Source organism: Sorex fumeus, unplaced genomic scaffold (assembly GCF_029834395.1).
Source record: "Sorex fumeus unplaced genomic scaffold, SorFum_2.1 ptg000177l, whole genome shotgun sequence".
NCBI lineage: Eukaryota > Metazoa > Chordata > Mammalia > Eulipotyphla > Soricidae > Sorex > Sorex fumeus.
This window is the reverse complement of record NW_026606234.1, coordinates 1,094,640-1,164,651: the sequence shown is the minus strand read 5'-3', so window position 1 is coordinate 1,164,651 and position 70,012 is coordinate 1,094,640. Positions and strand designations below refer to the sequence as shown.

General features: G+C 60.5%; 1 protein-coding gene across 1 annotated transcript; it reads right to left on the bottom strand.

Annotated features, from left to right (window-relative positions):
- Positions 1-11,689: 11,689 nt before the first annotated feature.
- On the bottom strand, positions 11,690-69,646 carry KIF21A (kinesin family member 21A). The gene is made up of 36 exons (XM_056107777.1): positions 69,489-69,646; positions 50,981-51,203; positions 50,726-50,908; positions 49,896-50,045; positions 48,479-48,613; positions 48,177-48,344; positions 46,939-47,054; positions 45,752-45,947; positions 45,481-45,670; positions 45,167-45,230; positions 43,985-44,185; positions 39,436-39,474; positions 36,085-36,175; positions 35,710-35,830; positions 35,130-35,318; positions 33,680-33,879; positions 32,541-32,648; positions 30,053-30,121; positions 29,768-29,976; positions 29,510-29,663; positions 28,277-28,471; positions 28,003-28,104; positions 27,754-27,919; positions 27,335-27,355; positions 23,717-23,777; positions 23,502-23,556; positions 22,466-22,674; positions 22,004-22,111; positions 20,781-20,894; positions 17,564-17,700; positions 16,531-16,711; positions 16,260-16,424; positions 14,820-14,937; positions 13,907-14,077; positions 13,018-13,217; positions 11,690-12,550 (listed from the first exon to the last, which is right to left on the bottom strand). The coding sequence occupies exons 1-36, from the start codon at positions 69,530-69,532 to the stop codon at positions 12,457-12,459; spliced, it is 4,947 nt and encodes a 1,648-aa protein (XP_055963752.1). The 5' UTR covers positions 69,533-69,646; the 3' UTR covers positions 11,690-12,456.
- Positions 69,647-70,012: the final 366 nt, after the last annotated feature.

The window sequence follows — 70,012 nt, the reverse complement described above, 5'->3', positions numbered from 1 at the left end:
GAGTCGATCTACTGACTAGGAAAGGTATTTGCAAATCATATATCCCACAACAAGGGTTTAATATCCAAACTAGGTAAGAATGAACCTTGGGGGCTGGAGCAACAGCACAGTGGGTAGGGCGTTTGCCTCGCACGCAGCCGACCCGGGTTCGATTCCCAGCATCCCATATAGTCCCCTGATCACCGCCAGGGGTAATTCCTGAGCCACAGAGCCAGGAATTACCTGTGCATCGCTGGGTGTGACACCCCCCCACACAAAAAAAAGCAAAAAAAAAAGAAAGAAAGAAAGAAAAAAGAATGAACCTCAACCACAACAGCAAAGTTGCATGATGAAAACTTGGCAAGGTCTCTGACTTGACACTACTTAAAAATCAATGGACATTTGCTCATCATTTCTCCCCACAGTTCTCAGAACGGCTATTATTTCAAATATATATCAAGACAAGTAAGTACTGGGGAGGCTCTGGAGGGATTGCTTATACATTGTTGGCAGGACTATACATTGATACAATGTCTATGGAAAGTGGTGCTGAGGCTTAAGAGGCTATAAATAGGCACACCAAATAACTCCATAATTTCATCCCATGATGTCTATAGAACAATATGGAAGTGCCGCACCCCTGTCCTGTACATTAGAGTCATTTACAGTAACACAGAGGTGGGGAAGACCCTGATGCCTATGACAGATGATCATCACTAACGTGTGGTTGGTACACACCACAGAACACTGAGAAGCTCTAAGGTGAGGGCTGAGGTATGTGGGGCGCACACCCATGTATGGGGGCCCAGGTTTAACCCATGCACCATGCAGCTCTCTCATGCCCATGGTGACACCGCATGGAAGGATGCTGGGAGTGTGTGCAGACGAAGAGTGAGAACAAGGAGAAACCAGTCGTGGAGGGATGGGTGCTCGAGCATTGTATAATTGAAACCCAAGCACAAAAATTTGTAAGTCTACAACTGTACCTCATGGTGTCTCACTAATAAAAATTAAGAAAACAAAAAAACAAAAACAAAGAGAAACCAGTCGGCTTTCACTGCAAACAGTAGAGCAGAGGAACCAGCACTGCAGGGCTGTCAGAGCACCAGGTGCCACTAGGGGTGCTCTGGTCCTGAGGGCTGCCCCTGAAGCAAGGGGCCAAGCACTCCACCGCAGTGGGCAGGGCAATGACTGTGCTGGTTTTGCCTGGCACACACCTACAGGTCCCCCACAAGTCACCCATCCCAACGATCCTGTTCCTAGTCCCAGACACAACTGGATCCTCCCACAGTAACTCCAACCCATCCCAACAGCGCTCCTGGGCCCCCCACAATTGCTCTTGCCCCCCACACCCTCTCCTGGGGCCCTCAGGTCTCCCCAAGGCCCCCTCAAGTATCCCCCTCAGATCTCCCTCAGGCCCCTCAGGTCTCCCACAGGCCCCTCAGGGTTTCCCCCTGAAATCCCCCCTCAGCCCCCTCAGGCTCCTCGGTCTCCCCTAGGCCCCTCAAACTTCCCCCTCAGATGTCCCCATCAGGTCCCACCTCAGGCCCCTCAGGTCTCTCCCTCAGGTCCCCCCCTCAGACCTCCCCCAGGCCCACTCAGGACCCCCCTCCGCCCCCTCAGTTTCCCCCTCAGGCTCCTCAGTCTTCCCTAGGCCCCTCAGGTCTCCCCCAGGCCCTCTCAGGTCTCCTTAGGGCCCCTCAGGACTCCCTCAGGCCCCTCAGGTCGCCCCTCAGGCCCCTCAGGTCTCCCCCAGGCCCCCTCCCCTCGCCACAGCGGCTCCCGCCCTGGGTGCCCTCAGGCGCCCCCACAGGCCCACCTGAGACCCGGTGGGCTAGCCCCAGCCTCTCACGGACACGGCGTCCTGCAGGCCGAGGCGGTGGACCTGGCACTGACCGCTCAGCCGCGACCTCAGCCCAGCGGCTCGAGCCTCCGAGTGCGTCGAGGGCTGGTTTGCTGCCACTTCCGGTAGACCGCCATTTCCGGTCCACTGCCAGTCACTTCCGGTCGGCGCCACTTCCGCTTCCGGTGCTGTCCGGCTGGGCTGTGAGGCGAGGCCGAGGGCTGGCGGCGCCCCTGGACCTTGCCAGGAAGCTCGTCCGGGCCCGGATCCAGGGGACGCGCGTGGCCCTGCTGCTCTGCGGTAACGGTGCTTGGTGCTCGGTGCCCGGCCCTGCCCAGAAGGATGCATCCTGCCGGTGTCAGTGGACAGAGGCGCCCCCGGCCGCCGCCCTGTGTCCTCCTCAGCGGCCGGAGGCCGGGGCCGCGGGCGGCAGAGGAGGCCGCAGACTCCAGAGGCCCCGGGAAGGCGACGCTCGCGGTGACCGGGTTCTGCCTCGACGCGCCTCTGCCCCTGGCGGCGGGAGGAGCGCCTCAGCCAGCCGCCCTGACGGAGGGGTGCCGGGGCGCGTGTCCTCTCCTCCCTCGCAGCAGCCCCGAGGAAGCAGCCTTGCCCCCACTGGTCTGTGAGGAAGGCGAGTCTCTCCAGGCAAAGTTCCAGGTCGGGAGGGAGCCCAGCCTCACCCGGACTCTAAAGCCCTGTGTTGTCCCACCTCAGCTGTGTCCTGCCCTGAGGGCACGGCATCCCCTCAGGCACTGGGCCACCAGGATTGCCAGAACTCCCCGGTAAAATACACAACATTATGCTGAATTCAAGTTTCAGACAACAGTAATTTTTCAGTAAAGTTCCTAAATATGTCATGGAACCATAGCTACTATTTTTTACAAAGGGAGCACCTAAAATTCAAATGTAAGTGGCCATCTTCCATCCTATCTAGCTAACCGAGGATCGATGGGAATTACGCTAACTCTCATAAAAAAGTAGATTTTCTTTATCAATGACAAGGTGAAAAAACAATAAAAGAGGTATAAATGGATGAAAATGAACAAAGAAACCAAATAAAAAATACCACAGAATGAAAAATCTCCACCCAGCCATTTTATTTTATTAGCGATACCACTATTAAAATACTATTAAATCTCCTTTTGGTTGTAATACATTTAGCATTATGGGGTAAAATATCCATAGAAGTGCCTGCAATGGAAATAAGAACATTAACATACCGTCTTAACTTGTGTGTTCGTCTCACTGCCTGCAGAGACAAACTTCCCAGTGCTGGGCTGCTCTCATCTAGCTGGAGAAGTTCTGTCTTTCTGCCAGCATGCATCTCCACACTTATGCTGGACCCTAGAACCAAATCAGAAAGACCGTGAGGCAAAGGTGAAAGAGAAGGAGGAATGAAGAGCATACTCACACGGTCCTTATTGCCGAGGCAGCAGCTGCAGTGGAAGGAAATCGTAAATGAATGTCGGTCACTGATGATAAAGATACCAATCTAAAAGCAGCAAGGTGTATGAACCTCTTACCATGACAACTTGCAATTTGCTGTTGAGTGCGATGAGAGGCTTGAACTTCACTTAGCATGTGGTGCTCCATCGATGAAAACCATGATAGACGAAGACTGCCTGTAATATACACATTGCCTAAAGATTGCCAAACCATGAACTATCCACAATTTTTATATACATCCAATCCTCAAGCAGAAGCTCTCTTCCACTGGCAGGCAGAGATTCACCACTCTTAGCAATTCTGCTGCCACCAGCATCTTCTCAGAGCAAGTAATCCCCATCATTCAGAGCAGAGACACAAGAGAAGGCTCTGCAGGAGAAAAGAGACACACCAAGACAGAGATCAGCCTCCAGCAAAACATAGGGAACAAAAGAGAAAAGTGCTGGGAAGGTCTGGGAGGGGAAGACATGTGAAAAGGAGACAGGCTTCTTCGGGAAGTGAAAACCAGAATGAGAAAGAGCTCTCAGAAGTGAGAAATTGTTTTGCCATTTGCTCTGTTGAATACTCAAAGGGGTTTTGGAAGACAAGTTTTGAGAGTCCCCCTGAAAGAGAAAGTGGCAGAAACAGAGATGACCAGGAAGGAAGTCCTGGAGGAGGAAGAAGAAATGTCCCAACAGAGGGAAGTAGGTCTCCTGTCGCTGACCTCTCAACAGGAAGGAAAAGGAACATTTGAAGACATTTCAGAGTGCTTGGACGACATAAGCATTTCAAAGAAAATCCAAGTTATTTCCAGTGATAAGAACGAGGTGGTTGTGATGCTCACTGCTGGCCAAGAAACAGGATAGAAATCAGATGATCTTTATCCGGAGTCTCCAAGCCTCGTCAGTGACCAGTCGAAGTCGAAAGTACTTCCTGTCCACAATGTGCAGACAGGAGTATGAAAGGAACATGCATTCTCTTTTGTTCCCTATATTTTGCTGGAGGCTGATATCTGTCTTTTTTTTTTTTTTTTGCTTTTTGGGTCACACTGGGTGATGCCCAGGGGTTACTCTTGACTCTGCACTCAGGGATCACCCCTGGCGGTGCTCAGGCAACCATATGGGACGCTGGGAATCGAACCCGGGTCGGCCGTGTGCAAGGCAAATGCCCTACCCGCTATGTTATTGCTCCAGCCCGAGGCTGATCTCTCTTGATGTGTCTCTTTCCTCCTGCAGAGACTTCTCTTGTGTCTCTGCTCTGAAATGATAGGGATTACTTGCTCTGAGGGCAGAATGCCAGAGAGGCACGAAAGGAGACAGATACAGGGGCTGTGGAGGGTCACTTGGGAAATGCTGGTGCAGGAAAAATAACAGCACAGGAGAGCAGCTGTGTGCGCAAAAGCACACTGGAGACTCCAGGCAGTGCCAGGCAAGCATCAGAAGCCAAGGGGTTTCCACACCAAGGTCTGAATGGACTTTCTCTTTTGCCACGTCCACCAGTGCTCAGGACTGACTCCTGGCTCTGTGCTCAGGAATTGCTTCTGGCAGGACCCTAGGCAGTGCCAGGGATCCAGCCTGCGTCGGCTGCATGCAGGACAAGTACCCTGCCTGCTGCACTCTTCTCTGGCCTCTCCCGGTGGACTTTTATTGTCGTTGCACTCTTACTGTCGTTGCACACGGTGCCATTTGCCGTGTCACATTCTAGCACCACAATGCACCTGTGGGCAAAGCTGTGAGTGTGATTTCTGACTAGGAAAAGATTTCACTAACTCGGACACAGAAATTCCTGCAAGAGCATAGAGACCCGGCTAAACAAGGCGGGCACAGAAGAATCTCACATTCCACTGATGCTGCAGCATCAACACACCAGGACAGATGTGAGGGGCCAAAGAGGTGCGTGGAGAAGGGCCGAATGGGAAATCTGACCACAGGGCTCTGCAGGAGAGGGCGGGGGCAGGGGGGCAGAGCATCGGCCCCACTGTCTGACAGCATCCATGAGCAGTTTCAGATCCACAGGTATGTAAGGACAGAAAGAGATTCATGTTTTCTAGATCACAGAGACAGGCATGGCGATGGGAAGGACAGTATCTGGCCTTTGCCGCTCAGCCAGTGTGTTATGGGAGAACAGGCAGCAGCAAACAAGGCTCCATTGCTTTTCATTCTCTAAGGAATTAAATTTGAGAATATGAAATCAGTCAAAAGGAGAAAAGAAAATGGAAATGCATTGAGGAAATAAAAAGAGCAAACCAAGAGTAAAATTGCTTTTAAGAGTTCAGTGTTCCAGGCAGGATGACAGAACCTTGCATTTCAATGGTAATTTCTCAAAGTTTCCTGCTGATTTCTAGCAATGGTTAGAAGCACCATTTCCTGAACTAGGAAGTGGTGGATGTAAAAATAAGCCTCACTTACTGCCACCCGGAGAAATTCAAGAGTGAAGAGGCAAGTGCCCCTTTCACTCAGGAGAGAATTTCTGACACGCTTCTCTCACACGGTGTGTTGGTGCAGCCCAGGGGAGCCCAGTAGGGACCCTCTCTGCCCTCTTCTCTTTATTTGGGAACCCGTGCACTGACTGCTAAGCCTGAGTCCCCTGGCGTGAGGGGATCTCTGCCACCTGCTGAGTCACAGGCACGCTTCAGACTCACAACCATGTGGCAACCCTAGAAGGACCCTCCCCATGAGTCCCCAGCCCTGAGGGGGCCAGGGTGGGTCAGCCCAGCCCAGCAGGAAGGAAGTGAGGGGTGGGCTTGGGGCACTTAATCACTTAACTTCCCGTTAGTCTTCAATTGTCGATTTGCTCAAGCGGGCGCCAGTAACGTCTCCATTTGTCCCTGTCGTGTGCTAGTGTAGCCCAGTGGCATCTGTTCACTCTGGGAACATGAAGGGCCTCAAACTGATCGTTCATGATCTTGACGAAGAAGTCTGACCATCTGGTAGGTGGGCGGACACGCGGTCTTTTGACATCCCATGGAATCCAGTCGGTAACAGCTCTAGTCCAGCGGTCGTCTTTAAATCTCATTAGTGACCAGCCCATCTGATTTTCGACACCTTGGCAAATGAGACAGCGTCCCTGATTCTTGATCGTCGACGGATGTCAGAACTCCGGATTCTCTCTCTCATTTGAGTGAAACGTGATATTCCAAGCATAGCTCTTTCTGTTCTTCTTTGGGAGACCTGAATAGCGTTCTCATCTTGTTTGCGTAGGGCCCAGGTCTCTGAGGCATATGTTAATGCAGGAAGAACAGTGGAATCAAAGAGATGTGCCCAGAGCCAGAGGTTCTTCGTCCTCTTAACTATTTCTTCAACGTTCTTGAAGGCGTTCCAAGTCGCTCTCTTCCTCCTGCGCAGCTCGGGTGCCAGGTCATTTGTCATGTTGACCTCTCAACCTAGGTACACATAGCTGTTGCATTTGGAGATGGTCGTTCCGTTGAGAGCGAATGGGGCATCAGGAACGAGGCTGTTTCTCATAAACATTGTCTTCGTAAGATTCAGCTGTAGTCCTACCTTTCCACACTCACGGTCAAAGTCGGCCAGCATTTGTGCCGCTTGGCTGATGTTTGGTGTTATTAAAACAATGTCATCAGCAAAGCGGAGGTGGTGTAGTTGCCGACCATCTATCTTCACTCCCATTCCTTCCCATTCCAGTCGTCGCATGATGTTCTCGAGGGTGGCACTGAAGAGTTTCGGTGAAATGGTATCACCCTGCCGCACCCCTCTCTTGACATCAACGATCACTTCTTTGTAGAATGGTGAGATCCTGGTAGTGAATCCGCAATACAGCTCACGGAGGATCCTGATGTATTGGGCTTGAATGCCCTCATTGGCTAGGGGTTCAGTGACCGCTTCCGTCTCAACAGAATCAAAGGCCTTCTTTAAATCAATGAACGTTAAACAGAGCGGCATCTTGAACTCCCGAGAAACCTCAACGAGCTTGGTTATCGTGTGGATATGGTCGGTGGTGCTGAATCCTTTGCGGAACCCGGCTTGCTCGCATGGTTGTCCTTCATCTAGTGTTCTGCCAATCCTATTTAGGATGACTCGAGTGAACAACTTGAGATGACAGACAATAGGCAGATCGGGCGATAGTTGCCAATGTCATGGATGTCTCCCTTCTTGAACAGTAGTACGGTCCTGCTGGTTTTCCATTGGGACGGAACCTTGCATTCAGACAGGTAGCAAGTGAAGAGCCGAGCCAGTGTATTGATGAGTACTGACGGCAGGTTCTTCAGGTGTTCAGGTCTGACCTTGTCTGGGCCGGGTGCTGTTTGTTTCTTTACCGACGAAATGGCGTGTCGGATTTCAGAAGGGAGAACGTTGGGAACGACATATCCATCCTGTGGAATTTGGTATGTCGGTAAGTGGACATGGCTGTCGAAGAGATTTGAGTAGAAGTCATGGATAATCTTCTCCATTGCCGTTCTGGAGGATGTGATGGATCCATCAGGACGTCGGAGGGCAGTCATCTTGGTCTTGTAGTTGGCGAAGGACAGGCGGGCGTTATGAATACTTTTCCCGGCTTCTGCCACATCTACCAGTACTTCTGCTCTTCTCTCTTTGAGGTCTTCCTTGATCAAATCTCTGCACTGCTTTGCGAGCTCGGACATTAGCTTGCGGTTGCTTGAGGCATGCGCCAAACCACGCTGGCGAATTAGCTCAAGAGTTTTCGAAGATAGGCGATTTTTTGTGGCTATCTCTCTCTTGGCGTTCCTCGCACATTCATGAAGGTGCTGAACCAGTCGATCTTATTCCTCGTCAATGTTGTCAACAATGGCATCTTCCCATGTTGCCGCAATAGTACCAAAGAGTTCCCAGTTGGTGGTCATTCTGGGAGTTCTCTGGGCTTGGGGCATGAGGGAAAATGCCTCCAGGCCACTGTACAGGCTCCAGCTCAGCCTAGCACCACCAGGTGTGACCTTCCAGTGCCAGTTCTGCACCAACCCAAGGCCAGTCCTTCAGCTCAGCCAGGAACACGGGGTGAGATGCCTGAGTGGGAACAAGGGCCTGGGGAGACAGGGTTGACATGGGGCAGGGGACAGTGAGCAGGCCACAGTGGACTCAGCCAGCAGTTGCAGCAGAGATGACACAGAACTTCCAGAAACCCGAGCTGGAAGCGGGGGATGGTGGCCTGGCCGGCATAAGACACCCCATAGGAGCCCCCAGACCAGAAGGCCCCAGCTGCTGCTCCCACCTCTCCCCTCACCACCATTCACCTCTCACCCCACACCTCCCCTGCTGCTCAATCTCCAGATCACTGAGCCTCCCTCTGGCCAACCGCAAGTCCAGACCTCTGCCCCCCCCCCCCCCCCCCCACCTCCAGGACCTTTATCACCAGAGCCAGTCAGCGCCACATACAGCCCAGATGGCCAGGGGCTTCTGCCGGAATTCAGCCCTTGTCCCTTCCCAGGGCTGTCCTCTAGCTGAACTCCCACCAGGGCGTGGGGCATTCCAGGCCCAGCAGTCAGAGCCCCTGTTCTTCTCTGGAACCGACCTTCAGTCTGCCAAAGGGTGTTCCACCAGCTGATGGCCCAGGCGCAGGGCACTGCTGCCCTCTGCTGGAAACCTCTTTTTGAGAAAGTTCCAGAAAGACCTGTTCTCCACAGCAAAACCTTCCCAGAAGCCCGCAGGTCCAGGGCTGTGCCCACATCACCCTGACGCTGCTCTCACAGCCACACTCTTCGTGACGGTCTCCTCCAGCGAACGAGCTGAGATGACCCGGCCATCCTGGAGAGGGGCCCACAGGGAGAGCTGGTGCAGGCCGCTGCCTCGCACTCAGCCCTGCTGCTCCCCTGCTGGGACCTGCCCAGGGTGAGAAAACCTCCCAGCTCTTCCATAGCACACGCCCAGCCACACTCTGAGTCTTTGTACGCAGGTTGATTGAGGTCAGCCATGCCACTCTCAGGAGCAAAGTAGCACTTGGTGAGCGAGTGAGTGGTGAGTGATGGGTGCAGGGCTGGGTGAGGTGAGTGATGGGTGAGGGCTGGGTGAGTGTGAGTGATGGGTATAGGGTTGGGTGAGTGTAAGTAATGGGTGCAGAGCTAGGTGAGGTGAATGATGGGTGTGGGAATGAGTGTGAGTGATGGATGAGGGCTGTGTGTGACAGAATGTATGAGTGGGAATGAGGACCCCTGCCCTGTCCCAGGTGGCCTCATATCCAGGCTCTACACACAAGAAGCCCTCTCTCCAGCTCACAGCTAGAGGCTAGACCCCAGCCCCCGCCCAAGGTGAGTAAGGGGGCACCACTCTAGGACAGGCCTGGTGGTCCCAGTGTGGGAAGGGCTGGACCTGGACCCTGGCCAATTCGAAAGCCGACTGACCCCTGCATGTCCCCATGAGCCATATATATATTTGCTTGTCAGTGCACTGCTTTCAGGAGCTCGCCCAGGGCCAGGAGGGAAAGGACATGCTGGCCAGTGGCAGAGAGAACAAATGGGAGTCGCTCAGCCTGTACGGAGATGGGGCGGGTGGACTAGCGGGATGGTCTAGTGGTTAGGGCTGGCACTGCAGCAGTAGACCGCCTCCTTGCCACCAGTGTCTTTGGCCAGAGGAAGCTGGAAGTGCAGCCTGACTGGGAAGCCTGAGAACATGGCCTTCCATGTCTCTGCAGCCACATCTGCCAACATTCCCAGGGGGGCTGTGACACCTCCATGGCCACCAGCCTGCAGCCACGCTGGCCCAGATTCCATATCCGGCAACTTGGCCTGGATCTCTAGTTCCTGGGTGCACCCGCTCAGGGCAGCTTTCTGAGGTCAGGGGCTCAGACACCAACACTCATTGGCTCACCCCTTCTTCAGAGACACCCTGGGGGGCTCCGAGCAGCAAACTATCAGTTATTCACTCAAAGAGGGGACACAACTGATGGGAAGCCACAAATATAAGCAAACACCTGGGGTCCAGGTCAGATCACAGCCCAGGAGGCCTGGCTGGCCCAGCCCTCACCCCACTACCACCATGTGTGCAGAGGCACAAGAACCAACACGTACACGTAGGTACACTCGCACACATGGGTACACATAACACATGCACATGTGGGTACACACATACACACATACATGTGGGTACACATGCATATACAGGTAAGCATGTACACACAGGTGCACACAGGTCACATGCACACACGGGTACACATGTACGCAGACACATGCACATTTACACACCACACACACACACACACACACACACACACACCCCTTCATCTCAGGCCAGTCATCAAGGATGGTACTGATGGGATTTTTCACCTTTACCATCTGTGTAATCCCATCAATGGCCAAGACCCAGAGACTATAAAACCCAGCTCCCGAAAGAGAACAGCGCCCCCATGCCTGGCTGTCCTTGCTGGGGCCCCTTGGAGGGGGGCAGGTTGAGTTTCCCTCCCCGCCCCGAGCAGAACCCCGGCAGCCGAAGACCTCCAGAACCAGCCACAACCATGCTGAGACCACTCTCCACACGCATGAAGGTACCGGCAGATGAACAAAGGCATGCAGGTCCCGGGGCTGAGATCTCCGAGCCTGCTCGGATCGGGGCTGAGCATCCTCCACCCAGATCCTACAAATTCCAGTAGGCAGGGGTCACACCCACCAACTGCCCACCCCCACCCCGCCCTGGGGTAATCCCATCAACGGTCAAGACCCAGAGACTATAAAACCCAGTCCCGGACGCCGAAGCGTGTGGCTGCAAATACAACATCTTATTATCTCATTCTTGTTTTGGACAACCTGGCAGGCTACTGAATGTAACCTGCCCACACGGCAGAGGCTGGCAAACTCCCCGTGGCGTACCCGATATGCCAAGTACCAGTAACAATGATGGTTCTCATTCTCCTAACCCTGAAAGAGCCTTGAATACGGCACTTTTTAAAATCTCAGGGCTAGGACGAAGGAGACGTTGCTGGTGCCTGCTCGAGGCAATCGACGAACAACAGGATGATCGTGATCGTGACCATCTTTGTTCAAAACCTTAAATTCTATGTCTGATTTTTTCCTCCAAGTCCTTTACTCTCTGGCTGACCTAGATGAGGTCCTCCTTTAAAATTCACAAGAGTATTTCATGTCCAGGAAGCCAAGAAAGACAGGGAGAAGTATGTGCAGTCTCAAGGGATCTGGGGGTAAGACGGGGGTGAGGGGAGCAGCACCTCTGGTGGGGGGGAGTGTCCGCCGGGAAGAGGAAGGAGTGCAGAGCGGGAGTAAAATGCCACGCATGAAATCAATGTGGGTGGGAGGCAATGGGAGGCGGGGGTAGAGGTGGAGGGAAGTGGGCACTGGCGAGAGATCGGCGCTGAAACACTGTGTGCCTGAAACCCACTCATGAATAACTTGTAACTTCTAGGTGGCCAAACACTAAAAATGAAAGACAAATCAACAAATAGAAGAAATGGGTGCAGAGAAGCCAGGCTCAGGGCCACTGGCCCCGTCACAAGATTAGAAAAAAGAACGCGAGGATATAAAGGGTACGGACCGACATGTTTATTTAAGCCTGAGCTAAGCACTGATTTACAAGCAAATATTTTCTGGGGAAAAAAAAATCATACGACAATATTTCCAAATGTTAAATCATCTACATAAAATTAAATCTTCAGAATTTACAAATTAATGGAGAAGACAGATAAATCATACATCCTTCTGGAAAGTCCAGTCTACGGTATTTTAAAATTTCATCCAGTTTCGGTGAGAGATGTTGTTCTCTTTACAGTCTATTTACACAGCTTTCCCCTCAGACAACACAGCTCTGCTCGTGTCACGTATTCAAAATAGACTTAGCAGCATATAAAAAAAGAGAAATGCTACCATCAAATGAAAACGAAATCAGAAGGGAGAAATAGAAACAACTCCAGAGGAAAACAGTCCAAACTGTCTGCCAGAGCAGCCAAGACGTTTCTCACGGCAGACGAGGCGGCATTCGGGGCTTCTGCACGGGCGCAGGGCGGGCGTGGTGGTGTGGGAAGCAGGGCCCGGGCAGACCAGGGCACCGACGCCAAAGCCGCCTCCTGCCCCCGGCCGAGCTCACGGTGCCCTGGCTGAGGAGGCCATACGCAGGCCCGCCTGGACCCGCTGGGCGACAGGCAGGCACTGGGCTGCCCTCGGGCGGGACAGACGGACGCGTGCTGGAGCAGGCAAGCGCGGACACACAGCTTTACTGGGATCGTGGACGCAGCTGGACCCTGCTGGACGGGGCTGGCGGGAGGCTCCAGGCAGCAGGAGGGCTGACCCATGGTCACCGTCAGGTGCAGGCCCCGTCGTCCCCTGGGTCCCCGGAGTCAGACATCTGCGCGTCCTGTGCCCCGCGGGCCTTCCAGATTCTCACCGTTCGGTCACTGCAAATGGCCAAGGAGAGGACATGAGCGGAGGTGGGCAGAGGGGGCGCCGGGAGCCGCCCATCCTGCTGGGATGCCCCAGAGGGCGCAGGGCTGCCCGATCCCGGAGCACACCCTGTCGCGCTCCTGCGCCCCCACTGCCCCTGCCCCCAGGGCACACACTGCAGGGCCGAGTGGGAGCCAGCCAGGAGGCAGGGAGCCCCCGAGCAGGATCTGGCGCCCCACCGGTTAAGACCTGGGGGCAAGGAGGCAGGGAGGGGACAGCAGGCCCGGGCAGTCTCTGAGACAAGGCTCCCGGGAGACATGCAGTAGGGCCAGTGGGCAGCGTCCACACACCAGACGCATGTACACGGGGTCAGAGGGGCAGTGTCCACATGCCAGACGCGTACACACAGGGTCAGAGGGGCAGCATCCACACACCAGCCACAACTCGGCCCACGCCCGGCCACTCTCCCCCCGAGACGTACTCTGCGGCAGTGAAGACGTGTGCAGCGTTCACACAGATGGCATTGATGGGGCTGTCGTGGGCCTTCACCTCCCCGACAGGCGCGAAGGTATCCACGTCCCACAGCTTGAGCAGGCCTCCCCTGCAGCCACTGAGCAGAGCCGGGGGCCCGGGTAGCACACCCAGGGCGCACACCCAGTCCTTATGGGCGTTTGGGACTTGCTGAGAGAGAAAGAGAGGAGGGAGGCAGCTGGAGGGGGCTGCAGCTGCCTGCACTTGGGCAGGATGGAGAATCGGCCCCCCCCCCCCCCACCACCACCACACACACACCAGCAGACGGGCACCGCCGAGAGCACGCAGCCCTGGGGCGTTCCCGGACTTGGAGCACCTGCCCTGCTGCCACCCAGCTCCAGTGGGAGAGGAGAGCCCCACTGGGCATTCCGGGGAAGACTGAAGAGATACCAGGGAGACCCGGGACAGACAGAGACCAGGAGACCGGGAGAGACAACAGAGACCCGGGAGAGACCCCGGGAGAGACTTGGGAGAGATCCCGGGGGAGACCGGGAGAGATCGGGAGACTGGGAGAGAACAGGAGAGACTGGGAGAGATCGGGAGAGGCCAGGAAAGACTGGGAGACCCGGAAAGACCAGGAGAGACCCAGAGAGACCGGGAGACCAGGAGAGACTAGGAGAGACCAGGAGAGACCCGGAGAGACTGGGAGAGACCGGGAGGCCTGCCGTGGGCAGGGAGCCAGACTGCTCCTGGAGCTGAAGGGCTCATCACCGCTGCCCTTGGAGACCATGCCAGGCGCAGTGTGGCTGCCCCCGCCCCCGCAACTCCCCTAGGGGCTTCCAGGGGAGCAGAGCAGGCCCCGGGGGAAGGCCCAGAATCCCAGCCCGGGCTCTGCCGACCTGGAGAAGGCCCTTCTGGGCTAAGTCCCATTTCTTGATGCCGGTATCGCGGGAGCCGCTGAACAGGTGGTCCCCGTGGATGGTGAGCGCCTCGATGCCGTCGTAATGTGGGGGCTCGAAGTTGTGGGTGGGGCTCACGGTCCCGAGCGCCCCTTCAGTGACATCAAACATCTGGTCCAAACAGAAAGCAGCACCCCCACAGGTCGGTCACAGCAATGAGCTGCCTCTCCGGCATACACACATGCACGAGTGTGCATGCACACACATGCACATCCGTGAGCAGTATGCACACGTGCATACACATGTTACTCTCACTGGGTTTCTTTCTCACCCTCTGCTAAGCTCACTGAAACCCTGGGTGCTGACTCCAACTGCCCGAATATCTCTGAACAGCAGCTTGGAGGGCACAGGTCTCCATGCAAGAGCACACATGGCATTTCCGGACCAGCAACACACACGTGTGCTGCACTGTCTGTGACCCTGCTGCATGTCAGGTCCCCAAGGTATTGCTCACATCCGCCCCTCCTCTCACCGTCACACCCGCCCGTCCTCTCCCTGCCACCCTCTCAGTGCTCCCAAGCTGAGGGCACTGCTTTCTCAGAAAGTCATCAGAAATGAGCTTCCTCTGAGACCCCTCAGACCTCTGTTCCAGGAAACACAGAAACTACACAACTCAACAGGAGGGTACGAGGCCGAGGCTGGGTCTGGAGACCAGTAGCTCAGCACACAGGAGCCCAGGGCCACTCCCAGAACCTCCACACGACGCCAAGCAGCACAGCAGCCCCTGAGCACACCTGGGTACGGCCCCAAGGAAGTGAAAATCAGGGACTCAGCGACGGGAAGACCAGCGAGCTAGAAACGGGGTGAGACGTGCCCCTCCCCGCGCCCCTCCCCGCCCCACCCGCATACGCACTTTGATGTAATGGTCCTTGGAGCCGGTGACGATCAGGTCTTGTCCGTTGGAAATCTGGTCGACGGTAAGGCACATCACAGGGCCCAAGTGTCCCGTTAGCTTTCCGGTAGACTGAAACCTTTCAAAGGAGGAAAGCCAAACACGGCCTTAGCACGCGCGCTCAGCCTCACCCAGACCACTGGGACTCTGCCAACAGTGCTCACTGGTCTCCACGCCCTCTGCCCCACCTCCAGCTGACTCTCTTCAATCCCAACTACACAAGGGCCTTGCTGCTTGTTCTGAGGAGGGGTGTGGAGGGACGCCAGGAACATTCCAAACCCACTGGTGCTGTGTGGGCAGTGCACAGGGGTCAGGGAGTTCCATGGCCAGCTCACCCTATGGGGCTCAAGTCCATGGAATCTCCCTCTGCTGAGCCCTGAGTGTGACAGACACGAGACTAACGTGTCGGTCCAACCTGGCGAGCATGGCATTCACTCACTAAAAGACCAGACACAACACCAAGAGCAAGATCATCTTATTAGGCTCACATATCATCTCACATGCGTGAACGCACATCTCATAGGGACATGCCATGCACATGTCTCATGTCTACCGTGTATACAATATACACATATCACACGTACACACCACACATAGGCAAGCACACATCACTTCACAAATACGTGTGTAGAACTTCGCATATATACCTGTACACATCACAAACAAATCTCATATGCACACACATCACACATGCAGACAAATCATCACATCACATATAGACATTTACTCCAATATGTACACATGTACTGTGTGGGATATACGTGCACAAACAGACACGTGTCTGATTATTTATGGGCATATATGTGTCTGCTGTTATAAGTATGCACAGATGCACACATAGGTTTATACACAATATATGCACATATCACACATACAACCATGAGAGCACCTGTGTTCATAACCATTTGTGGACATATCTCACACATTGCCTGCACCCATGAATACACACATGTGTCCACATGACAACATGCACATATACCCGTGTATATGTGTAAATGCAAATGTGCCTTCAGCAGACACATATGTAAATGTGTATAAACATATGCACACGAGGCGTGTGTACACTGTACAATGTTTGTGCACACATGCATACATTAACACAATGCACACACCTATGTACCCACGTGTCCATGTGCAAATAGGAAACAGTGGTCCACTTCATGTGCCCATCCATGTCCTGGCCATGTGCCCATGTGCCCACAGGTGCCCCAACTCATGTGTCCTGACTCCCACGTGCCCTTGTGTGTCCTGACTTCCATGTGCCTACACATGCCCTGACTCCTTGTGTCCACATGTGTGCCCTGACTCCGTGTGCCCACGCACATCCTGGCTCCCGTGTGTGCCCCCAGGTGTCCTGGCTCCCGCGTGCCCACACATGTGCAGTGAGTGGCGCTGACCTACCTCTTCAGGTCCCACATGCGGACGGTGTTGCCCGACGCCGCGTAGAGGAAGGTGCCCGTGGGGTTCAGGGCGATCTGGTTGATCTGGTTCTCTCCCGAGGGGAGGGCGGCCGTGCGGCTGGTGCTGGAGACACAGGTGTCCCCGAGCGTGACCTGACCGGAAGACCTGGGCAGGGGGCAGAGGGCAGAGGTCGGAGATCAGAGGTCAGCTGGCAGGGGTGCCCAGCATGTCCAGCAGCTGCCTGGCGCCCAGCGCGGGGCCCACCACTCACGTCAGCGTGCGGAGACACTTGGCCGACTCCCTGATGTCCCACACCTTCACATAGGACGTGGCCGCGGTGAAGACCAGGCTGGTGTAGGGGCAGAACCGCACGGACACCACGCTGCTGGGGTGGCCGCCCAGCGACATGATCTCCTGGCCCGTCACCAGGTTCCACACCTTGCAGGTTCGATCTGAAACACAAGGCAGGCACATCGGGGTGCTGTGTGTGGGGAGGATGGGCACGACGCCCCCTCCCCCGAGAAGCAGTCACCCCAGGAACAGAGACGGCTCCGTGCGGCGTGGAGCGGAGTCCCCGGGCAGCAGCGAGCAGATGGGGTGAACCAAGTCACGTCCAGCTGCCCTGAGCCCAGGTCTGTCCTGGACTGGCCTTCTGGAAGGTTCTGCCTGGACCACCTCCCTCTCCCCGCCCTAGCCCACACACCCTCCTGGTCAGTGGGCACTGTGGTCGCTCTCCTGAGCCCAAACATTCAGCCGCTTTGCCACGGGCCACACACAGTGTCCAAGAGGGGGATTTCCTGGAGGCCTGGGGGCTTCCTCAGGGCAGGCCATGCTGCGGGGCTTCTCCTGGTCTCCCGTGCCCCCTGGGCACCCCAGACTTTCCTTCCTGAGCCAGATCCCACCACAGGCCCAAGTGCCGCCCCCCCCCCCGCCCCCGCCCGCATGGGCTCCTGGGGCGGTTTCACTGCCTGCCCCGATGCTGCTGCTCCACCTCCCACAGCCCTGCAGCTCGGGCTAGCAGCCGGCATCAGCCCCGCTCCCCTGCTGGGGATGGGGACCCTCCCCAGAAGGCCCAAGTCCCTCTCACCGAGTCTGCGGGGCCCCCGCCCACTTACTCCACTGACTGTCTCACATTCGAACCCAAGTGCTGGCTAGTAAGGCGCCACCCACTGGGCTTCCGTGCCTGATCACGGGGCTGGGAGGAGCCCACCCAGGGTAGGGGCCACTCTGTGTGGCCTGTCCCAGCGCCAGACCGACAAAGCCTGCTGGGGTCAGGGCGCTGGACTCTGCCGCGTACCACACACCTTTGGAGCCAGTGAAGAGCAGGTCGTCGGTGCTGTCCACACAGAGCACGGCCTTCGTGTGGCCCTCAGCCACCTGCACACACTGGAGCGGGGCCCCTCGGGAGCCTCTGGCAGCGGGAAACGGGTTGATGACGCCCCTGGGGGGACACAGGGGTCAGAGGCGCTCACAGTCAGTACGACGTCCACTCTGCAGTGTCACGGGCTCTCGCCAAGGCCACGACAGGCACACAATGAACCCAGAGACAGGCAAAGCCCAAAGGTGTCCAGACGCCAGAGAATCACCTCAGGAACTGCAGGACGGGTGAGTCCTGACACAGCCCGTGGGATCAAGCAGGCAAACACCCTGCAGTGTGGACAGCCTGTGCCCCCCGGCCTGCCCCCACCCCAGAAAGAGACCCACAGCCACGCGGGATGGTGCAGGGAGCCGCAAAACCCAAGGGAACCACCAACAATCACAAGGAGTGAGGGTCTGCACAGGGGTGCTGCCTCCAGGGAAAGGCACCCGGCCCAGTGATCGGGGACCGTCCTGCAAGACAGCACTGGGCCCTGAGACCATCCACGGGAGAGGCTGGGCCGTGCTGGCCCCTCCCGTCAGGAGCTTCTGAGAGCAGAGAGAAAACGGGGTTTGGAGCAAGATACAGGACAGGAACCCGGGTCACTCAGCACCGCCACTTCCACCTTCCCGGCAAGGAGACCCTCAGGCCGCAGCAGCAAAGACCCCACAGAGCAGACGCCCGGGATGGGACGCAGCCCGGCTGCCTCACGTGGCTCCACGCCCCTTCCCACAAGGCAGGCAAAAAGGGGGGTTTGAGAAACGGGAGGAGGGGGAAGGGTTTAGGCCCTACAGGGACATCTTGCAGTGAGACCCCCCGCCCCTTGCCATGCCCAGGGGTCTCTGACTAGCCACTCGCCACAAGCAGGTTGGGGGCTCCACCCGAGGATGTTTCGGGAAATGTCCTGTGGGCTGGTGACATGCTCCTGCCAGGAGCAGGAGGCCACAGCTTCGCCCTCGGTCCCTCTGCCCCTGCCCAGGTGACTGGTGCACTGCAGAGGCGTGGGAAGTGGCCGGACGACCAGGCCTGGGAGTAAAGTCTGATTCAACAGGACAGGGCCTTGGGTGGATGACCCGGAGCAGAGCGGCCCCTGGCCCCGCTACACCCCAGGTCACACTAGGGAAGCCCGTGGGGAGCCTGGCGTGGACGTGGCCATCCTACCAGAGCCTCACAGAATGGCAGAGGCAACTACGGCCAAGCTGGGAGTGTGGTGGGGCTGGCAGGGGTCGGGGCCGCGCCCGCAGGAGGGCTCATCAGTCCCATCCGGGAGACGCAGAGATGGGTGGTGGCAGGCTCCTCGTCTGCACATCCCGTCCCCAGCGGTCAGGAGCCAATGGAGGCCCCTGCCAGCAGCGCTGGGCAAGGGAACACCAGAAGCAGCCCCTGGCCTGCCACACAGGCTGCAGGGAACGTGAGAGAATGGCCCGGTGGCTGGGGGAGCCACAACTCCTGACAGCCACAGTGAGCAGAGGCAGGTCCTCCCGCACACGTGCACACACTGACAGGCATGCACACACACACGCTGCACCCACCCACGAACACCCACACAACTCTTAAGCATGCATGCACCCGTGTGCTCACACGCACACACTCCAGCACGGGGCTGCAGAGGGAAGTCTGGTATGCAGCCTGAATGCGGCAGGAGCCACTCTGGGCACCCCTGGGAGAAGGTCCCGCTAACAGGCAGCAGGCGGTCTGGGTGCTGCCCAGCTCCCTTGGGTCTCCGTCCCCCACTGGAAGGCGCACGCCCCTGGGGTTCAGGCCTCCAAGCCTCCCTCCTGTCGCAGAGGCCGCTCCTCCCGGCCAGGAGAGCCAGAGAGACCCCAAGGCCAACGTCCCTCGCGGCTCCCCGCTCTCCTCGTTGGTGACTCCACAAGGAACAGCCCTTGGATGAAAGAACAGGCCGAGGCCGAGGCCTGGGGAATCCTCAAAACGGAGCAAACCTCCCCGGGGTCAGTGTGTACAGAGCATAAGTCCTCGGAGAGGGAATAGTCACAGACAGAAGGGAAACCAGGCCCCGCATCACACAGCCCACCCGCACCCTGGGTGGATGGGAGAACCTGCTGGAGGGCGCGCAGAGGGCGGCCCAGTTCAGGGGTCCGGGCACGAGGCTGCACCAGGGAGGTCTGACGACGCCGTGAGCGCAGGTCGGGTCCAGCCCTGAGCCACGTGACGAGCAGGGAACAGGCACGTCCTCGGGGATGGCAGCAGACACGTCCCCTCCCCCCGCCCCCGGGCTCTCGCCCCAGATGGCGGCGTTCCCGCACACAGCAGTGACGGGACCCCCGACACTGTTCCATGGGGTCCATCGCTCCCGAGGGCTGCGGCCAGGCAGACCTGCCCTGACTGCTGATGCTGCCATTGCACCTTGACGGCAAACTGCTGGGGCAACACTGACCCACCTCAGAAGCAGGAAGCAGCTCCACTAGGGGGTCCCTGACAGCTGGGGCTTTGGCCGGCACAGGGACCCTGCCAAGGAACACAGAGGGGCTCGGCCAGGAGGGAGGGACCAGCATGGCCACCCACACACACAGCACCGGGAGCAGGTGCAGAGCGGGCGAGGGCGTGGCCGGCCTCACAGACACTCTCCCTGCTCGGCCAGTGGACGCCCTGCCCAAGGACACACGCGTCCACCTCCCAGCCACACGCCGGCCCCGCTGTGTGACAGCCTAAGCAAGAATCCCACCCCAAAATCAGAAAACCAGGAATCATTTCACGATGACACGAGTCCCTCCCGGTCAGAGGCTCCGAGCACGACGCACTGAGAGCCCTTGGTGGTGAGGATGACACAGCCAGCACCTGTGAGCTTTCTGCAGGGCCCCGGCGCGCCGAGAACTCTCTTTCTCTCTCTCACCTCAGACTTCGTGCCACGGACCCCGGTGCTCCCCATCCTACCTTGCCCCAGAGGCTCCTTCCCTGAACTTTGCCCTGGAGGTTCTGGCGGTGGGTCGGCCATGACCGAGACACACCGCCACGGCCACTGCCAGGAACATGCTCCATCCCGGGCGGGGGCCAGACGCCTCCCGTGGCAGCCGAGACCCCCAGGAAGGTGAATCCACATGAGGCCCACGCTCGCGGGGAGAGAGAGGCAGACGGGGAGGGAGGCAGAGGTCGGTGGGAAACTGGGTTCTACTGCGCACTGGGGCCTCTCCCCGCCCACTTACTTATCCTGCGGAGCCGTGGCACTTCCCTGAGGCCCAGCGAGGCGCTTAAAGACATTCAGCTCGTTACAGGGCCGGCTGGGCGGGGAGGGAGGGGGCGAGAGGCTCGCCTCGGAGCTGCGGGAGAAGAGAAGATCACACGCGGTTCCAGAAATTCCACCTGGCACTGACCACTCTGAACGTGTCCCCCGGCACACCCGCCACCTAAGGGTGACAAAGCAGCGACACCTCCCCTGGACTGGGCTGCAGTGGCCACGCGCTGTTGGCAGAAGTCTGGGGCGACGCCCGCAGACTCTGGGGCGAAGTAGGGTCGCCCCGGGACCCCCACGTGGCGCCCATGACACGCGCGACCAAGGACCCCCACAGCAGGCAGCGGCAGCAGAGCTGAGTCAGGTGCCAGTGCCCTGAGCCAACACCGGGAACCAGGGCACCTCCACACGGGCACCGGCAAGAAGCTGGCGCAAGCGCGGCACAGGGCTGCCCCACCGCCCACGGCACAGCCCGGCCCGAGGCCTCTCACAGCGGAGCGGGGTGAGCGAGCCAGAGAACCACGCAGGACGGCCAGCAGGGGGACCGCGCGGGCCTCACGGCGCCCGGACTGCCCCCGCGCAGGTCCCAAGCTCAGGACAGTTCTAGAGGATTTCCAGGAAAGACTCGCGCACCTCTCGCTCACCACAGCACACCGGGACCAAGCACGGGCACGGCCAGGAAGAAGGCTGCACCGACGTCCAGGCAAGAGGCCAGCTGGCCAGGTTGGCCCCCACTGCCCAGTGTCCCCCAAACTGCCCAGTGTCCCCCAATTGACCAGTGTCCCCAACTGACCAGTGTCCCCCCAACTGACCAATGTCCCCCCCAACTGACCAGTGTCCCCCAACTGACCAGTGTCCCCCCAACTGAACGGTGTCCCCAACTGACCAGTGTCCCCCAAACTGACCAGTGTCCCCCAAGCTGACCGGTGTCCCCCCAACTGACCAGTATCCCCCAACTGACCAGTGTCCCCCCAACTGACCAATGTCCCCCCCAACTGACCAGTGTCCCCCAACTGACCAGTGTCCCCCAAACTGGCCAGTGTTCCCAAACTGACCAGTGTCCCCCAACCTGACCGGTGTCCTCAAACTGACCAGTGTCCCCCAATGACCAGTGTCACCTAGCTACCAGTATCCCTTGCTAATCAGTGTCCCCCCACCCACTGACCAGCCCTCAGACCTGTGTGGGGCGACACTCACTGCTTCTGCTCCTTGGCCTTGACCGCCTCTGCTTTCTCGGCCGCCTTCCTCTTGGCAATGGGGGAAGGTTCCGGAATCCTCTTTTCTGACAGCGATGATTGCCGGGAGCTGAAATGGAAGAAGAGTCAGTTAATTCTGCAACTGGGAGTGCCAGGGAGTGCGCGCGCGTGCACACGCACACACACACACACACACACACACACACCCAGAGCGGAGTGCACACCACAAAGCCTGGCTCTAGGGTATGCCTCCCCACCACTCCCCGTCCACTCTGTCTGCCCCCTGACCCCACATCACAGGGCCACAGCTTGTGCCCCTCCCCCAAGCCATGGAGGCCGGCCGGCAGCTCCACCCTGCCTCACCCTGAGAGCCAGGCCTGCGGCCAGCGGCTGAGAGGCAGAGCCCGAGGGGAGCAGGCACGCGGCCACCCCTGTGGAGAGCGGTCAGCGGGGCTGGACTCACAGGCCTGCCTTGGTGGAGGGGCCGGTGGGGGAGGGGAGCTCCTTCTCCCGTGAGGACGGGCCCCTGCTCTCGGCCCTCAGGCCCGAGTCCTGCCCCTCGGCCACAGGCGCCAGGGGGCTGGGTGAGCCGGCCTCGCCCGTGCCTGAGTCACCCGGCCCCTCACTGTCCGCGTAGAGCAGCTCCATCTGCGTGGTGGTCCGGCGTCGCGCCTGCGGGAACAAGGGCCAGGACGAGCATCAGGACAGGGGCAGGTGGCCCAGGGTGTGGGAGTCCTGAGGGCTGCCGGGGACACTCAGAGAGCACACGCGCGCGCGCACACACGCACACACACACTCATCAGCACAACACGCAACTGGGGAAACTGAGGCTTGGGGAGTTGGGGGCCCGCCGAGGAGTGTGTCCCAGGCACACTGGCAGGTGGCCAGGCAGGGCCTGGGGACCAGGGCAGACGACCTCACGGCCCCCGCAGTTCACAAAGCAAAGGAGGAGCAAATGAGCCCAGGCCAGCCGGCCCCTTCCCGCCTTTGACCCCCTCGAGCCTGGTTCAGCGGGCCTCGCCAGCCCACCCTCAGCCCCACGAGCCCTCCAGGGGTCCTGACCCCATGCACAGACCTTGTGCCCGAAACCCAGCACAGTGGCAGCTGAGCTCAGCCCGGGTGCTGAGGACAGCCAGTACCCCTGCACCACCGGCCGGAGGGTGAGTCACCGGCTGGAGCTTGAGTCTGGGAGGCGGGCAGCCCTCAGACCCCCTCAGTTCTGGGACGGACGCTGCCGTGCGCCGGCACTTGGGGAGCACAGCCCTGCCTCCCGCCATCCTGTCCGGCAGCAGCTGCCCTGCCCTCGGTCCCTGTCCCGGCACTGCTCTGGGTGCGTGGTTTCAGGCCCGGCTGAGCTGCCCCTTCCCACAGCACAGCAGGGCAGCCGCCTGCAGGCCTGGCCCCCTCCCGTGCCCCACCCAGGCAGCCCATGCAGGCAGGACCCTGAGGACTGGAGGGAGGGGACCGCAGAGTGGGACGGGGAGTGGGGGGGGCCTCACCTTGTTCTTGGGGGTCACCTCTCCACACAGCTTCCTCAGGTCTGACGACAGTGAGCTGCACGCAAACACGCCGGGTGAGGGCAGGCTCGCCGGGCACCGGCAGGGGCGGCACTGACCCAGCGCTGACTCCCAACAGGTGGAGCTCAGACCCTGGCTCCTGGCCACTCCCTGGCTCCCCGCCCCCCACCGTCCGCCCACGCCCTCCCTGTCCCTACCTCCCCTCGGACCCCGGGCTGTTCAGAGGCGCGTCCTCGTCCGTGCTGTCCTCGGCGTTTTCTGGAAGAACCGTGCAGAACGGCCGTCAGAGCCACAGGCCTGGCCGTGGCGGGAGGGGGACGGGGACGTGAGACCGACACACCCCACCCAGTGCCTCCGCACGGCCCTGGGACTGGACACCCGGCAGGAGAGACGTGTGGGCCTTCTAAGAAACGCCCTGCAGCGTGTCCTAGGTGGAGGGAGGAACGAAACGTTCAGAGTAGGAGGAGCGGAGGCCAGTGAGCGCGAGCCCCAGACAAGACGGAGTCAGCGGCAACACGCCTCCCTGCAGCCGTGAAGCCTCCGGGCCTACCGGGGAAGCTGGGGGCAGCGCCTGCGCCCCTCAGTCTAGAGTGAGGCTCCAAGCAGCATGCAGCACCCGCGGGTGCCAGAGGACGGGGCATGCAGCAGCGCCCAGAGCAGAGGGCCTCAGGCAGCAGGGGTTGGGTGGGCAGGACGGGAGGGGAAGAAGGAGAAGGGGGAGGGAGGGGAAGGGAGGAGGTGGGGAGGAAGGGGAGAGGGAGAGAGGGAGAAAGGGAGGGGAGAGGGGCAGGGGAGGATGGGGAAGGGGGAGGGAGGGAGAAGGGGAGGAGAGGGGGATGCTGGAGGGGAAGGGAGCATGGGGGAGCGGGAGGGAGGGGAGAAGGGTACAGGGAGATGGGGAGGGCAGCAGGTGCGGAGGGTGGAACAGGGTGACCGGGAGAGGACGGAGAGGACGTGCATACCCAGCCAGGCGTGGGTCATGGCCACATGGACAGAGCTGGGGCAGCAAGCTCACAGGGTCTCGCCAACACACACACACACAAACACGCACGCACGCACGGAGCTCTGGCAACACACGAAGGCAGCAGATGAGAAGCCTCACTGGGACCCCGGCACCGCTCAGGCGTCTGACCATGTGGCTCTGTCATCCCACAGGTGTCCAGCCTCCCTGAGCTGCCCCACCTCAGGGAGGAGTGTGAGGGAAGAGAGCAGAGACAGGGGTCCCGAGCAGGACTAAGGAGACGGTCTGCAGGGACCAACGCAGCCCAGGATGGAAGGCAGTGACGGGACGGGGACAGTGACGGGACAAGGGCAGTGATGGGGCGGGGACCATGACTGACTGGGACAGCGTCTGACTGGGGGAGTGTCTGACGAGGATGGTGCCTGACTGGGACAGCGTCAATTAGAACAATGCGGCAGGAGAACAGTGTTGGGACCATGGTCGTCCAGGACAGTGTCCAACTAGGACAGTATCGGGACAAGGTCCGTGTCTGGACGAGGACAGTTCCGTACCACACACAGAGGTCTGGGCATGCACACGGCCGGGCAGCCCTGCAGACACCGCTGACCCCCCATCCCTGCTGACCGGCTTTCGGCTGGCCAGCCCTGCCCGGGGATCCTCCCTGTGGCTTCTCCCCAGTCCCCTGCACCAGCAAAGCTGCTCAGGATGCCTGAATGGAACAGGCCAAAGGGCCGAGTTTTAGGATCCACAGTGTCGAGTGGTGTCTACACAGAGTGCCAAGCAGAGCACCCACTCCACGTGCTGAGTTGTGTCTACACAACTGCCAGAGAGGAGTCCAAGCCACGAAGCCCGAGGTGCTTAGAGGCCGCTGTCACTCAGACACCCCGCGTGTGTCCTGTGTGTCCTTCCCCCATACACCCCATGCCCATGTGTCCCGTGGGTCCTGTCCGTCATATGTCCCATGCTCCGTGTGTCCCGGGGTCCTGTGCCCCACGTGCCCCAGTGTGTCCCCAGCGTGTCCCACGGCAGGCATGGTGGCTCACAGCGCTCACAGACTCTGTATAATGCACATGTGAGGATCTCCTGCTGACATGCGTGCGGCCAAGTCTACAGAGAAAAGTCACCCGAGGTTGAACGGGCCTCACAGGTCCGGACCCCACATTTCCATCCCAGGAAGTTTGCGAGCTCCCAGGGATGGGTGGGAGGTCCCCCGACGCCCTGTGTTCCCCTGAGAAGACCAACACTGTCTCCAGGATGCTTCCCCTTAATGCACATACTCCGAACTCGGGGCCTTCAAGTGTCCAGACTGGGCCAACACAGGGAGCCCCATGCAAGAGGACAGCAAGGAAAAACTAAGGAAGTACAGACAGAAAGAAAAGTCCTGAATGCTCCCCAGCGAAGGCTTAGAGTGCTCCCAAGTAAGAACCCTGAGTGCTCCCCAGCGAAGGCTGAGTGTTCCCCAGTAAGGCGTTGAGTGCTCCCCAGTGACAGCTGAGTGGTCCCCAGTGAGGCCCTGTTTGTTCCCCATAGGCCCTGAGTATTCCCAGGTGAAAGTCAAGTTCTCCTCGGTGAAGTCTCTGAGTGCTCCCCAGTGAAGGCTGAATGCTCCCAGGTGAAGGCCCTGAGTTCTCCCCAGTGAAGGCTGAGTGCTCCCAGGTGAAAGCCCTTAGTGCTCCCCATTGAGGCCCTGAGTGCTCCCCAGCAAGGCTCTGAGCGCTCCCCAGTTAAGTTTCTGCGTGCTCTGAGATTAAAGCCCCAAGTATTCCCAGGTGAAAGCCAAGTGTCCTCAGTGAAGTCTCTTAGTGCTCCCCAGTGAAGGCTGAGTGCTCCCAGGTGAAAGCCCTGAGTGCTCCCCAGTGAAGGCTTCGAGTGCTCCCAAGTGAAAATGCTGTCTGCTCCCCGCTGAAAGCCCTGAGTGCTCCCCAGCAAAAGCCTGAGTGCTCCCCAGTGAAAGCCCTGGGTGAGAGGAGAATGGTGATTTGCACAGGCTGAGCCTGAGGCAGGAGGAGACTCGGGGTGCAGGGGAGGCTCGAGGAAGGGAGCCCCAGCATCCCAGGAAAGTGCTGTCTGCAGGTGCCCGTTACCACGCAGCCCAAGTCCCCAGGCATCGGCCATCCAAGGCTTCTCAAGCACGTTCCGGGTCACGGATGGCTCCTCCCACTCAGGGGAACGCCCCATCCCCTCCTTCCAGCCTCCCCCAAGCACCGGCATGTGGAAAACTCAAGCGTGTGAGATCTGGCAGGAAAGGGCAGTCGGGGCACAGTGATGAAGTGATACTGCTCCACCTCCTTCAGGAAAGTCCTCCCTCGAGGCCTAAACATCCTCGGAAGCCCCAGGACCACGGCCAGCTCCCAGGGGAGGACAGTCACGCGAGAGGTGCCAACCTAGAGCCACGTCTGTAAAATGACCCGGCACGGTGACAGCCACGGACCCCAGACTCCCCGCAAAATCCTGCAGCTTCATCTTATCGAACACTAGTAATGGCTAAGAACCATGCAAACACGCAGCCAAGAATCTCTGTGATGCAAATGGTAATTTCAGAGTTAAGAAGGCATCTTCGCTCCATGTTTTCTTGCAAGAAACGAGAGAAGAATTCATGAATCCAGAGCGCAGAAAATGAGAGAGAACACGGAGGTAAGCTGGAGCCTCTGGACACTGAGAACTTTTAGATCAGGGATGTGCGAGAAAAACACAAATTTAGTATGTGTGGTCATGAAAACATCTTAAGAAGACCATGCGAAAACCAGGTGGCTGCCAGTGAGAGTGCTAGAAGCACAATGTGCCACAATTAGTGTTCACGAACAATTAGTGATCCATGCAGCCGTGGGGTACGCGGGAAGCTGGCCGTACTTACCTACGGGCACGCTATCTAGATCTGTGCAAATAACAGCAGAGGGAAACAAAAGCGATATTCTGTCAACACGGGGCCGAGTCAGGGCTCCCACATCAAACACGAGCATGCAGTGTTGTACGAGCTTACAAGAGCGCCACAGCAAGCGCTCTTCGGAAACCGCTAGTGAGGTGGTGAGGGGACGGGGAACGAAATAAATCCCATTCCATTTAAGCAGCTCACTTAGAAACTCGGTGCCTCTGGTGCATCCACAAAACTGGCGGCGAACGGGTCTAAGCCGGCCTTTTTGGGTGGGGAACACGTTCCCGGCACAGGACCCCCCACTCACCCCCCCCAACCTATGCATGCAAGCCAATGAGCCGGCCCAGCGCTGTGGCCCGCACCGGCGCCGCGCCAGGGGCCGTGGGCACGCGTCCCGTTACCTTGCAGGGCGGGGCCCAGCAGGGCGTCCAGCTCAGGGTTTAGCTCCGCCTTCTCCTTGAGCATGTGGAACAGGAGCTGGTTCTGGGTGGCGCTGGTTATCTCCGTCTGCTTCAGGCGGCCCTCGAGGACTTTGATCTGGGCCTCTTTCTGGGCAGCCTGAAGACCCTGCGACCAGAGCCCCGGCCGAGTCAGCGGCAGAGGAAGGCCAGGGTCCGAGTGAGCCCCGTGGCGCACCCGCCCACACCCACCTTGTTGATGCCCATGGACAGGAAGTGCTCGAGCAGGTACCGGGCTTCCGTGAGCGTGCAGGCGTGGATGACGGCGGCCACGTCCAGAGCGTCCCCTTCCTCCTGCAGAGAGCACGGGGCAGGCTCTGAGCCCGCAGGAAGCCACCCCCAGGGTCCACGTTCCCCCGCACAGCTGAGTCACGGGAGATGAGGGTGCCGGCAGGCGGCCGGCGTGCAGGGACACACGGGAGCCTGTGGCGCGCCTCGGGGCCTGGCCCCAGGGACGGGCGCCCACCTTGGCCTCTTCCATCTGCATGATGTTGGCCTGGCAGTCGGCGATGCTGTCGTTGATGTAGTCGATGTTGGCGCTCAGGGCCTCCACCTCCTCGCTCAGGCTGCTCCCACCTCGGTCTGGCTCGCCGCTCTCCTGGGCCAGCTTCTCCCTCCTCTTCCAGAGCTTCTCGCGCCTCCGGGTCAGTTCCTCCCGTTGCTGCGGAGAAAACAGCTGGGACTCGGGACCTTGCGCAGGCCGGAGTACAGGGCACTTTGTGAGTGTGGGCTCCGCAGGGCTGGGGCAACTCAGAGGCCGGAGGGACGTGCTGAGGGGAGGGACCAACGTGCGATGGGGGAGGGACAGGCACGTTGTTGGGAAGGAGGCACAAGCTGAGGGGATAGGATGTGCGGAGGGGTGCGAGGACACGCCGAGGGGAGGAAGGGCCCGGCTGGAGGGACGCAGAGCACAGGAGCAGCCGGGTGGGGCCGGGATGGCACTCCCAAGGGGTGAGGAAGCACGAGCAGAAACCCTGGGGCTCAGCGCAGCGGTGGGGAATCTGTCAGGCCGCAGGGTCCGGGAGGGTTTGAGGGCTGAGTGGCAGGGCTGCTGTTCTCTGCAGCCACCAGAGACAGAGACAGCGGCCTGATCACACACAGCACAGAGACCTTACGCAGCACCCGGCGACACACTGTGCCTGGGAAGGAGCGGGGGAGCACAAGCCGCACCTCGATTAGCTAAAGGGTTTCAGGTCCCTGCACTGAGGGCAGAGGCCGCACTGGGGGAGACATACCGGGAGCTGCAGAGGCACTAGGGTGGGGGCGGAGCTATGCTGGGCGGGGGCGGAGCCTGCACCCGCTGGGGCGGGGCCTCACTGGGCTAGGGCGGAGCCTGCACTGGGCTGGGGCGGAGCCTACACTGGGATGGGGCGGGGCCTCACTGGGCTAGGGCGGAGCCTACATTGGGGTGGGGTGGGGCCTGCACTGGGCTGGGACAGAGCCTACATTGGGCTGGGGTGGAGCCTGCACTGGCTGGGGGCGGGGCCTCACTGGGCTGGGGTGGGGCCTGCACTGGGCTGTGGGTGGAGCTGGGATTGGGCGGAGTCTGCACTGGGCTGGGGTGGAGCCTGGGCTGGGACTGGGCGGAGTCTTCAATGGGCTGGGGCAGGGCCTCACTGGGCTGGGGCAGGGCCTGCACTGGCTGGGGGTGGAGCCTGCGCCGGCTGGGCACTGGGCTGGGGCAGCGGGGCAGGGGCACCTGTAGCAGCCGGTCCATGTCGGCCTCCATGCTGGAGATGGTCATCTTCTGCATCACGATGTCTGTCACCCTGCGCTCCAGCAGCTGCCACTTCATGCGTGCCGCCTTGGAGGTGAACACGCGGCCCGGCTGGCCCCTGCGTGGGTCCCTGGCCCTGTGGGCACACGCGAGGACATGGCGCTGACCGGCAGGTGGGGAGCCCGAGGGCCCGGCGCCACCCACAGCCACGACCCCGCAGGGCCAGGCCCCGGCGCTGACCTGGCTCCGTTGGTGGCGGGCGAGGGCAGGGCCTGCACCCTGGCCACCGGGACGCGGGACCACGCGGGGGTCCCGGCCTTCGCGGCCTCAGTGTCCCCCGCAGCCGCGCCGGGGCCTTGCATGGGGGCATCCGTCGAGCTGGGCTTGCGTGGCACTTTGCCGGCCACTTTGTCGGACATGGGTCGCACCTGCCGGCGGAGCGCTGTGACCTGCACAGCAAGACAGGGGGTCACCGGGGACGCTCCTCTCTGCACCCTGCCCACGCCCTCCTGGCCAGCCTCTGACCTCCTCGGTTTTCCGGCGAAGTACGACCTCCTGGTTCCTCTTCTGAGCTTCCAGCAGCCTCAGCTGGTGCTGCGAGACACAGCAGGATGTGAGCCGCCCCTGATGCCCTCCCGGCCAGGCAGAGCGGGCAGCAGCTGCCCAGGCTCACACATGAGCACACGCACTCCCGGCTGCAGCTGGACGACCACCCAGGACCAGCTGCGACTGCCCTGCTCGTGCTCAGTGGTGGACAGCGGCCGGAGTCTCCAAACAGTGCCGGCAGCCAACAGCGGAGGCAGCGGCCAGCAGGGAGCCAGGAACCGCTGCCCCAACTCACGCAGCTCAGGGACCCGCGTTCCCGCGGCAGGCCGGCAGTGGTGCTCCAGGCCACGGACTGCTCCGAGCTTCACAGGGACCAAAGTGAGGACCAAATTGGGCTTCAAGAGAGCCTGGAGCCTCGCTGTGGGTCTGCTGCTCACTGCACTGAGTGTGGTGTGGGTGTGGACACAGGTGGGGAGCTTGCCTGCTACGGGCGCCCCACACGGGCGGTGGGGGAGCTCGAGGGAGGGCTCTATCCTGGAGAGTCTCTTCCTCGCCTGCCACAGGCAGGGAGCAGGGTCACGCATGCTCTCTGTGACAGCTGTCTGCGCCCTGTCACGCCTTTTCCCCCCTCACAGACCACTGCCTGCAGAGCTCCCGTGCTCGCCTCCCAGTGCTCCAAGTATGTGGAGACGAGCAGGCTAGGAAGTAGCTCGGGGCTGAGGGAGAGGCACCAAACCCTGGGAGCAGTCGGGGGCTCTGTGCAAGCCCAGACTGTCTGCTGGTGGGCGAGACTGGACAGGCCCCTCCAGGGAGGGCCTCTACCCCGAGGGAACCACAGGGGCCAGGAAATCATCCCTCCAGCTGCAAGTTCCCAGGAAACACCAGACAGGAAAAATGTGGCCACAGTCCAGTGTCCACTGAAGAGCAGCGAGCACACATGGCCCGTTCGTCTGCGGAGTCTGAAGAGGGAGGGCCTGGGTCTGCCCGGGGGGGCCGAGCTCCGAAGGCCTGGCTCTGCCTGTGCAGGGCACGTGGGTCCCTGCACACCGTGAGGGGCCACAGGAAAGGGCAGGGACACGCATGGCAAGTGGCTCTCAGGGCACAGCTCTGAGGGTGGGTCTGAAGGGGAGTCTTACGGCACTGAAAGACTTAAGGACTGTCTTTCAGCAGGAGGAACCGTGGAATGAGATGTAGCAGGGGACACACTGGCTGTGGCAGAGTTGGTGGGGGGAGGGGAAGCCCGCAGGCCTGTGGCACGCCTGCAGGCCACTCGCTCCCCTCCGCCCCTGGGTTTGTGTTTGTGTGTTTGTGTTTTCTGTGGAGGGGATTTAGACAGGCCGGGGCAAGGAGGAAGCACAAAACCCAACCTACAACAGGGAGAAAGAGAATCACAAATAAAATTTCTTTGCATCAAGAACCGTGTCGGGGGCTGGAGCAATAGCACAGCGGGTAGGGCGTTTGCCTTGCACGCAGCCAACATGGCCGACACAGGTTCGATTCCCAGCACCCCATATGGTCCCCTGTGCACGGCCAGGAACAATTCCTGAGTGCATGAGCCAGGAGTAACCCCTGAGCATTGCCGGGTGTGACCCAAAAAAGCAAAAAAATAAAATAAAATAAAATAAAAAAAAAAAAGAACCGTGTCACCAAAAAACTGAAAGGGAAAACTACCAAGCTGAGTCTAACCCTGACACCAGGACAGTGGGCACGGCCCAGGGCCTCTGGGGACCTGCAGGGCATGTTTCGGCCACTCGGACAGTCCTACCCGTTGCTGTGCTTAGCTGCTGCCGGATCCAGCTGTGGTCACTGGAGGTTGTTTGTGGTTGTTTGTGCTGTAGGTGGATGGAGCCATACCCAGGGGACCCTCAGGGCTGACTCCTGGCTCTGCGATGAGCTCTCGCTCCCATCAGCACTTGGCGACTGGGGGTGGAGCCCAGGTGGGCCGCACGGCAAGTGCACTACCTGCTATACTCTCTCCTGGCGCCATGTCCCAGCTTTCAGTGGACAAACGACAACCCTTACTTGGAAGGACCCTAAATGACTTAACTGCCTCCTCAACTGGAGACGCTTTGGTCACCGTCCCAAGTAACGTTGTGCTAACAGGTTTTAGCACGGGGTAGAATTTCTGATTTAAGTTAGTTACTCAGTCCACGTTCTCAGGAAGAGGAGCCTCGGGTCAGAGAGCCCGTGGTGCTGTGGCTGCGTCTGACTCTCCCGGGGAGAAGCAGCTCAGGGCACCCGCCGCCTCCTCGCTCTGCCACTTCCTGCCACCTCCTGCCTGGAGAGAAGCCTCTAGAAAGCGCACAGCAATGCTACACTGTCTTTCCCAAGGTGCGGGCTGAGTCAGCAGCCACCAGGAGAGGAACCGGCCTGCTTTGGGGTCAGGGCATCGCTCAGGTCCCAGCCGCATGGGGACCCCAGGGGCCCCGCGCGCAGCCGGTCCCAGTCACCCCGGGGCCTTGCTCACATCTCTTTTCCGCTGGTCTTTCTTCAGCTGCGCGATCTCTCGGTTCCTCCTGGACTCTGTCAGCCTAGCCTTTTCTTGTTCTTCCTTCATCTGCTTCATCAGTCGGACCTACGACATCCAGACACGGTGGTTGGGGAGGCGGCCACGTGGTTCAGAACAGGCTGCCACAGCCCACGGCTCCGGCCTCTCAGAAACGCATCTGCCAGGCCGGAGGGGCTGGTTGGATTCTGACGCATCCCTGATGCATTTCTCCTGCACCAGCGCCTGCTGGCAACTTCCGGCTGCAGCTTCGTGAGTTCAGGTGGTCCGTGGGGGTGGCCACGTGACCAGGCCCCTGACTCTGGGGTTTCCCTGCCTCAGATGCTCTCCAGGAAGGACTCGAGAGAGCACAGGTTGGCCCTGGGCAATGGTCACTCCAGCCCCTCCTCTGCCCTTGAAGCCCATGAAGGGTGCCCCTTCCAGTCAAACGCTAAAGACAAAGGATTAACAGCAGAGTGGGCGGCGAGCCAGCACTCAGAACCTCTCGTGGGCAGGAGAAGAGAAACCAGACTCTCCACATGTGGGGGAGGAGGCTGCAGGTCAGACAGACGTTCCCCGAGAAAGGGGCTCTGGGCAGAAGGAGGTACCAGGAGTCTGGACAGGGCTGCATCTGTCAGTGCAATTCGGGTGTACCTGAGTGTCTGCACATCCCCACACCTCACCCCTAGGAACAGTCACCCCGGGGAACCGCGTGTGACTCTGGGCCCAATTCAGTGATGGGGAGTAACAGCAAAGGCTGTTACTGTGGGGACAGGCCTAGTCACTAAGACAGGCCACACCGCACCCACCCACCAACACCCAGCCTGACTGTGCCGACCAGAATACCCTGAGCCAACCACACCATACCGCCAAGCCAACACCCCAACCTGACCAACCACAACACCCCGACCCAGCCACGTTGTACCCACCCACCAACACCCCAGCCTAATTCTACCAATCAGAACCCTGCCATGTGTACCCACCACCCTCACCCCGGCCTGACTGTACCAACCAGAACACCCTAAATCAGCCACACCACACCCAGGCGCCAGCACCCCACCTGACCGGAACGCCGCTCCACCCCACCGGCCAGTGCCGGCACAGCCCCCACACGCCGCCACCTTGGTCTTCTTCATCTCCATCACGTCCTGCTGCAGCTTCTTCAGCTGCTTCTCGTACTGCGACTGGCTCTTCAGCAGCCTGGCGTGCTCCTTCTGCGCCGCCTGCAGCCGCTGCAGCTCCTTGTTCATGGCCTGCAGCTTCTTCTCATATTCCGACTTCACCTTCTTGGCCTTCTCCTCAGAGTAGGACTCCACAGAGCCTGCAGGAGCCACGGGCACGTGTGTCGGGGAAGCACAGACCCGGGGAGAAGAGCGCCTCCCGGGGACAGGGCTGGGGCCACGCGCCCACTGTCTGCCACGGCCTGCTTGGCCATCTTGGAAGACGGGTGACGGTGTTTGATTTTTCAAACATCCCCAGCATCAATCAGGATACAAACCAATTACGCACAACTTAAGGCAAAATCCTAAATGACGCGATTTCCTCTGTGATTCTGTTCTTACCGAGAAAGGATGACTGGATAAGGAAGCCTCGAAGCTAATGAGGACAAGGGACACTACTCGAGCACAAGGAATGAGAGATGCATGCCACTGGCTGCCGCCTGGGTGGATCTGGGGAGCACCGTGCTGAGTGAGTGAGTCAGAGGGGGAGGGAGAGACACAAAACGGCCTCGCTCCTGTGTGCACGTCAAGAAGCACAGTATAGAATTGAAACCCAAGCACAAAAATTAGTAAGTCTACAACTGTACCTCATGGTGTCTCACTAATAAAAATTAAAAAATTTTAAAAAAAGTTGGGGCTGGAGAGATAGCACAGCAGGCAGGGCGTTTGCCTTGCACGCGGCCGACCCGGGTTCGATTCCCAGCATCCCATATGGTCCCCTGAGCACCACCAGGAGTGACTCCTGAGTGCAGAGCCAGGATTAACCCCTGTGCATCACCAGGTGTGACCCAAAAAGCAAAAAAAAAATTTTTTTTAAAAGTTAACTAATTTAATTGATCATTAATAAAACTATTACTAAGTGAATCATTAAAAAAAAAGAAGCACAGTAGGGGAACAACTAACGGCCGAAGGCAATGGAAGCAAAGAGTGGAACTGGCCCTTGGTCGGGAGCTCACCCTGGAGGGGGAGACGTGGGGGGACAGGTCGAGGAAGGGGGCCACTAAAATGACAGGGGGGAGTGACCACCGGGACCAGGACTAGACACAGAAAGGAAGTCAAGAGACGAGCACGCTGCCTTCGAGGGTAGTAGGCAAACCACAGTGCCCGAAAACGGAAAAAAGAACAAGAAAACAGTGACTGTCACCAAGGCAGGCAGGGGCGGTATGGGGGCAGGGGACACCGGTGAAGAGATTCGTGTGGGAACGCTGTGCCCCTGCAACTCAGTCGTGAGGGACTGTGGCTCTGTAATTCACGGTGATTCCCCCAAAAGAGAGAGGCCGGGTCTGTTCTGCCGGTGCTGGAGGGGCCCCAGGTGACAGCGCCCCGACCCTCCCCAGCCGGTGCCGCTCACCTAAGCTCTGCAGCACCTGGTCCCTCTCCAGCTGGGTGTCTCGGATCTTGTGCTGCAGCATCACCAGCTTCTCCTCGTACTGCTTCTTCAGCGTCTGCAGTCGCTTCTGGCTGTTCTCCAGTTCGTCGATCAGCTTCTGCTTGATGGCGATTTCACAGGTGATGTTCGCCAGGTCTGCTTGGTAATCCGCTATACGGGGAGCAAGAACGGGAAATGTGAGTTCCGACCTACTGGCCGGGGGAAGCCAGGTGCCAGGCAGAGAGCATGCCCCCCCCCCCCGGGGTCCTCTGCAGGCCCGAGAGCCTGAGCCAGGAGAGGGCGTGGGGCGCAGCCCGGAGGAGAGAGCGGGGGGAGGCCTGGGAGAGGTCGGGGAAGGGGACCACTAAAAGGACAGGGGGGAGTGACCACCGGGACCAGGACTAGACACAGAAAGGAAGTCAAGAGACGAGCACGCTGCCTTCGAGGGTAGTAGGCAAACCACAGTGCCCGAACAAGGCAAAAAGAACAAGAAAATAGTGACTGTCACCACACTGGTCCGGGAGGGAGGGACATTTCCCAGGCGCTCCCAGCACTGAGGCACCTTTGTCATCGGACTCCGAGTCGGAGTCGTCGGAGCTGTCCACCACTTCCACATCCTCCTCCTCGTCCTCCTCGTCCTCATCCTCCTCGTCCTCATGCTCACTCAGATCCTGGTTCTCCTCCTGCAATGGGAGCCGTGACCATGGCAGCACCACCACCAGGCCACGTGAGGCCACGGGAGAGACACGGCTCTTTCCCATCCTGCCCACGCCATGCTCCGGGGTGCCCGTCCCCCTGCCTTGCCCTGGTTGAGTGTGTGCCTGTGTCTGAGCCATTTCTGAAGGGAAGCGGGCCAGGGGGGGCGGGGTCAGGCAATGTGACCCCCGTGTCCCCGATGCGACCCTGAGGACACGGCCGCCCCGTGGGCCAGACCTACCACGTCCAGCTCGTGGCTCTCACGCTCGGTCGCGCCCTTTTCTTCTTTCTTCTCTGAGTCGGTGTCGGCAGTTTCCTCCTTCCCGGCCACACTTTAGGAAGGGAAAGGGACAGGTGAGGGGGCAGTGATGCCTCCTCTCCTCCTCCTCCCTGATTCTAGAACCATCCCGAGTGCTCTGACGACAGGCCATGCGCTGGGCACTCGGCACTGCAGGCGCCCAGTGAAGACCCCCCTGATTGACCACACCAGACTTGGGCATGGAGAAAAGTGAGCCAGCAGCCCTGAGCAGGACAGGACCCGAGGCCACTGATCCGCTGCATCCACTGTGCCCCCAAGCTACCCCCCAAGGGCTCACACACCACGCTGAGCATCTAAAACACACTGGCCCTTCACCTAGATAAATTCCCTCTTCAACATGTAAAATAGAGACACTGGCTTTCTACTGATATCTGAACACACAAGGATGAACCGGAAGATCTGGGCAGGTCTGCCTGCAGTCTACACTGGCTGTGGCCACCAAAGCTGTCAATATCAGCTCTCCTGGCAGACTGCACTGGCTGAGTCCATCAAACGTCTGACTGGGTGTGTCCCGCAGGGCTGTTCCCACTGGCCACGCCCACCAGGGTCTCTGTACTCTGTCCCCGGCAGCTGCCAACCTGGCTGTCTCCTGGCTGCAATATCCATCAGACTGTCCACAATGCCCAGACTCACCGAGCTGGCTATGCTGGCCATCTGTAAGGCTGTCTACACAGCCCTCATCCCACAAACCCGCCGGCAGAACCACACTGGCCAGATCCGAGTGCATACACTGGTGGGTCCAGCAGACGCTCAACAATGGAGGGATCTTGCCGACAGCACTGCTGGACCCAGCAGGCAGTCTACACGGGCAGATCTCCCAGACTTCACTGACCTGCAGCAGGCTGTCCACCCTGGTGGGGCCCGGCAGAGCCAGGCCCCCTGCCCCCTGCCCCTCTGCACACTCAGCCTCCTGAGGAGCCACTGCCTGGCTCAGTGTGGACTCAGCCCAGGCGGCCAGTTCAGGCGCATGCGTGGACACAGCACCTGACCCCCACTGGGTCCAGCAGCCACTCACATGGGGGCCCTGGATGCGCAATCTGCGAGACACATGCTCACGCATGGCAGCTGCCCCTCGGTGCGCGCCCTCCCGGCAGGACTGTCCATGCGGCTCACGGCTACTCCTGCACAGGCCTCATCTTCCAGCTAAGGGCCCTGAGCTACGGGTGCGGTTTCCAGCTTCCAAATACCGAGGCTCTTACCAGCTAAAAATTCTAATGGCACCAACAGGCAGCAACTTCATGCTACTTGAATGTTTTCAATGAGTTCGAACGCTTGGAGCTAGATCCAATCTCCATTCTTGTTTAGCCCCTTCCGGGCACCTCTCAGGGTCCTTAGTGAGCTCCTTCATTTCTGTCATCACACAGGACAACAAACTCATGAGAGGAGGGTCGTGTGCACACGTGTGTAGGCGTGTGGGGGTACGTGTGCCTGTGTACTGCACCTCTGCTCTGGAGATACGGAATCTCTGAACTAAACTGGCATAATTGAGGACAAAAAGGGTAGCGGGTCACTGCCAGCCTATCCTCGGCTGTTGCCTTTCCCAGACCAACGGACACAGCCTGAAACCCAGGCGGGTCTTCCTCTGCGCAGGAGAGTGACTGCCTCAACCCTGACAAAGACCGAGAGAGCCAGTTCTAGAACCCCAGCACAAAACTGTCCTCCACGGGGACCAGATGGCCACCCCCATCTCTTGGAGAGGCGAATGTGATCGATTAGGTTCAGCCATGTCTTTAGAAGGGGACAAAAGTGAGTGCACTTGCTGGCCTGGAATTGTTATCAAAACTTCAAAAAGCTGATGAGACTCACGTAAACACAAGCCAAGCTTATTTAAATCAGGGCTGCCCACAAAACTGCCGTCAGCCACTCGATCAGAGCCCGACTGCACCTGTGACTCTCACTTCCCTCCCTACACAAAGGCCAGGGGCTCTACTCAGCCCCCGGGGCCAGGCCTGGTGACGGTGCAGCCCAGACCCGACCTCTGACCCAGCACCAGCACTGTGATCATGACAGAGAATCAGGTGCCGCGTGGGGCCCAGGGGCCAGGTGCCTGGGGCAGAGTGCCCACCACCCCACATCTAGAACCCAGGGCCCAGCCCAAGAAGCCAGTTCTGGAAGGCCAGGGCCTCTGCCTGGCCTTCTGGGAGGCATCAGAGCCGGAGGCCAACTCTGTTCCCAAAGATCGTGCCCAGGACGGGCACACTGGGTGGTGGGGATGCCGCCTTTTCCGGCCTCTTCCACAGCAGAGGCAACTTCAGTCCCGATGCCCAGATTTTATCCCCGTGCAAACAGCCGACATGCAGATGGGCAACCCACTGACCACTAGAACTCTGCTGAGCGTTAGGGCCTCTGTCAGGCAGAGAGAGGGAGGACGGCGCTCTCCAAGGGGAGGGGGCTGTGAGCCGAGAGAGACCCTGAATCCCAGCAAAGCTTGGCACTCAGCGTGGAGCCAGAGGCTGTCGCCCAGCCCCAAAGCACACTCAGGCAGTCAAGAGTCAAAGCAAAGCCCGGAGAGGCTTACCTAAAGAGTAAGTTCCCCAAGTATGTAACTATTATTTTGAAAGGGCTTAAAGAATTTCCCGCATCATTCTGATTGTTTAGACCGGAGAGTAGTTGGCACAGTGGGCGCTGGCCTGGCTCACAGAGACGGCACAGTGGGCCCTGGCCTGGCTCACAGCTGACCTGGGCTCAATCCTCAGCACCACGTATGGTCCACTGAGCTGGCCAGGCATGACCGCTGGGCACAGAGCCGGGAGCGGCCCTGAGCACCGCCAGGTGTGGCCCCACGGAAACAAAAATCTGACTAACACAAACCTACTTGTTCTGGGCTCTTTTTTAAACAAAAGTATTTTTGAGTGAGGAGAAGTGCAAATTTCCATTATAAAGCGAGTTCAGAATTTTAATACGGGAGAGAGTTCAGCTTCTAAATTTCTCCCCAATCTCTAAAGAGACAGTCCCATTTGGATGCTAATTGCATTTTCCATCTAAAAAAGGGTCTGGCACCATCCCGTTACAACCGTGTACTCTAAATCACATGAAACTGGCTGAATTTTAATTAATTTCATTTAATTTAAAGAAAGCCAGTAAGGGCTTTCTTCTTTTTTTGTTTTTCATATAACGTAGGAGCACTGCTATTTATTCAGTCACTGATTAAGGGGCTTCTTAAGACGCGGCTCCTCACGCCTCCCGTGTTCCTGTCAATCCAGGACGCCTGCCCTAGCCCAGCCCTTACGGGGTCGGCGGGGGGAGGGGGGGGGAGAACCTGAGGGTTCCAACCTTCTTTCTTCGCGACTGCTCTCCTCCAGCTTCTGAAGCCTTCGCGTGCGCCCCGAGTTGGAGAGCAACGGAGCAGAGCACACAGGGGCAGGAGGGAAAAGTGACAGTGAGCTCACGCGGCAAGTGCATCAGGACAACGCAGAGTAGAAAGGCAGTACGTTTTGTGCGAGCAACAAGCCACAGAGGTGCAAGCAGCTCTCCCCTGCGGGAGCCAAAGACTCAGGCGCGAAGCCGCCACTGACGCCCGGTCCCAGCCGGCCCACTGCGAGCCGGCAGGAAGCGGGGCACCCGGCCCCGCTCCAATTTGAAGTGGACCAATTTCTCTGCTCCCCCCGCCAAGCCCTCCTTTTCCATGCCTCTTCCTTCCAAGACATCTCAGAAGAGGAGGTCATCGCCTCATTAAAAGCACTTCAAAAAGTAATGCCTTTATACCGTACAACAAAAGTACCATTTCTCCTGCTTTAGACACTAGGACACTGCTTTAGAGCCTGTTTTCTGCTGGAACTGATCCCGTCCGGACACCACCACGTTTTCAAAACTCCCGTGTCAGAACCACACGTGCAGTGGTCTCAGTGCAGCGAGCGTGGCTGTTAGCATTAGCAGAAAACTCCCGTCCAGAGACTGGCTCGGTGCTCTAGTGGTTAGAGGAGCTGCTGGAGGCAGGTGAGTGGGGTTACTCCCCCCGGGAGGGGGAAGGCAAGATGCGTCCAAGGCGGGCACCGCCCGGAAGCAAGAGAGAGGACGGGGCTCCTTGCCCTGGCAGAGGGCAAGCGGGCAGCACACCGGTGCCCGGCACCCGGTCCGTTCCACCACCCGGGGCTCCTCCCTGGCTGACTTCTCTGTGCCAAGAGACTCGCTCCACCTGAGAGCCCCACAGACATCAGCAAAGCCAACGGCCGAGAACGGCCTTTGAGCTCCTGCCCGGCGTGTGCACCGGACACGCGTCACTGGGTCGAGCGTCTGAGCCTGGGGCTGGTCCTGGGCACCGAGCACCGAGCACCGTCCTGCCAGAGGCGTGGGGAAGCGCGAGGCCCGGAAGCGTTAAACACACCAGGGGACGGCCGCCAGCCCGGAGGCAGCGCTTGGGCACGTCGTCGGAGATGGAGGGGTGAGGAGAGAGTGGGGGGTTCGGAAACTGGAAGTGCAAGGAAGGGAGGGGTGAGGGACCCCCCGAGGAGGGCCCCTGCAGTTCTGTCCTGCGCTTCCCCACGACTGCGGGGCCCGGGGACGCTGCGCTCTGGTGCCCGTGACACTTCCCGGAGGAACAGCAGTGCGGCTCCAAGCCACACTGACGGACCTGCTCTTCCTGTCCACTGAGGTTGCTCCCTCACCGGGGAAGGGGCATCTTCGAATTGACCCTGCAGAAGCAGCCATCGCTCCAGAGCCAGGGGCCACAGCCCCCTGGGCTCCCTCCAGCCCCCTCCAGACCTCCACTAGACCCTCTTCTAATCCTGCTCAAGACCCCCTCAGGACCCCGTCATGACCCCCTCTAGAACCCTCTAGACCCCTCTAGACTCCCTCATGATATCATCTAGACCCCCCTCTAGATCTGCTCTAGAGCCCTCTGGATCGGCTCTAGACCCTGCTAGGCCCCCTTAGATCTCTAGACCCTCCTCTAGTCCCGCTCAAGACTCCCTCTAGACTTCCCTGTTCTTCTCTAGACCCTGCCCAGACCCCCTAGACCTGCTCTAGAACCTTCTAGACACCCCTCTAGGCTCCCCGCTCGGACCTGCTCTAGACCTGCTCCAGACCCCCTGGGCTCTGCACTCTCGCCTGCTCGCCCGCCTCAAGCCTCAGGCAAGAGGGACCTTCGCCACGTCCTCGGGGGAAGCCGCGCCACAGCCACACCAGCTGTACCCAGGAGGCGCAGATGCCAGCAGCCAGGCTGAGGAAATACCGAGAGAGGCCGTGGTAGGAAAGTCCTGCTCGTGTAGGCTGGCAGGCACATGCCTGGTCCAAGGCTTCACTGTACCCTCTTCACTCGGCTCCACGAGGTCGTGAGCGACAGCTGGGGTCTGCCCCGGCGCCTCCCAGCCCAAGTCTTTCTCAAAGCCCAAGAAGTAGACGTCGCTACTTCTCTTAGTACTCCGGTCCCCTCCTCACAGTGAGGAGGCCCTGGCCTCAAAGCCTCCCTAGTCCACCCCAGGCCAAGGGTCCTGTCCTGTCCTGTCCTGTCCTGTCCTCCCATTGTTCATCGATTTGCTCGAGCGGGCCCAGTAACGTCTCCATTTTGAAACTTGTTGCTACTGTGTTTGGCATATTGAACATACTCTCGGTAGCTTGCCAGGCTCTCCGAGGAGAGGGGCGGAGGAATCAAACCCGGCTCGGCCGGGCTGGCTGCACGCAAGGCAAACGCCCTACTGCTGTGCTATCACTAAAGCCTCCCTAATCCACACCAGGCCAGAGGTAGGGAATGTTTTCTTTATTCCTTTGTCCTGGGGGCCACACCCAGCAGTGCTCAGGGATCACTCCCAGCCTAGGGGACCTTCTGGGATGCCAGGACTAAAGGTGGGTCAGTCCTTGCATGTGCGGGCAAGCCCCTCCCTGCTGCACTACCCTTCGGGCCAGGAATGTTCCTCATCTGCAGGTTTATGCAGGTCACTCAGCGCTGCTGGTGGGCAGCAGGGTAGGGGTGTGTGCGTGTGTGTGTGTGGGGGGGGGGGGGGGGTTGTGGGGACTGAACTCGGGCCTGGGCTGCCCCTGAGCTGCCTCCTTCCTGCCCTCGGACATCTGATCCACGGAAGTCTTCTTGCACGAGCACTTCCTACTGCTCCATCCTCCTCACCGTCACATTGGCCAAAACTCTGAAAGAGCCGTGAGTCTTCACCCGGAAGTAAACCGCTGAGACTTCAATCCGAACCGTGACCCGTTGTCCTTCACTGCTCTGCGAGTGACGGGCAGCCCTGAACCTCGTCAAAGCAGCCACTCTGGCTGATTCATCAGGACGCCCCCTCAGCGGTGACCACTGCCTGGGGCTGTACAGTGCCCGACATCCAGATCTGCTGAGGGCAGATGCAGGCCCCGAGACCTGCACGACCCATTTTCACCGGGCAGCGTGTGGGGCCGAGTCCCAGTAGTTCTCCTGGCGTTTCCAGTACCAACTGCCTCCACAGAAACCTGCCTCTACAGTCCTTTCTCAAGGGACACCGTAAAATCTTAGGATAGGATAACACTCTTTTGTCCTTCCTCAGGTAGCTTAGGTTTGTCAGGTCACACCTCACTTTGCTCAGGCCTCTGGGGGTGTTGGGCCAGGCCTCGGCGCTGACCCTCGCCCCCACAGGTGCCGCGTCTTCTCTTTTCTCTGACAGTATTTCTTAGTTGCTGGGATCAAGCCAGGCCCTCACACGAGCGAGGTGAGTGCTTAACCACCGAGCTACACGCCCAGACGTTTCTATGCCCGACCGCTGCTGGCCACTCCAGAAGCACTCAGAAAGAAGTGGTGTTGAGGAGAGGGGCTTCAGCCCCACCCTCCTGGGCACAGGTAGATGGCCCAGTGCAGCCAGGCCCTGCAACCTGAGGACACGCTGCTGCCCTGGTCTGAAGAGCACAGGCCGCCAACACCTTGATAAGCTCCTGATGCAGGAAGAACTCCCGGCTGCCTGAGTAAGTTTCTCCACGGACTTCAGCAAGCAGAGAAAAGGGCACAGATCACGGCCATTTTTCCAGGTGCATCCTCCGTAAGAAACCACGGACAGGGGATCGAGCGATAGCACAACAGGTAGGACATCTGCCTTGCATGTGACCAACCCGGGTTTGATTCCCAGCATCCCATATGGTCCCCCGAGCACCGCCAGGAGTAACTCCTGAGTGCATGAGCCAGGAGTAACCCCTGTGCATCGCCGGGTGTGACCCAAAAAGCAAAAAAAAAGAAAGGAACCATGGACAAAGAAAACACTTGGCCTCCTTTCAAATATCCAGCCCAAAAGGCTTAACGTGCTCTGACATACTGAGAAAATACCCCAAGCAACGGCAATCAACTCTGGGATCAGAATTCCCTGCACTGAACCACACTGCCCACTTTCTCCTCCTCCCGGAACCGGCCTGTTTGGGACTTGGGAGAAGGAGCCAGGGCGGGGGGAGCGGCGGGAGAGAGCGGGAGCAGAGTTAGCTTTGGCCGCGCTCTGGGCAGACGCCTCTCACACACTCGCACAGGGCAGCGGGGGCAGCAGGCAGGGACGGGAGGGTGGGGTGAGCCTTTGGCAAGAGCAAGCGCGGGGTGACAGGGGGCGTGTGAGACGCACACGCACAGCCACGCACAGAGACGAGACAGACTCAGGGTGAAGTGCCCGGGAAAGACGCCGAGTGCAGAAGCGGCCGACTGAGAAATGAAATCACCTGCAACGGCACTGCACTGTGGGGCAGAGCTCACTGCCACAGGAGCACTGACGCCCCTCTCACCAGAGAGAGGCCACGGGAGCACGTGGCCGGGACCTCTGACCACCCAGGGAACATTTCACTAACGTACTCACGAGACTGCACCCTGAGGTGCACATCAAACGTCCCGAAAAACAAGAGACCTGGGGCTTCACACGGGGCCTCCAGACCCTACCTTTTCTTCTTCTTCCTCTCTTTCCTCTTCAGCTTCTCCAGGTCCTTCTTGGCCAGGTCGATAACCTCGAGGGTCTCCTTGTCTGAGGACAGGACCGGGGAGAAGGCGGAGGAGGCACTGAAGTAAGGGGACCTGGCGGTCGCCCGCGTCAGGCTCTTCCGCAGGTTCTCGTTCACGGCTTCGCTTTCCAGCAGCTTGGCCCTGGGAACAGAGGACTCAGCTGGGACCATGGGCACCAGGTGGGGACACGGGGACAAAGTGTGAGTCTGACCCATGCCAGGACGGGCACGGCCCAGGCAGCGTCTTGCAGGCTGGAATGCCCGTGGAGTCGCCAGAAACGTCTCACTCGGAGGCAGGCCACGAGCCCCTGACCCCTACCCACCCCTGCCAGGGAGCTCAGGGCACATCCCAGCTCATCACAGGCAGAGCCATCAGCCCCCCCAGAGGAGGCTGGGAGGCTCTGGCTCTGCCCAGCGGGCACGGGAGCTGGCGGAACAGCTGAGGGTCACTCTCTGCCGGCCCAGGACCACCACAGGGAGGGCCAGAGGCAGCCTGTCTGGGAGAGGGGAGGGGAGAGGAAGGGGCTCCGAGTGGCCCCACCCCAGGGAGTCCAGGAGGACGCCCAGGCCCAGAGCAGGACATGGCCAGCAGGGAAGGCTACACGGACCCAGTGACTGACCGCAGGAATCTGCCTGCAGGGAGAGTGAAGGGCGTGGGAGGAGATGGGCCGCGGGCCCAGGCAGGCAGTGGCCGGAAGCCCACTGGCACTGGCAGGAGGAGAGAGCTCAGTGGTCGGAGCAGAGGCCCAGCGCAGTGCCATGGGCAGAGAGCAGAGATTCCAGCTCTGGCACCTCCAGGCCCCAGGAGGGAGTGTGGGGTGGGGGGCGTCAGAACAGGGGGGTGGGGGTCTCCCAGCACAGAGGGAGGAGGCAAGCACCTGCCCCGGTCACTGGGGGAGCCGTGGAGCCTGGAATTCACTAGGTGAAGGCACCTTTGGGTGCCTCGGCCCTCAGGGCACAGCGGGCAGGAGCACAGGACGTTGCAAGGGGACGTCATGGGCAGGCACGTCCCCAGGGCCCTCATCGCAGGAGCAGCCGAAGGTCAGGGGACAGCCCCTCGGGCTGGGGCACCCAAAGGCCAGGGGACAGCCCCTCGGGCTGGAGATGCCCCACTCGGCCGTACCTGAGGTCTTCGATCTCCTTGATGTAGCTGTGGATCATGTTGCCGATCTCCTCGTTCCCTTCACCTGCAGGCAGAGGGCGACGTGAGGGTCGTGCAGGGCTGGAGCATGCCGAGGGGCTGCAGACCCCAGCACCATCCGGCCCCAGGCGCAGTGTGGCCCGAAGCTTAAATCAGCCCCAGGATTCCCCGAGAGCAAAGTGTCAACAGGAACGAAAGCCCAGAGGATCCCCGAGCCGCGTCCCTGCGCGGGGGCGCCCCACCGTCCCCCCTGGGCTCGGGGCCCCTCGGAGCCCCAGCCGCCCGCGGGAGCTCACCCGCTCTGGCCAGAACCTGGCCGGCCTGCTCGCTGGCCAGCTGCGTGACGCGGGCCCGCAGCGCGTCCATGGTCTCCTGCATGGCCTTGATGCGCACACGCAGGTTGCTGTTCTCCGTCTGCAGCATGGCGTTCTCGTGGAACATGTCGTTGATGCTCTCCACGCCCTGCTCGTCAATGATGCGCTTGCCCTAGGGCGGCGGAGCGTCACCTGGGGTCCCACCCAGGCGGAGAGAGGTGACCCGCCCGCCCGTGCCTGGCCCGCTGCTTACGGTCTTGTACTCCATGAGCTCCACCTGCAGCCGTGCAATCTCGCCCCGCAGCGCGCTGATCTGCTGGCTGGCGCGGTCCTGGTTGACCATCACCTTGTTCTTGATGTTTCTAGCCCGGTTGGCGTATTTGAGGGTGTTCAGGGTCTCCATGAAGTCTCTGTCCGATGGGCTGACACAGGCGATCATGACGGTCTGGCTGGAAGTCAGGGGCACAGAGCATCGGCAGAGGCTCCGCAGGGCGAGAACGGTGCAACCAGCCCTCAAGGAACACGCGCTCTCCCGACAGCAGGTGGACGCCCAGCTCACGCCTGACAGCACAGGCGGACGCCTGAGCTCACCCCCGACAGCACAGGCGGATGCCCGAGCTCACAACAGATGGCACAGGCAGATGCCTGAGCTCACGTGTGACACCACAGGTGGATGCCCGAGCTCAACTCGACAGCACAGGTGGACGCCCGAGCTCACACGTGACAGCACAGGCGGATGGCCAAGCTTATACCCGACAGCACAGGTGGATGCCTGAGCTCACACCCGATGGCACAAGTGGATGACCAATCTCATGAGTAACAGCACATGCGGACAGCCAAGCTCACACCTGACAGTACAGGTGGATGCTCGAGCTCACACCCAACAGCACAGGCAGACGCCCAAGATCACGCGTGACAGCACAGGTGGACGGCCGAGCTCACAACTGACAGCACAGGAGGATGCCCAAGATCACGCATGACAGCACAGGTGGACGGCCGAGCTCACAACTGACAGCACAGGAGGATGCCCAAGATCACGCGTGACAGCACAGGTGGACGGCCGAGCTCACAACTGACAGCACAGGAGGATGCCCAAGATCACGCGTGACAGCACAGGTGGACGGCCAAGCTCACAACTGACAGCACAGGAGGATGCCCAAGATCACGCGTGACAGCACAGGTGGACGGCCAAGCTCACAACTGACAGCACAGGTGGATGCCCGAGCTCACACCCGACGGCACAGGCGGATGCCCAAGTTCATGCGTGACAACACAGGAGGACAGACAAGCTCACACCCGACAGCACAGGCAGACGCCCAAGCTCACGCGTGACTGCACAGATGGATGGCCAAGCTCACACCCAACAGCCCAGGCGGACACCCAAACTCACAGCTGACAGCCCAGGAGGATGCCCGAGCTCACCCCCGACAGCAGACCCACCTGTTGCCGCCAAGTGAGTCCTGCAGCAGCCGCGTCAGCTTGGAGTCCCTGTAGGGCACGTGGGTCGCCCTCTTGCTCTTGTCCCCCAAAGCGCTGATCACGTTGCCCAGAGCCAGCTGCAGAGACGCGATAAAGGCTCCAGATTAGGAACATGAGAAGGGTCGGTGGGGGGGGCAGCCGCTGCCTTCTCAAGGGAATCTCATTGAACGAGAAGACACGTGAGTCTGCTGAGGCCGAGAGCCCAAGGCGTGGCCGTCGGGAAACAAGTTCTGACCTGCCCCAGCAAACACGTGGCCGGCACTTCTGGCACATTCCGTCAGGCTGTGCCAGGCCCTCTGCAGGGCGGCCATTCCCCACCTGCGCCAGCCAGACCGGGGCTTCATAAGTGCTCTCACTTGTGGCCCCTTCCCACCCGAGAAATGTCCGTGTGCCCGGGTCAACAGGTACACAACTAGGCTCACAAACCAAACAGCTGCTGATCATAAACCATAAGGAAATTCATCTTAAGAAACTTTTAACTGCACTGTAGCATTGTCCTCCCGTTTTTCATCGATTTGCTCGAGCGGGCCCAAAACTTTTAAAGGTTTTTTTTCATAAAAGTTACAGGGCTGGAGCGAATGCCCAGCAGGTAGGGTGTTTGCCTTGCACGCGGACGACCCGACCGACCCAGGTTCGATTCCTCCACCCGTCTCGGAGAGCCCGGCACGCTACGGAGAGTATCCCTCCTGCAAGGCCAAGCCTGGCAAGCTCCCCATGGCACATTCGACCTGCCAAACACAGTAACAAGGAGTCTCACAATGGAGACGTTACTGGGCCCGCTCGAGCAAATCGATGAACAACGGGAGGACAGTGCTAAAGATCCTTGATGGGGTCTTGCCCAGCAGTGCAGCAGGTGGGTCTAAAGACGCTGTAGGTTCAGAGCGGCCACCGGGGTGCTCAGGAGGCTAAGCCCCTCCCCGAAGGGTGGGGGTGGGAAGTGTCCTCCCGGAGATGCAGGCACCAAAAGGGGGTCTCCAACCAAAGGGAGCAGAACCGCGTGTGAGCAAAGCCATCCCAGAAGCACTTAGGGTTGCTGTGGGTGACACAGTTCGGGGGGCCGGGAGGGTCTTAAACTCGTATCCCTGTTTGCACAGGTGTTTGGCCAAAGGGAGAGCCCTGGGGAGGTGGGGAGAGGGCATGGGACCCCGGGCCCCGGGGCAGCCCACAGAGGAGCACGGGGAAGGCAGGCACCTCCTTACCAGCCCGCAGTTGATGGAGATGCCTTCTCTGGCCCGTTCGCCCGTGGCCCCCGTCCGCTTCAGCCTTTCGGACCCCGCCAGGTCCACAAAATGGAACTTGGCTGTCAGCGTCTCAAACTCATTCATCTGCGACGGCTCGGACCCCTCCTTGTTATCAGGCGTGTTTTCCTGCGATCCAAGATATCCCGACTTGCTCCGTCCCGCCAAGCACTGCCTCAGCAGGAGCCGCACCCCCCGGCACCTCGCCCGCGGGGACGGCCCGGCACCCCCAGCTGCCTCCCCAGGGGCCGCCGGGCACTCACCCCCTCCGCCGGGGGACACATCCTGGTCTGGCACAGATGGATGGTGAAGATGGCGTGGGAGCGGGAGCTCTGCACGTTCATCTGGGTGCTGGCCGTGGTCCGGGACAGTGCGCCCAGCTTCAGGCACTGCATCATCTGCAAGGGTGCGAGTGGGCTCAGGCACAAGCTCAGGGCGGTGCCGGGGGCATAAAGGGGCACCGTGTGCAGAGACTGAGCTGGACTCAAGGGGGCGCCTGTGAACCGGACACACGGGGATGCAGAGACTGAGCCGGACACAAGGGGGCGCCATGTGTGAGCTGGACACAAGGGGCCGGGATCAAGAGCCAGACAAAGGGGGCATCATGTGCAGTATGAGGACACACATGTCCACACACATACACATGTGCAGTATGAGGGCCTCCCGTGCAGTGGGGGGGACACAGGGGACATCGCTCTGAGGGGGCCCAAGGGAGTACTGGTGCTGAGGGGACCCACGGGCCACCCCAACAGTCAGGGAACATATGGGGTGACCTGCTGAGGGGACCCAACCACCCCATCATGAGGGAACACGAGGACACATGGGGACACATGGGGACACAAGGGGACACACAGGACACATGGGGACACACAAGGACATATGGGGAATGGGGACACACGGGACACGGGGACACACGGGACACATGGGACATACGGACACAGGGACACATGGGGACACACGAGGACACAAAGGGACACGGGGACACAGGGGGACACACGGGGACACATGGGAACATGGGGACACATGGGACACGGGGACACACAGGGACACAAGGGACAAGGGGACATACAGGACACATGGGACACACGGGGACATGGGGACACACAGGATACATGGGGACACACAAGGACATATGGGGAATGGGGACACATGGGACACGGGGACACACGGGACACATGGGACATACGGTCACAGGGACACATGGGGACACACGAGGACACAAAGGGACACGGGGACACAGGGGGACACACGGGGACACATGGGAACATGGGGACACATGGGACACGGGGACACACAGGGACACAAGGGACAAGGGGACATACAGGACACATGGGACACACGGGGACATGGGGACACACAGGGGGACACGGCCGCCGCTGGTGGGGACAGTCGTGCCCGAGCCTGAGCCCCAGCCAGGGAAGGGCTGTGGGAGGAGGGACGCTTGGGACATCCCTGAGCCCTGCGTCTTCCGGTGGAGCGCGTGAGTCCCCCAGGCCCTGCAGCGCATCTCGCCCTCCCCTTCCGCGGACCCCGGGCACGTCTCGGGCCCCCAGAACAGCAGCCGACCCTCCAGCCTCGCGGCGCCATGCCCAGCCCCAAACGCCAAGGGTCTGGAAGGCGGACCTCAGCCGGGCTGATGACGGGGCCGCGTCCCGGACCCCGGGGGCGGGGAAGCCTCACCTCCGCCTGGGTGCTCACGGTGCGTGTGGTGACGCCCACCGTGTAGATGCCCCCGGCCGAGTCCTCGTGGATCCTGATGTTGGACTTTTTGTTCTTGGAGTCCATGTCGCGGGTGGTGTCAAACAAGTCGAGGACCTCCTCGTTGTACAGCTGCCGGCAAGGAGCACAGCCGAGCTCGGGCGCGGCCCCCTGAGCCCCCTGCCCACGCCCCCGCTGAGGGACCCGCCCGCACCTCCCAGGTGACCACCTGCTGCCCACACCCACGGGCGGGACAGCCATTAGAGGCACAGAAATAGGCGTTTCTTCCAAGGGGAGAGCAGTGGTGGGCCATCACACAGCGGCCGAGGCCGCGCACCATGGGGCAGCCTGTCCCGGCCCGGCGAGCCCAGGACTGAGAGCTTGGCCCTCGGCAGGGCGCTGCGAGCCGTGGACGCAGAGTGGCCCCCGCTGGAGGGTGCGTGGGGACAGAACACAGGTCTTTCATTCCGCACCACCCGGAACCTTCTCTGGGGAGAGGCAGGAGACGCAGCCCACCCTGGGCCCACCCTGCGCCTGCACGAAGCCGGGAAGGAGGTTAAAACCAGCAGGTGCATCTCATGCAATTGTGAAGTGAATCGAGTTCTCTACTCCAGGTGATTAAAAGAGCAACAGGGATGGAAATGGCCCGATCAGAATCGGTGGGAGCCCCCGGAGACCCAGCCCTGGAGCCAGCCCCTCCCCGGGGGCCCCACCGACTCACGGCAGAGCCGGCCCTGGACGGCCTGAGGGGAAGGACAAGCAGGCCCCTGAGCAGGGTGGCGCCGGACGGGGCCGGCCAGGGGGGCGCTCACCTCCAGGAACTGCGCGTTGACCTTGAAGTCGGGCGCGGGGAGCCCGCTCTGCAGGGCGCTGCTCTTCTTCTCCTCGATGGTCCGGAAGAGGTGGCGCACGGCACGCGGGATGATGCCCTGCTCGCCCTCCGAGCTGCTGACGTCGAAGCCCGTGCCCATGGTGTACGTCTTGCCGGCCCCGGTCTGCGGACAGGGACGGTCAGCGGGCGGGAGCACGGGGGAGGCCGGCCGCCCCGCAGGCCCCGGCGCACGCACCTGGCCGTAGGCGAAGACGGTGGCATTGTAGCCCTCGAAGCAGCCCTCGACGAGCTTCTCCACGCACTGCGAGTACACGCTCTCCTGCGCGGCCTCGAGGTCGAAGACGAAGTCGAAGGTGAAGGCCTTGTCCTTGCCCAGGAAGACCTGCGGCTCCCCGGGCGTCACCGACGTGCAGATGTGACATCCTTCGATCCTCTCCTTGGCGAGCTGGGGTCGGATTCTGCGGGCGGGAAGGGAAGGGGCTGGGAACGTGCTCGGACAGACGCGCCAGGTCTGGGCACCCCTGAGGACCCCCCGTCAGGCCCCCGCCTGCAGCCCAGGCTGTGTCCCCCCGGTCTGTCTCGGCTCACGACAGGTCCTGGGGCTCACGGCTGAGGAACGCCCACCCTGACCCCATTAACAGGGAGAGCCAGGACAGGGCTGAGCAAGGACAAAGGCCCTGTCCAGAGCTGAAGGTCAGCGGGAACAGTGCAGTGACCACTGCAGCACGGAGGGCTGGACCCAGCTTGTGCCAAGAGAACTACGGGCGCGGGAACAAGCCCTTCGAGGCCCTGGGCTGGGCGCCTTCTGCAGGAGCTCGTTTGCACTGCTGAGGCCGCAGGCAGCCCCGGACGACACAGGCGGGCACCGGGTGGGACACGCCTCAAAGCCCATGGAGGTGGGGCAGCAGCGGGCACTCCACGGGCAGCGCCTCTCCACCGCCTGGCACTGCCCAGGGTGCCCTCGGGCTCCTAGGATTCCTGGGATGTCCCAACCTGCCGCCAGGTTGCTGCAACCCCCAGACAGCGGGTGCCCAAGCCGCTCGTGAGCACAGCTCTCTGCTCACATCGGCTTCCTCACAGAAGACACAAGGACGGCCAGCAGGCCCACGGACAGGTCTCACCACGCCACCAGGAGAGGCAAACCCAAATGACAGTGAGTGGTCACCCATACAGAGCAAGGCCAGAGGGCACAGCCGGTGCAGAGGTCCGGGAGACAGAGATGGTCAGGTGGGTTTCGGGGAGACAGACGGCCGGGTGGGTGCAGAGAGGGGCCCCCTCTGTCCTGGTTCTGGTTCATGCTCTGGGAAACAGCGGCGCTTTCTAGGGTCACTAAGCCCAGGAGCTCCGACACGGCTCAAACTCTCTTCTGGGTGTGTGTGAAGCCCAGCCTGAAGCCCGGCCCCCACATGCCTGGCCATGCCCACCCAGTGCCAAGGACAGCAGCCCAGACCTGCACACAGGAGGTCTGACAGCGCACACGCCAGCACACGGCCCAGCCATGGGGGAGAATCTGGCAGCTCACGGCTACTGGGGCAGGACAAGGGTGCCTGGATAAGGGAGGCGGGTCAGGGGACACAGACCATACCCTCATATGTGGCACGGAGACTAGAAAGGGATGGACGGGGCTCCATCGTGACACATCTTTGGACCACAGCCCAGGGCACCAGGCCAAGGTCGGTGACAGGCACTGGAGAGCAAGAGGCGGGCAGAGGGGCACCAGACCCCAACAGTGCCACCTGTCCCAAGGGGTGATGCCTGCACCCCCATTTCCTGACCAGGATCAGAGACCCCTGCATGTGCACTCACACACACACGTACACGCACATACACATGCACACGCACACACACACACACATACACACACGCACATGCACACACGCACACACACATGAATACACACAAACACACACGTGCGCACACACATACACACACGTACACACATATGCACACATATACACACATGCGCGCGCACACATACACATATACACACAAATACACACGTGCACACATACACGCACACACACGCACACGCGTGCACACAGCGCACACACGCACGCACGCACATTCGGCAGGCTGACAGCAGTGGCAGGAGCTGCTGGGGCGCTGAGTCTGGGCGACACAACAGCACATGAGCGTGTTCGGGAAGGTCCTGGTATGGCTGGAACCCGGGGGATCTGGGAACAGCCTCCAACAGGCTCGAGTGCTCAGGATGCCCAGAGCCTGCTCTGCCGAAGAACACGGTGGGAATTCCGGCCTCTGTGCCAGCCGCCTGCGAGCCCCAGCCCGCAGACAGTCTGGGCAGGGGGCACCCGCCCTTGGTCCGGGCCCAGCTCTGGAGCGGGGGCTCTGCTGGGTGCGCGCGTAAGAGACAGCTCTCCTGCCTCCCGAGGGTGCTGCTCGGGTCTTGCTGGCGTGGGGTGGAACTCTGCAGCCGTGGCACGGGGACAGTGGAGCCGGGGGCGGGGGTCTTGGCTTCCCGCTGGTGCGGAGGCACCTGGGCCGTGGGACCCTTCAGGGCAACCTCCCTGAAGGCGGCCCCTGATGAGGGCACCTGGGCCTGACACAGGGACTCTCTGGGCAGGGCCACTCCACCTGGCTCAAGGCGCTGGCCCCTGTCCCCCCCATGCAGCTGCCCGGCTGTGTGTGTGTGTGTGTGCGTGCATGTGTGTGCGTATGTGTGTACATGTGTATATGCGTGTGCGTGTGTATGTGTGTATATTTGTGTATGTGCACACGTGTGTGCATGCCTGCGTGGTGCACGATGAAAGGGATGGACAGTCTGGGGTCCAGGGGACAGTTCAGGGGCTACAGTGTTGCCCTGCAGGCTTCAGTCATGAATCCACCGCTGGTGTCCCCACATGCCCTGGGACCCTGGCAGCTCTGGTCTGTGACCACAAGCACAGTCCAGCCCCACGACAAAGGGCAGGAAGAGTCCAGACCCCGGGGCCCCTGTGAGCAGGTGTGAGCCCAGACACCGGGACCCTGTGAGCCCTGCACCGCCTCACCCCCTCCAGGCGCATGCTGGGCACTGCGGATGCTCTGGGACAGGGCTCCCGGGTCTGGAGGAGCCTGAGCCAGAGGAGGCTCCCCTTAGCCTCCCTCTCCCCAACCTGGCGCGCGCGCGCACACACACACACACACACACACACAGAGCAGGGCCACGTGACCCTACAGGCTGAGGTCCCTAGGCCGGCCAGCAGGAGGAGGGGCCGGGGCTGCGCCTCTTCTGTCTGGTCCAGGACCCCACCTGGACCCTACCTGGAGGTGTGTGTGGGGGGGCCCTCGGGGCCTTCACATTTCCATGAGGGGCCCCAGCCCCCGAGCCCCTGAGTGGGGTCAGGGCACACGGCTGTCCGGGTGCAGGACAGGAAGAGGAGGCCGGGGTGGGGAGGAGCCAGCCCAGGCGGGGTGCAGGGGTGGGTGTCACACAGGATGGACGCACCTGCTGTTTTTCCCGCCTGGTCTTTGCTTGGTCCTGGCCGCCCCGGCCTGCACTCTGGGCAGCCATGGGGCCCCACAAGCGACCCTGGTCCTTAACACCCCAACAGAAACCCCTAAGCGTGCCCAGATGTGCCCCAGCCGTGCCCTCTCCCTACTCTCTGCCCAGCGTGCCCCGCTCATTGCTCTGCCCTGCTCCGAGGGCAAGGGCCCAGCCTGTACTTATCTGCTAGCCATGGCCACTGCAGTCAGAAATCCAGCTCTGAGGCAGCCCCGGGGGTCCACCCAGGCAGGTGGGCATCCTCCCAGCCCAGTGTGAGATCTGGAGACCCCAGGGACGCATGGGCCAGGGAGCAACACCCACACAAGGGCAGGCGCACCGGAGGCCAGCAGCCTGGGACAGGCCGGGAGCTGGCCAGCAGCTCCAAGGCGAGGGTCATCTACAGTGACATGCAGAGCCGAGGGTGCTTCTGAGCACGGCTGCTCCCAGCCAGGCCCGAACAGGCTGGCAGGCTGCCCACAGACGGGTGCAGCTGGGCTGTGGTGGAGGCCAGTGCGGGCACAGCTCGGAGACGGAGCGGCCGGGAGACAAGGCGTCCCTGCAGCCCACAGGGCGGCAGGGGGCAAGCCCCGTCGGGGAACAGACCCCGGGCCCAGCCAAGTGCAGCCCCAGAGCCAAGCTACGGCACCTGCCCATAAAGATTTCATTCATGCGGCACAGAAGTGCCTGCTGTGGAGATCGTCGGAACAGAGACAACGACAGCCACACACCCAGAGCTCAGCCGGGCTGTGTGTGAGCACAGGCAGCCCGTGGGGAAAACACGGGCAGAAAACCAGAACCAAAACCAGAAGACCAGAACCCGGTCAGCTCACAGAGTGGGAGAGGGCACAGAGCGCCCGGCGCCACTGAGTCTGAGAGGGAGAGTGCGGGTGCCACGTGGGACTCAGAGAGGGCAGGGGCCAGCAGGTGTGGGGACAGTCGACCGCAGAAGCGTAAGAGGCACAGCAGCTCCTGTGGCAGAGACAGAGGAAACGGTCGCACGCTCGAGGCCACGATCTGTCCTTATTAAACCAGGCCACGGCAGAAGGGCCACGGGCGAGAGTGGCTGATGTCCAGGAAGGTCGGCACGCGCCTGCCGGGAGGAAGAGATGCTGAGGCCTCAGGAAACCCGGGAGCAGCACCCACAGACGAGACACAACGCTGGCACCCCAGGGGCTTGGGGAGGACGGGAACAGCAAGTGACGGCCCAGAAGGTGCCACATCAAGAGTGGCAGAAACTTGCAGCGTAGAGGGAAGGCGACTGAGTGTGAATCTAGCGGTGTGGAGAGGAACAGACCAGAGAAGCCTGGGGCAGGCTGACAGAAAAACGAGAAAGTCAATATAAAGGGGAAAAATGGCTGAAGATAGTGCAGGGGTTAGGGAGCTTGCCGTGCACGCACACACACACACAGCCACGTGGCCCATCCACGCCCACACGGCCCGTCCACGGTGCAGCACACGCCCACGCTGACCAACACGTCAGACCCACTGCACTACCCGGATGGCTTAAGTCTGAACGGGGGTGGTGACAAGGGAGCGGGGAAAGGCGGGAGTGGGGCCCCCGTACCCAGCCGAGCACCCCCGGGGATGGAGCTGGCCCTGCTGGGCGCGGCCACCCCTGTGTCCAGTAGCCTGGCGGCCGCAGCGTCAGCTCAGGGCCTAGACTGCCGCTGGCATGAGTGGGCATCCCTGCCTGCCTGCACAGTTGGGACACACACGCGCCCTCTCCACTGGTTCCCAGCCGGGAACCAGCGGCCCCTGGGGTCTCAGATGTGTGTGACCCTGACCCGTGGACCCCCACAGGATCCCAGACACCAAGGAAGCAGGTGCGGGGGGCCCCCGAGCCCGGGGGCTCTGGCACCTGTGAGAACCAGCGTGCTAAGTAGAAGGCCGGGTTTTGCAATGAGAACAAGTTGCAAAACGCCTGTCATGATGTCACATGCCGTGATTACGCCACATTAATGAAGCACTAAGTACCCACAAATCACAGGGATTTAGCAACGACTGGCACAATTAGTGGAACCCCCAGGATACGTTCAACTGGCGTAATTGCCCTTAATATTTATCAGGCAAACTCGAGGTACCAGGAACTATACTCACATCTGTCTCCTCCTCACTTGCCATCTCACTCCGCCACTGTCTCGTGGCCCCTCTCTCTCCGGATCGCCCGCTCCTTAATTTGTGTGTATTTATTTATTTAGGGGCCTGGGCCCCACCCGGCGGCGCTCAGGGCTCACTCCCGGCTCTGCACCCAGGAATCACTCCTGGTGGTGCTCGGGGCTCCAAGCACGTGGGGTGCCGGGGACGGAACCAGGGTCGGCTGCACCCAGGCAAGTGCCCACCTACTGTACGACTGCTCCGGCCCTGTGGAGGAGTATTTACTACGGAAATGAGTGAGCAATGAAGAGGAACAGGTGGGAGGGGTGTTCGGAGGGAGGTGGTGGAGCCCAGGAGGGGGATGGGTGGCATGGACGCCATTCCAAAGCCCCGCTGGCCGGGCCCTGACGAGCGATCACACTGGGCACCAGAAGAACCTCCCGGGAGCTTCCTCAGTCCGACTTTCTTATTTTATGGATAAGACCCAGGAAGTCAGAGCATAGCACAGAGGGGAGGGCACTGGCCTGGAACGCACCGTGACCGGGTTCATTCCCCTATGGTCTCCCAAGCCCCACCAGGAGAGACCCCCGAGCACAGAGACAGGAGTAAGCTCTGAGTCCTGCTGGGTGTGGCTTGAAAGCCAGACAGGGAAAAGCAACTAAGACCAGCTGAGGGCCTGTTGCTGAGAGCCCTGGTGGCTCCCGCTACTGGGGGATCTTCTCTCCTCATCTGGCCAGTGGGAGCCAGGCTGAGACCCAGCAATCTCTGGACGATCCCTCCATGGCATGGAAGCAAGTGCGGGGCAGGAGGAAGAAGGCTTTTCCCACGGCCTCATGACCTTGACTACAAGCTTAGGGAGGCTCTCGACGCCCCCCATGCACGGGCAGACTGGTTTTCGGACGCAGTCCTGGCACCTCCTTCAGGCTGCGGCCAGCAGGGTCCCCGGGCACTGGCTATTCTGAGCTCTCGGGCAGGGAGTGGCCGGTCTCCCGGGAGAGGTGAGGGGCCAGAGGCCAACTTCAGACACCGATGGGGCGGGGGCAGTTCATGCCCGCAGAACCAGAGTTCAGCCCGAATGTCCACCAGAGAGGAGAGGAGCAAGCTTGGGGTCTGGGTGCTTCTAGAGACATCTAGAGTCTTCTGAAGATTGGGCATGAAGAAGGGGAGAGGCCCAAGAACTGAAGCAGCAGGCTCACCCTTGTCATCTGACCAGCATGGAAGAGCCTGACCCTGCCATCTGACCAGCACGGATGTGACTGCCCCAGATGAGCCTGACCGACCTGCCATCTGACCAGCACAGATGTGACTGCCCCCACCATCTGACTAGCACAGATGTGACTACCCCACCGTCTGACCAGCATGCATGAGCCTGACCCACCATCTGACCAGTACAGACACGCATTGCTCTGCACCGTGGACAGGCAGCGGCTGACAAGGGACAGCTGAGGCAGGTCTGCAGGGCAGCACCGACTGCCCTGGGCAGGGCAGGGCAGGGCAGGGCAGCGCACAGTGCGGGGTCAGAGGCAGTCACGGGAAGGAAGGCAGTGCTGGAACATTCTGCCGAGGCCCAGAGGCCCAGCAGAGAGAAAGAGGTTGCCTGGGGCCTCCCGGGAGCTGCTGCGGCCCCTCACTACCCTCCCCCTCGGGCAGGGCATCATCTCCAGAGACCAAAGCCATCCCGGGAGCCGAGAGCAATGGGCGTGTGCGAGACCCGCCGTCACCGGGTCACCCGCACACGGTCCTGCAGCTCCCAAGGGGCTCAGCAAGTGTCGGACACGTTCGTGCGGCCAAGTCTCCTGCCCACTCTGAGACAAATGGCTGCATGATGGGCAGCAGTGAAGTGACCAGGTCACACACTTTGCTCAGCTGTGTCCAGGCACACACACGCAGGCGTGTGCAAAGGAGAGAAACAGCCGCTTCACGATGGCACTGACCCCCCCCCCCCCCACAGGCCCTCTTGGCACCACCCTGAGCACTGGGCGCCAAGTCCTGCCACCACCCGCCACCTCCCGCTGCCTCTTCCTCTCACGCATCTCTGGAGCCAAGAGCGGCCGGGGCTTTGCCACGGGTCTGCCGGAATGTCCTTGTCCTGGTCACTCGTGCAGGACCTGTCACCAAGGCTGCAGCCCTAGTCCTGGGGTCCCGCCTCGGGGGGGGGTATGTTAGAGGTCATGGGGGGTGTCCAGGCTAGCCAAAGAGGGGAACTGCGCCTACTCCCCACCATCTCCAGCCCCCAGGCCCGACCTGCCGCTGCAGGGGCAGTGAGGTCTGGGTCGCTCCTGGGCGCCCGGGTCCCTGTGCCCTCACACGTCCCACAGAGCACCCAGCTCTTCCACACCGGAGCACGCGCATGAGCTCTGCAAAGCCTCCCCACACAATCAGACCTGAAAACGCCACTGCCTGCAAGCCCTGGGCACTAGATCACCCGCCCGGGGCCTGCCCACCCACCCACGGCAGACAGACGGACCCACGAGCTCTGCCACCCCGTGCCACGCAGACAGACCCACAGGACTGTGGCTTTCCCTGCAGCCCTTCCCTCCCCCGTTCTCACTCTTGTCTCAGCCCCCTTCCCACCTGCTGGGCCCGGATGCCAAACCCGCTGCCTCTCCTGCACTAGCACTTGGTTCGTCTCTGCACCCGCCCGGGCTCCCAGCCTCCGCCACGACACCACCCTGTGCAGCCACAGCGCCCAGAAGAACCAGCCCGGCACACCTGGTTTTTCTCTTTTCTCTCTCTCTCTTTTTCTTGACTTTGGGCCTCACCCACGTGGTTCAGTGCCCAGTCACTCCAGAACCACGTGGTCCGGGGGGAAGCCTGGGATTTCCATGCGAAGCCTGCGCTCAGCCCAGTTAGCCAAGACCTGGCCCACCGTTTCCCGCAGCCTCTGGTCTAAAGGCTGAGGCAGCAGCGGTGCCTGGGAGCAGGCCGGGCTCACAGCCCAGGAGATGGGTCAGAACCGCTCTTAGAAACGGAGCCCGGGGCTGGAACAATAGCACAGCGGATGGGCTGTTTGCCTTGCACACAGCTGACCCGGGTTCGATCCTGGCATTCCATATTATCCCCTGGGCACTGCCAGGAGTGATTCCTGAGTGCAGAGCCAGGAGGAACCCCTGAGCATCACTGGGTGTGACCCAAAAAGTTTAAAAAAAAAAAGAAAAGAAAAAGAAAGAAAGAAAGAAAGAAAGAAATAGAGCTTTCAGGGGCACGCGACAGCACAGTGGGCAGGACCCTAGCCCCTAGGGTCCCTGCAGTGCAGACCGCACCCGGGGGATGTGGGCGGTGGCCGGGCTCCCCCTGTCCACGTGGCCCAGCAACAAGGGCAGTGAAGGGCCAGCCACAGGGGCTGAGGTGGACCCAGGGTGCCCACAGCCATGTTCTACCCTGTTCAGATCAGGAGGCCGACACAGCCCCCCACCACCACGCAGACACACCCCCCACCCAGCCGCCACATGTCACCACCACCACCCAGAGGGACACGGCAGCCGAGCTCAAAGTCCACCACCTGCTGCCAACTCCACAGCTATGGCCAGTCACGGGGCCCTGAGGTGGGCACCTGGTCACAGGGGTTGCAGGATGGACACCTCAAGGGTCAGGCCCCGCCCATCAGAGGCAGAGGACGAGGTTCCCACACAGACACAGGAGCTGGGCCTCTCCTCGGGAGACTCGGAGGTCACTTCTTGTCCCAGCCAGAGCTGCCGTGGGCCAGGGAGTCCTCCCCGCGGGCCCCTCCCAGCTCTGCCCACAGAAGCCGCCCCAGAAACAGCTCCGAGTTCAACGAGGGCAGGCGAGAGGCTGCCACAGCTCAGCCTTGGTGAAGGCCTCGGCTCAGCTCCCTACCCAGCCCGAGCCCAAACGGAAACGCACCAGAGGACGAGAGAAGCGAGCGTGGCTGAGGGAGCGGCGGAGTTCAACCCCGACAAATCCCTCAGCGACTTCAAGCTAATGGGAACCGTGACATGTTCTTGCTTGGTTTACACATAAAATATGTGTGTGTGCGTGCGTGCGTGCGTGCGTGTGTGTACGTGCACGCACTCTTGGTGTTCAGCATGGGTGTGAGTTTATCTGCACATGTGCAGACTGGTGTGGGGTGTGAGTGTGTGAGTGCGTGTGTGCGCGTGTGTGCATGCACCCTTGGTGTTCAGCATGGGCGTGGGTGTATCTGCACATGTGCAGACAGGTGTGGACTGCATGTGTGTGTGTGTGTGTGTGAGAGAGAGAGAGAGAGTGCATGCACCTTTGGTGTTCAGCATGGGTGTGGGTGCATCTGCACGTGTGCAGACAGGTGCGGAGTGTGTGTGTGTGTGTGTGAGAGAGAGAGAGAGAGAGGGAGAGAGAGAGAGAGTGCATGCACCCCTGGTGTTCAGCATGGGTGTGGGTGTATCTGCACGTGTGCAGACAGGTGTGGAGTATGTGTGTGTGTGTGTGTGTGTGTGTGTGTGTGCGCGCGCGCACAAACCCTTGGATGCTCCCGTGTGAGACTGTCATCCGAGGCCGTGTCGAGGCTGGACCCGGCCCCCCTGCCTGACCAGGACTGAAGGTTAACAAGCCGGCAGCTCGCCCGGCTAGGTGAGCGGTTAGAGGTCAGCACGTGTCCCCCCAGCTCAGCTGGGAGAGTCCTGCCCCAGCAAACACGGCGAGGACAAAGACCAGACAAGTTCCACTCCCTGATCTCAGCCTCGAACTCGTGGTTCAGCTCTACCTGGTGAGGGAGGGTAGGCCCGCGAGTCACATCAGGGTCAAACACTTGTGGCCATCTGGTCTCTGCTGTGTCCAAGTGCAGCCGACAGGGACACGGACACCAGAAGTGAGCCCTGGGGTATGTGGTGGAAGGACCCACACAGTGTCCTCGTGAGTGTGAGTGTGTGTGATGTCAGTGTTTATCATGAGGGTGATATGTACATGTCTGTGGCGTGTGAATATCCATGCCTGGGGCTGGAGCAACAGTCCAGCACATCAGGGGCTTGTCCTGCATCTGGCTGACCCTGGCTAGGTCCTCAGCAGCCCATGTGGTCCCCCAAGCCCACCAGGACTGATTCTTGAGAGCAGAATCAGGAATCAGCCCTGACCACCATTGGGTGTGGCCCCAAAACCAAAAATAAATGAATGTCCATATCAGTGCAGTATGTGTATATATGTACGTGGTATGTGGTGTGCTGTGTGTATACATGCAAAAGTATGTGGTGTCCATGGTACATGCGTGTGTGGTGTGTATATACTGTGTGTACGTGTATATGTACGTGGTGTGTGTGGTGTATGTGTTGGTGTATGATATGTGCTATGCTGTATGTATATGTGTATGCTTGTGTGTATATGTGTGTATGTGCATGCATTTGTGTGTGTGTGTGTGTGCGCTCACACAAAGCACAGCTCTGCAGGCTGGGGCCGGGTTCCAGGGACAGCAGGAAACATTAGGAGCTGCCCAGTGCCTATGGCCCAGCCGAGCGGTGAAGGCGCTGCTCCCACCCTGCACCCAGGCCTGGGGCGGGGACAGGCAGCACACGCTCAGGGCCGGGCCTAGTGTGTCAGCCCTGTCTGGGGCAGTCTCTGAGGACCAACTCGAGCTGCCCAGGGAAAGCGGGTGACAGGGCACAGCAGAGACCCTGTCGTAAACCCTGGCTGAGAGCCTCTGGGCGGGTCCACGCATCACGAGATCTGGTCCCCAGCCTGGGGGGTGGGGGGGGTCCTGCCAAGCCTCTGTGCATGGGAACCAGAATCTGAACAAAGGGGAAAATTATCAGAAGGATAATAAAGGGAGGAAAATTCCAGAACATGGAGGTTTTTCTCGTGGTGCTGACCAGCTGTGCTGGCTGGCTGGACTGGCGCCCGGTCCCCACGACACACAGCTGTCCCCTGCCCGCGGCAGCCCATGGGACCACAGCACACACCGCAGACGCTCACGGCACACTCAGCGGTGGCCTCCTGGGGCCACGTGAGCAGAAGGGGCAGGACCCGAGTGGGGACGGACCGCTGGCCCCAACACCAATGCGACCATCACACCAAGCCCTGATCAGTCCCGTCGGAGATGCAGTGGGCAGGCACTGGCTGGGGACACTGGCCAACACCTGGTGAGGGCCCTCGGGAACGGTGGCAGCAGCTCCCAGAGCGGGCAGATGCACCCGTGAACTGGCAGGACGCCCCGAAGAGACACCGCAGCACTGCCCCCTGCAGCTGGGAAGGAGGCCACACCCACTGGGCACCACCCTGTGGCCACAGCATGGCACTGAGCCCACCTGCTCTTGAGCTGAGCCAAGGCACACAGAACCCAAAGGTCGGACGCCTTCTGGCTACAGGCGTGGATGGACGGCTAAACGGGTGGACACATCGGCGCATCTTTCTGAAAGCAAACTTGATTTCATGACATTTATCATGTATTCCGGGGAGCTGCGGCCCCACCCCACTCCAATGCCGGAAAACAGCCGTTGGCAGCGTGGCATTCATTACTGGAAACAAAACATCACCAAGAACCACGCCAGCACAGCTCCCAGAAGCGAGAAGACACTCCTCGGACAAGGAGACTCCTCTTCCATCTGCGCTGTAACACACACCGGGCTGAATTATTGAAACCAAAAGGTGTCAAATGCCCTTCTTCAGAGCACACAGAACCTCTCGCATGCAACTACGGTAGTTCTGAGTGAAGTACGCACCTGCAGGGGGTGTGACAGACTCAGAACAGAGGAGAAAGACATGTATGGTGCAGAGAATGAAATGTATCGGCTGAGAATGAAATGTATCCGATGGAGAGTGAAATGTATCATGCAATGTATCGGAACACTCAGACTAGAAAGAAAAGTGTCAAATGCTCAGACTGGAAAGAAAAGTGTCAAGTCCGGGGATTAAGCGGACTCTCAGGCAGTGACTAAGGGATTGCTCCTCTGGCTGTCTCCAGGATACTTTTCTAATGTAATTATGTTATTTCAGTAGCAGGAAAAATCAAATTCAAGGAGCTTATAAAATTAAAGGCAGGTCTTGAGCCAGGCAGAGGACATCGTGCCATCAGCCACTTCTCAGCAGCGGCTGCTGGGGCGGGCCCACCGCAGTGAATCCCCACCCCCAGAGCTCCAGGCGCTGAACAGGGGGCAGAAAACCAAAGTTTATTTTGAAAATTCTGTGCGTTCCAACTGTGGTCTTCCTGGTCCTTTTTATCCTTCCAGGGAGCCATAATCCTTGGCCAAGTTCAGCGGATTATGCCCAGGTTGGCGAGAGGAGAGGAAAGATGTTCGCTATGTAAAAGCTGGTCCCCAGCCTCTCCTACCAGGTAAACCAGCCGGTGAAATATGACGGAAGACTCTCCTTGACCCCAGGGAGCACGTGGACGCTTGTTCATACAACAGGAAGGACCACTACGGCAGAGGCCTGCGGGAAGACGCCGCAGTTGGCACAGCCGCGCCGAAGGCCCACACGCCACGTGAGAAGGTTCAAGGGTGACTCACCCCCACCTGGACATGGCCAGCAAACAGCCCATGATGCTGGCGCTGGCGTCAGGCTGCCCAGGGACCCACTCGCAGCACATGAGGCGGCAGGAGTGGTCCTGAGCCCCATCACCTCTGTCCCTTCCCGGGACCCAACCATCTCGACGTGCTGGGCACTGACAGCCCAGGGCAAAACACGTCCTCAGGGTGAGAAGGAACACACAGAAAGGGTTGCCTCAGTCTCGTCAGCAGCCACGGGAGCGAAGGGAGACCACGGGCGCCCACAGGGCCCACGGACACCCACACTATGCCCTAGGAATGAACCAGGCCCACAGCAGCCAGGGTGTGAGCCTGCCTGGGGCGGGGTGATCCTGGGGGTGGGGGAGAGGATAGCACGGGGCCTGCTGGGGAGGTGGGGACAGCACAGGCCTGGGTGGTGCTCAGCTGCCACGACCCATGCCCTCATGCCCATGTGAACACCCTCCTGGCAGGCCTCACGCTGCACCCCAGAGCCCTCCGGGCAAGCCCAGATCTCTACCCCCGAGAGCCCCACTGAGATGTCCTCACTGCAATCACCAGCCTGGCTTCTCTAGTGAATGTCAGACTCAACCTCCACAACCGGCCCTGGAGGGCTCTAAGGCAGTTTCCAAAGCAGAGATGCCCTCGTTTGGGGGGGGAGGGGGGTCTGCTGGCAGCGCCTGCAGCCAGGGACGGGGCACAGAGACCCGGGAACGCTGCAGGGGGGATGTCTGGAAAGCGGCTCTGAGCCCCTCCTCCCCGCCATGTGGGCGGGCTGCCCTTGGACGGACAGACAGCGGGCTGTTCTCGGGAGCTCAGGACAAGGGAGTCGCACCCAGAAGCGGCGCTCGCTCGAGGAGACCCACCGTTCCCTCAGAAAGGCCGCGCTGCCCCTGCTGCCCCTTCGTCAGACGGCAGGGAAGCTGCTCACCCCCCACGAGCCCACCCCAGGGTCACCTGAAGGGAAGGGCCCGGGAGGGAGCACACAGCAGCCCAGACACCCCCCTGGAGGGACCCTGGGCCAGGAGGACCCTGGAGACACCAGCACAGGTACTTCCTGTCATTGCGGGGACGCAGAACCACAGGCTGCCACCCCAGCAAGGAAGTTTCACAGAGCACATCCCGAGAAACGGGAAAGAACTGGAAGTTTGGGCAGATCGTGGTGAAAACAGCCAAGAGGACTCCGCTCGTGCGGGGCCTCACTGAACTGGAACTTCGGGTGCGTCCTTCACACCCCATAATTAGGCCTCGAATACTCCCCAGGAGCAGGGACACACTCGGGTGCGTGAGCACGGAAGCTGTGTGGTGTGGTCTGGGACACAGACCGTCAGGAGAAGCCCCCCCGAAGAGGCTCCCTCTGGCGCTGGGCTGGGCTGGGCGCCCCATGCCCAGGTTCCAACCCAAACAGGGACACAGGAAGCTCCTCCCCAGCGCTGGGGCCAGCCTGAGTCACTGTCCAGAGGGCAGGACTCTGTGTCCCCCCCCAGGGCACCCGAGTCTTTGGGGCTCTGCCCCTGCTCCCCTGCAGGCGAGGGTCAACTAGGGCCAGCCCTGGGGTGGGTACGTGCCCACCGCAGAAGGGTGGGAGGAGCCGACGAAAGCCGCATCCGAAAGCCACCTTCGCCAAGGCGCCTCCAAAGGCTGGTCCTTCCACCCCGACCTGCTCGGCCCTGCACGTGGGGCAGAGCTCAGCGTCAGGCACCACAGGACCTGGGAAGGGCCGTGAGGGTGACTGGGACGCAGAACTCATTCTCGGTGCAGTGCCTGGACTCAGAAGCCACCCAGGGGCACCCAGAGATGCAGGAGCGTCCTCCTGGGGCAGGCGGGCCTGGGGAGGCTGGTGGGGCAGGCAGGGCCCAGAGAAGGAGAGGTGGGGATCCTCCCTAGCAACCGCGCGGCCAAGGCCAACAGAGCAGGCCCAGTCTGAAACGTTACATTGTTTCTCCTCCTACCCAGCTGCTTATGCCAACAGCCCAGCCACCGCAGCAGCGTGAGAAGTGCAGTAAACACCTTCATGCTACCTGCCCACGAGGAGGGCGGGGCAGGGCCCGCTCCAGGCAAGGTGCCCCTGCAGAAGCCGTGAGACCACAGCACACTTGGCACCACCCAAGGGCACTGGCAAGGTCGTGCAAACAGTCTGGCTCCCAAGTGCACAATGAGACGACACACAATGGGCTTCCGTAGCTCCCCTGTCCGGCTCCACGTCAGCTGAGGCTCCGGAGAGGAAGGTTTCCGTCAGCCGCACCAGCTGAGGACAGAGGCGTGCACGCCGCAGCCACCCAGGGCCCCGCCCTGCTACCCTCCGCGCCCTGCAGAAGCACACGGGGCCAGGGGTATGCGGCACACACGTGCAATATGCATGTCTTTACTGCACACATGCGTGGTGTGTCTTATCACACGTGTGTGGTGTGCGCCCTACTGCGCACATCTGTGATGTGCCCACATACACATGTGTGCTGTGTGCCTGCAACATATGTGCGTGACGTGCTTATATTGCACAGGACGCACAGGTCTGGATCATACTCGTGTGCTGTGTCTACTACACACGGGTGGTGTGTGCCCGTGTGACATCTGCATCATGCATGCGTGGTGAGCAACTCTACTGTACATGCGTGTGGTGTGCGTCTAAAACACACGAGTCCGTATCACACAGGCCTATGATCTGTGTCTGTATGACACATGTGCGATTTGCATTCCTGTATCACACACACTAGCCATGTCTGTATTACTCATGAGTGTGATCTGTGTGTAGCGTACTTGTGTCACGCATCACACGTCACACATGTGTGATGTGTTTGTATCACACCGGCGTGTGGCATGTCCATATTACACATGCAAGATATGTTTGCTACGTGTGATGGGCATGCCTCTATTCCATGTGTGATGTGCACCTGCTACTCATGTGTGCGATCTGTGTCCATAATCGCTTGAAATTCCGGTATCTTCTTGATCAAGGGTGTGGTCAGTCCCTGACGGGGCGGCTTGACCTGTTTCTGTGATTTTTCATCCTCTCAATGAATAACATGGTGGCTTTGCCCTGAGCTTCTTCCTCATAGTTCTGCGGATGGTACCAGGAGCAAAACCAGGGCAGCCGCCCTCGGGCCAGTGGGGGCTCTACTGGGCCTATCCTTGACCCTTTTCCTCAAACTTAACAATTATACAGCTGCACTGTGGATCAAAGATAATATGAGTGAGCAAAGTTATGTTTCATTTGAAACTTGCTGGTAGTCACTTTTTTTTCTTTTTGGGTCACACCCAAAAAGAGTTACTCCTGGCTCTGCACTCAGGAATTACTCCTGGCAGTGCTCGGGGGGTGGGGGGGACCATATGGGATGCTGGGAATCGAACCCGGCTCAGCCACGTGCAAGACAAACGCCCTACCCGCTGTGCTATCACTCCAGCCCCTGGTAGTCACATTTTTAAAAGAAAACCTTAACAGGCGAAATTAACACTTTCTTGCGTCATTTTATGTTATAATCGTATATTATTCTGTTTACATTATTTGATGTAAGTTCTTTGAAACGTAACATAGTAGTACAAATGCATTAGTACATGTCACTTGGATTCCAAGCGATCGTCAGATCTCATAAAACAGTAAGTTCATATAACAAACTGCTCCAATGAAACATAAACATTTCCCAAACCCCGTCAAGGACCAGAATCAAAGAACTCTTTGCTTTAAAACTGAACTAATCAAAGCCGGGAGCAGAGAGGCAGAGCGGGCAGGTCCCGGGTCCATTCCCAGTGTCCTGAGCCCTGAGCACAGAACCAGGAGTGAGCTCCGCCAGGTGTAGCCCCCTCCACAAACAAACAAAAAGATGTAAGAAGCCAATCAAAATTAAAGTCAGGTATGAATGCAGGTCCCGGTGAGCAAGGCCACTGCTCCGATGCCCCCGACCCGCAGACCACACGCCACACTCCAGTCGAATTTAAATATTTTGAATTTAGATATTCTGCCTCAATGAGCCCCTTTGTCTAAGTGCTCTCCTCCAAGCTCTCCTTGAGCGCCAAGTGCACTGGGTCACCCTGGGGTGGGGCTGCGGCGTCCCCACCTCACTGCCAAACCCTGGGCACAGGCCCCCGTCCCCTGCAGGCAAGCCCGCCCCCACTGCCTGGCACCGAGGTGGGCTGCCGGCTGCGGCCTCCCAGCGCCCGCCTGTTGCCACCCTCGCCTTGGTCTGGAGCTGAACTCGCGCGGAACCAGGAAGAGGAAGAGGTGCGTGTGGCGGGCAAGCCCCATCTTGCCGCGGGCAGTCCCACCCAGGCTCCCGGACAGAGCGGGCGGTGGGTTCCGGTTCTGCCACTTGCTGCCTGCCGGACTGGGGAGGTTATTTCATCTTCCTGCATCTCCTCTGTGAAATGGCCACGTAACAACAGAACCGACATCAAAGGTGGTCCCGAGGCCCGGATGGGCTACTGCAGGCCTGGACCGACTGCCTCGATGGGCAGCAGGCCCTGGACGCCGTGTCCACCGCGAATGCCGCTTCGCTCAGAGACCAGGGCCCAGGCTCCACAAACATCCGGGGGATGTGGAGCCCCTCGTCCAGCACTGCACAGCCTGTCCCTGCGGACAGTGGCCACCTCCACCCCCACCCAGCGGGCGCTCCCACACTGAGGGCTACAAGGCTGTTCCCACCAGACCCACACCCGGATGCGTCTCAGCCCGCGGACAGCGTGGGCCTGGGGCTGCATCACTCTGCGGCTGACTCCAGGGGCAGCACCTGCCCCCTCCGCCCAGGAGGCCTGAGAGCAGGTGCATGGCCCCCGTCCTGCCTGTCGGTGCAGCGTGCCTGGCATCCTCCCCCTGCTAGACACAAGTGCCTGCTTCTCTGCGGATGGGTGTGTCCCGGCCCAGCCTCAGTGGTGATGGGCTGACGCTTCTCCTTCCCTGCCTGGCCCATCTGCCTGCCGGGGCCCAGGCCGGCCTTCAAGTGCACAGCCCAGGGAGGCCGGGCCACCATCAGCCAACAGCTGGCCCGGGGCGGGCAGGTTCTCCGACGCTGCAAGGGAGCTGCACCCAGAGAGGCCACCAGGGAGGGTTTGGGGCCCTGCGGCCAGCCCCTGTGGGCTGGAAACTGGCCCCGGGGCCTCGGAACACCTCAACCGTGGGCTCGGTCCATTGAGGAAAGGACGGGTGTGACCCTGCTCCCCTGTGCCACCCTGATGTGTCACCAGGATCGCTAGAGAGGGTGACAGCTTGGGTTTCTAAAGAACTTTCCAGAAGGACTAAAGGGCGGAGGATAATTCAAACCCTTTCTGATTTCTGGGAGGGCACTTCCCGGTGCGGGCGGTGCGGGGATGATGAGGCGATTTTCCCCTCGGTGTGGGCGAGGCCCCGGTGCAGCGGGGCGGGGTCGGGCGGGGGTCCGGGCACGACCCGGCTGGGCGCGGCGAGCGAGCGAGCGTGCAAATAGGTGCATGCGCGTGCAAGAGAGACGGAGAGACAGGAGGGAGGGCGGGAGGGCGGGGAGCCGCAGGGAGCTCCGGCCCGCGGCCCCGCGCACCTGGCCCGGCCCGGCGCGCTCAGGCGGGTGCGGGGCGCGGCCTGGCACTGCGCGCGGGGGTCGGGGAGGCGGGTGGTCCGCGCTGCTGCCCCGACCCCGCCGGGCCCCGCCGGCCCGCCCGGAGCCCCCCGGAGCCCCAGACCCCCGGACCCCGGACCCCACCCGGGCCGCGCGCGCAGCCCGACACAAAGCCCGCGCGCCCCCGGCCCGCGCGCCCCGCGCCCCCCGCGCGCTCACCTGACGGCCACCCGCACCGAGCTCTCGTCCGCGGAGCCCCACATCCCGGCCGCTCAGCTCCGCGCCATGTCGGCGCCGCTCGGCCCGCCTCTCGCGGGGCGGGGACTGGGCCGGGCCGGGCCTGCTGAGGTCACAGTCCGCACCGCGCCCCCACGCGCGCCCCGGGCAGCAGCGCCGGGGACAGGGGGTCCCGGGCGGGCCGCGCGCAAACGCCGGGGCAGCGGGACCCTCAGCCCCGGGGTCCCGCGGGAGGCCGCGGGCGTCCACACCCCCGCGTGGGGTCCCTCCCCCTGGGCCCCTCCGCGCTGCAGAGGCCCCGGGGGAGACTCCTGCGGGGGGCACCTGCCCCGCGCGCACAGCCGGCTCCACGCGGGAGGCGCGGGGCACCGCCGCACCGGCCTCTGACCACTGCTCGGCTCGTGCGGCCCAAGACCCAAAGCCTGATCGGCACCAGAGCCCCTGGGTGTTCTGTCCTGGGGCCACCACCCGAGGGGCCCTTCGGGCTGGCGCGTGCCAAGGACCTG

What these genes read in the sequence shown, in the direction of transcription:
- KIF21A (XM_056107777.1), bottom strand. Translation starts at nt 69,532, where the DNA reads ATGTGGGGCTCCGCGGACGAGAGCTCGGTGCGGGTGGCCGTCAG. An exon ending in AGCAGTCGCGAAGAAAGAAG is followed by an intron (nt 36,176 to 39,435) that starts GTTGGAACCCTC and finishes CCCTTCCTAAAG; the next exon opens with TGTGGCCGGGAAGGAGGAAA. An exon ending in CACGTCTTCACTGCCGCAGA is followed by an intron (nt 12,551 to 13,017) that starts GTACGTCTCGGG and finishes GGCCATTTGCAG; the next exon opens with TGACCGAACGGTGAGAATCT.